The following is a 68,038-nucleotide window of genomic DNA, read 5'->3' on the forward strand; positions in this document are numbered from 1 at the left end:
ACCTGAAAGAAATCTATTCATTAACTAACAGACATTTATTAAGCACCTAATAGGAACTTGGGAGGATATAAAAATGACCAACACAGAATCCTGACATCTTAAACTCTCATGAGGGCGACAGATGACTGCAGAAGTGCTTCTGAGCCTCACCCCTTCCTACTCCCCCACATGCCCCACGTCAGCCATGACAGAGCACACGACAGTCTCCAAATTAGCCACACACTGAACCACCGCGCACCCCTGACACCAGCCATGCTCTTCTTTCTCTCTAGGATTCCCTCCTTCCTCTTCCCTCCCCTTGAAGGACTTCTTTTCTTTCCCAATCCAACCAGGGAATAATTTTTTGAACATTTAAGTTTTTTCAAAATTTACATTATTACAAATAATTCTGTGATCTAGATCTTTGTCCAATCTCAGAATATTTCGTTACAGTAGATTCCTGCATTAGGAATCACAAAAAACAAAGAGGAATGTTTAAGGCTCTGAAGAGATGTTGCCAAATTGCTCTCCACAAAGATTGCACCAATTATACATTCAACATAAGTGTATAAAAGTGTCTGTTTCACTTCACACTCATCAATTATGAATAAGAGCTATATTTTAATCGTTGTTAATTTCATAGGCAAAAAAAAAAATTGAATACTGTCTTAGTTTCTATTTCTTGGATCACCAGTATGGTTGAGCATTTTTTCACATCTATTCACCATTTTCACTTTTTCTACCAATTGCCTGTTTGTGGTATTTTTATTTTCTAAAAGATTTTAGTGGGGTTTTAATAGTTTATATGAGTTTTTTTATGTATTAAGAAAGTTAACACTTAACCTGCCATATTAGTGGTAAATATTTTCATACAATATTTTCCTTTCAATTTTGTTTTTGATTTTTTCTATTTTTGTGTCAGTGCTATTTGTGCAGTGGAATCCTTATGAATAATTAGATTTTTAACATTTATCTCTTTAGTTAATCTAGAACTTATTTAGGCATATAGCCTGAGATAATATAACTTAACTGATTTTTCTGAATACTTAACCATCTGTCCCAGCACCATTTATTTACTAAGCTGTCCTTTCCCCTTGGATTTGAAATGCTGATTTAAATCAAATGCTAGGAATTCCCTGGTGGTCCAGTGGTTAGGAATCCATGCTTCCACCGCAGGGGGCATGGGTTCAATCCCTGGTAGGGGAATTAAGATCCCACGTGCCACAGTGCGGCCAAAAAAGAAAAGAAAAAAGAAATCAAATGTTAAAATATCATATATACTGGGCTTCCCTGGTGGCGCAGTGGTTGAGAGTCCGCCTGCTGATGCAGGGGACACGGGTTCGTGTCCCGGTCCGGGAAGACCCCACATGCCGTGGAGCGGCTGGGCCCGTGAGCCATGGCCGCTGAGCCTGCGCGTCCGGAGCCTGTGCTCCGCAACAGGAGAGGCCACAGCAGTGAGAAGCCCGCGTACCGCAATATATATATATCATATATACTAAGGTTAATTTTAAAGCTATCCATTCCTTTCCACCCATATTTGCCCAGTATCATACTATTTTGACTACTATAACTAGATAGTATGTTGTAATACCTGGTACATCAAATTCTCCTGTTTACGTTTTCAAAATTTTCTTGGCAATTCTCAACTCTTTATTCTTCCAAATGAACATTAGAATCACTCTGTCAGGTTCCAAATGCATCCTGCGGGGCTTTTGATTGGAATTTCATTAAACTAATTTGGGGAGAATTGACAACATCAAAACATTCAATCTTCCTGCCCAGAAGCATGGTAGCTCTTCCTTTATTCAAGTTTCCTGTTATATCCTTCTGAAAAACTTTATGATTCTGTTTATATAGATCCTATACATCTCTTGTTAGGATTTCTTCCTAGGTATGTTGTATTTGGGGTTATTTTGAATGGAAATTTTTCATTATTGCTTATAAGTGATCATTGCTGGTATAAAAAAGAAGCTATTGATTTTTTGTATTTTTAAATTAATTTTAAATTAAATGTAACAATTTTATATTAGCTTTTCAAATAAATCACAATTACCTAAAGTATAATTTTAGGAGATCTACAACCAATTCTATGTGCTGATTGATTCTGTTAAAAATGTAAATATCTGGGGCTTCCCTGGTGGAGCAGTGGTTAAGAATCTGCCTGCCAATGCAGGGGACACGGGTTCAAGCCCTGGTCCGGGAAGATCCCACACGCTGTGGAGCAACTAAGCCCATGCGCCACAACTACTGAACCTGAGCTCTAGGGTCCATGTGCCACAACTACTGAGCCCACGTGCCACCGCTACTGAAGCCCGTGTGCCTAGAGCCCGTGCTCTGCAACAAGAGAAGCCACCGCAATGAGAAGCCTGCGCACTGCAACAAAGAGTAGCCCCCACTCGCCGCAACTAGAGAAAGCCCGCGCGCAGCAACAAAGACCCAACACAGCCAAAATAAATAAATAAAATAAATTTTTTAAAAATGTAAATATCTGAATGTATTTGTGCTAAGCACCAGTTGGCTGATGGAAATAACTAAAGCTATATGAGGATTTTGTCTTATTCAGAGTTATAGTCAATGGCATTTGAAGAAATGAGAAACCACTGAAATTACTTCTTACAGCAGGCTTTTTCTACATTATTATTTAGTGAACAGACAAGTCAGAAAAGGAAAAAGCTTGGACATGCCAATATGCTCTTTCTCCAGTGCATTCCAAAGATTCTCAACACATGGGTTCTGGTGCCTCTGTTTCCCCATCTGCTAGGTTTCTGAAGTGTTTGGAAGGAAGGTCTATGTAAATTTAAGATTCCATCATGATATATCAGCCTGCAAGTACTCATAAACATTTTCATCTTGTTTAATGTAACACACAATCCGTAAAAGGGCATGTTTTCTGTCGGAGCTGAGGCTTCCCTTCTCCATCCGAGCCCTTAGGAAAATTTCTTACTTTCCTCTCTTCCCCGGTGGTGAGAGTACATGCGTTTGTCAAATACTTCTTTGATGAAAAATGGAAGGAGACGGAGCTGGGTAGATTTGGGTACATTTTGACATTTAACTTGCAGCACACAAGTAAAACGACATGCAGGGACTGGCTGATGATTCTCTAATCAATTATTTGGGCATTTCTTCGAATAGAGATGCTCACTGATTTACTAAGGACAGCACTCTTTTTCCCAACCTTAGGCCCAAGCAAACAGCTCTTCTCTTAAATGAAGGCAGTTTGGGTCACAGGCACATCCTTCCCTCCGGGCCTGCTCTGAGCTACCAGCCAGAGTACTGCCCCTGCTTCTCTCCGCTCTGGCCTCCAAGACCAGTCTCCCTAGACTGACCCGTAGAGTGGCTGGGGGCACTGCTCAGACTCAGGCACCTGCTGGGTCTCTCCCAGTTCCCTTGTGTTCTTTCTGGCTTTAGACCATCGTACTGTGCCTTGCAGTTTCCAAATTCTGGTCATTGTCCAGCTTCATAAATCTGTCGTTGACCCGCGTCAGTCCATGAGGTGTAGTGTCACCTCATGCTAGGGCTTGCTTTCCGTTCATTCTTTTATTCATTCAACTGTTGCTTTTTGAACAGCTACTGTGTGCCTGGCACTGTGCTAGGTCACTGGAGACACAGCTGTGAACGAGACAGACCACCTCTCTGGAGTATTCCCTCTGTCTGCATGGGTCCCCCAGAACTAAGAAGATCAAAACCCCGGTTTCCTACAGGCCTCCAAGCCCCTCCGAGCCTAAGCGCTGGGGTCTGGTTTGCCTCATACTCCAGAATGGTACGAGTTTACTTTATCCTTCGTGGAAAAATCTCTTGGCAAATTTCCCACATGGTGTTGGAGCATGCAAATGTGAATAGACCCATCTTCTCAGTGGAGAAGCGCACGTGAAGATACAATGGGTACACTGTTTTGTTTGTTTGGGAGGAGACACAAGGACACATGGTGGGAATGGAAGCTGACATCTCTGTGTTGTCTCTTCCTAAAGGTTTTCCAACCTGACGCCCAGGGTGAGCAAGCCTGAGCCCACGCGTTACCAACGAGGTTGGCCGCCCAATGTTCTGGTTTTCATCTTGGCTGCCAATAACCTAGTTCAGTTTTTCTTTCATGAGCTGACTTAACCACCTAGTTTAGGCATCGTGGTAATATGAAAAGCAACCACCTCCCTGGGAGGAGCTACCTGCGGGCCCACGGGCACCTGTGGTCAGTATTACTGACTCCAGTGCCTTGGAAAAGAACCACTGAATACTCCTCCTGGGTCCATATTCCAGAACCTTCTACCCACATGCTGTGAAGCTACTCAGTGTGGTCCACAGTATCACGCGGTCCTTCTGTGATGGGCGCTGAGTCTCAGTGATGAAATCATGCATTTTTTAAAATGGTCCAGGTCAGTCATTATAAGATGTTTCATGGCAAACCACTGACTTACCTTCCATTTTTCCATTTTCTGTGCTTGTTTTTCATACAATTTCTTGAATGTACATAAAATGTCACCCTTCTGCAGAACGGACCTCTCAGGAAGACCATAAGAAAGCAAAGAGCTGACTCTACCCCAACTTCTGTGAATAGGATCCAGCAAATATTTATTGGACTTCCCCTTATGTTCAGAACAGTTTAACACACCCACCTTCTTACAGAATGAATAGGGGTAACCAGGCGGGTCAGACTGCAATTTCACACATCCCAGCTCTGCTGTGGCTGACCTTGCCACCTCCAGCCTGGGGAACGAGGCAAATACATTACACGAGTTTTGTGTTGCTGTGTCTGTCATTCCTGTCCCCATGCCACAACCTAGTGATGAGAAAACAGTGCTGGCCAGTGGAAGGCACGTGCGACAGAAGAGGCACAGCCATCTCTTTGCCTCCTTTTTCTTGCTGTAAAGCAGGAATAAATTCCCTACTTCCTTTCTTTACAAGATGTCACACTGACCAATGAGGGGATGCATGGGATGGGCCCCGAGCTGCCTTGGAGAAAGACAAGATATTTATTCATCCCAGATTTCTGCCCCGACACTTGCTACTGAACGGGTTGGAACCCCCCGGGGTTGAAAGAGGTGCTGATTCAATCCTTTGAAACTGTAGTCAGCTGGACTGCTTTCAGGAAGTGGATCGTGGCTGTAATTGCTCTCTCCCTCGGTGTTCACGCTGTTGGACACTGAAATGTTAGCTCCGAAAGGTCATCCAGATAGAGTCGAGTAAGAGTAAGCCACACAAAAAGGAACTTGTCTGAATCCGTCCCAGGCCAGTAGGCGGCTGCATTTGTAATTCCCTGTTTCCAAGGTCCCCTGTGGATGAGGGTACTTGGAAGGGGAGCCCCAGACAAAGCCTAGTCTGCTTCTGGCTTGGTCCGTTTGTCTCCAGCAAAATGGAGGAGACTGCCAAGCTCCACAGCCAGCCAGGAACCAGGCTCCAACGGTCCCCGCCCCCAAACCTTTTTTTAAAATTGAACTATAGTTGATTCGTCTTTTGTAAACCTAGAGGGTGGGTCTCAGTGCAGCCTGTCACCCCTCTCTCTCGATGGCACAGAGCTGAGCTATGTTGGCCGTGGTCACCAAACAGCAGGTCACAATCTGGGTGACTTCAAATAAGAAATGTCCTTTATAAGAGAAAAAAAAAAAAACGGGAAACGCGGCTCCCATCTATGTGCAGGTGCTGCTAAGAGCTTTCTCTGGTCTTCAGATGCTTGGTGCTTGGCTAGAGCACCTCCTTCCATCTTTTTGTCTCCTGATGTGGTCAGAGGAACCAAACAAAGTATCTTGCATGACCATGAAAGAAGGACCGCTAGAACTGTTCATCTCAGAGATACATGGGATGATGACATTTTTATTATCCCAGGAAAGGTTTCTGGCCAGGTTTTATACCTCTGTGTGCGAGAGTGTTTGCAAAGCAGTCTTTTCAGGGTGAAAGCTTTCCGCATAGAAAGAGAGTGAAACTAATTTCCACATGGACCGCCTGGTTATGAGAAGATAGCTCATAAGACAAATTGGTTTAGCTCGAAGAAATGATCCTTAATTTCTCAGGATAAGGAATTACTGGAATAGTCAAAGTCCTCCCAGGAGAAGGGATTCATTTCTTATGATAGGAACTTAGGGATAACTTGGTTAGATGCTTAGGTAAACATAGAGGGGGGGTGGCGGGGGCGGGGTGGAAATCATATAGATAGGAAGCTCTGGACAGTTACCCAAAATCTGGGATCACTAATATGGGAACAAAATTGCATTTGCCTCAAGGTACTTGTTGAATTAGAAGTAATGAAAGATTCCTGAGATAAGGAGGTGCCCTTTGTAGAGACGAGTAAGTGGGCTCCAGGGCCTGAGGTCCCTGCAGGCTTCTGAGTCCCTCCTGCTTTCTGGTCTCTTTCCAGGCCAGTGAAATCCCCAGGGAACAGAGGCCATGGGATGTTGAATTCCTGGGCTTGTTGTGTAGGTTTCGTCTTTCCCGCTCATCCCAAAGCCACGCAGATTCTGTCTCTCCATTTGTAAAGTCTGCTTGAGTCAAAGCAGAAAGGTGAGTGTGTGTGCCAGTTCCCTACCAGTAGGACTTCCTAAAAATGCCTCAAACCCCACCTCCCCTCCTTCCACCTCTGCTCTTGTTGTTTCTCACCCTGAGTGCCTGTGCATCTTCCTCCTAAACAATCACCCTGAGTAGTCCCAGCTCTTGAGGTTTAAGAAAGCCCTCATTCTTAGTGCACAGTCGGTGCCCAGTCAACCCACTGAATCCACTTACAACCAACAGCAAAATTTCATAGCAAATAATGAAAAGCAAAAATTGTAACTAGGACTTTACCCTGGAAAATGAAATATCAGATGACACTAGTAAGTTTATAGACACACACAGGCACCTATATACATATGCATAAATGTAGTGATACATATATATTATAACATATATTTATATATGAGACACACACACACAGTTTAGGTGAAAACTGTAACTCCATGCAAATTCTTATACATAGGATGAATCAAGTGCTGGGTTTTGCCATCATTTTCCCCACCAAACTGGAAAGAGCACTGCACAATATGTTTGAATTTCACAGCCCAATCACAGTGATGGAGATCTTTGCAGAAATAGTCAAGGACTTGATTAGTTTTCCCGTGGGTCCCTCCTACTCCTTAGCTATTCAAAGCATTGTCTTATGACAAGCTTTGACTTTGGGAACCATCTCTGTCAACTTTCTCTTCTCAGCTGTTAGCTGCCTTGATTCCACAGGAAGTCATCCACTGGTGGTTTCACATGTGATGTAGGAGGTCTTGGGGGTCACCTGCTCAACCTGATAAAATCCCGCGTCTTTTCCCAGCATTGCCACTTCACTTTCCAACAGTTGGTGGCACATTTTCCCCCATAGACAAGCACTGAGAGACTAACCAGAAGACACTTGGGCTCGACAAGGTCTAGGCTAGTGTTCTCAGGAGGTGCTAAGTTTCCAAGTGTTTGGCTTAGGAATAAATACGTTCATGTTTTGATGATTCTTGCTTCCCAGTATGGCCACAGGCCCTCTCATCCCTCTAACACAGAAGTTGCTATTGTCTGAATGTTTGTGCCTCTCCCCCCCCCCCAAATTCATATTGAAATCCTAACGTCCAACGCAATGACATTAGAAGGTGGGGCCTTGGGACTTCCCTGGTGGCCCAGTGGTTAAGAATCCATCTTGCAGGCTTCCCTGGTGGCGCAGTGGTTGAGAATCTGCCTGCTAATGCAGGGGACACGGGTTCGAGCCCTGGTCTGGGAAGATCCCACATGCCGCGGAGCAACTAGGCCCGTGAGCCACAACTACTGAGCCTGCGCGTCTGGAGCCTGTGCTCCGCGACAAGAGAGGCCGTGATAGTGAGAGATCCGTGCACCGCGATGAAGAGTGGCCCCCGCTCGCCACAACTAGAGAAAGCCCTCCCACAGAAACGAAGACCCAACACAGCAAAAATTAATTAATTAATTAATAAACTCCTACCCCCAACATCTAAAGAAAAAAGAATCCATCTTGCAATGCAGGGGACACAGGTTCGATCCCTGGTTGGGGAACTACGATCCCACATGCCTCCAGGCAACTGAGCCCATGCCACAGCTAGTGAGAAGCCTGCACGCTGCAACAAAGAGCCCACATGCCGCAACTAAGACCCAACGCAGGCAATAAATAAATAAATATTTTAATAAATAAATATTTTTTAAAAAGAGTGTGGGGCCTTTGGGAGGTCCCCAAATGGATGAGATCGATGCTCTCACAAAAGAGGCCCGAGACAGCCCCCTTGCCCCTTCCACCAAGTGAGGCTGCAACGAGAAGTCGGCAACCCGACCCTGCTGGTACCCTGATCTTGGGCTTCCAGCTTCCAGGACTGAAATAAATAAATTTCTGCTGTTTATAAGCCACCCAGCCTGTGGTATTTTGTTACATAAGCCTGAACTGACTAAGACAGGAGTCACAACTTTGTACTTTACATCGTAGCTGTGGACACGCACACACAATACAATCACAAGATCTATACAAAATGCCACCAGCACAGAAGCAGAAACAAGGCGTTGGGCCGAGCTGGGGAGAGGCACACCTGTGAGGTACTCGGGGTCAGGGGAGTATTTGCAGCCTCAAGACATGAGCAAGAATCTTTAGGGCAAATGAGGGGAAAGTGCCTTCTGCGCAGAGAACACCGCGTGCAAAGTTCAAGGGTGTGGAACTTGTGGCCTGTGGAGGGACAGCTAGTAATCGCTGTAGCTGTAAAGGTCAGGTGAGTTGGCGACTGGAAAGACAAAAGATGGAGTCCAGGCAGGTGAACCTGTCTGATCCTAAGTCCAGATTCTAAGAGCCTGTTAGCCTGAGCCCAGCGTTTCTACGACGCTTTTAGAAATGTCAGTAGCGTTTCTACTGACGCTTAGGGCCGGCACTTTTTTGATGTGAGGGACTGTCTCTGTCCTGTGTCCTGAGTACTTAGCAGCATCCCAGCCTCTGCCCACTGGATGCCAGGTGCACCCCCCTCCCCAGCTGTGACAACCGTAAAGGTCTCCAGACATTGTCATGTGTTTCTCGGAGGAAGTCGCCGCTGATTGTGAGTTGCTGGTGTAGTGTCAGCTCCATGATTGTAGCGAGGGCCTAGAATAGGTGATCTGTGGCTATTTGTTGAATAAATAAATGAAGGGAGGAAAGGCAAAAAGGTTGGGAAGAATGTGTTCTCTGAGTGCAGAGAAATATAGAAGAGGATTAACGATGAAGAAGCTCACAGTAAATTCAGAGACAAGGGTCATGGCTGAGAGGTTCAGAGGAAGAGGTGGGTTTGGAGTTTGAAGAGCACAGATGAGGGTTAAAGAGCACTTAAGAAGCTTGGAAACTGACCCCAATATGAGACACACCCACTCCTGGAGTCTATGAAAGATGATGGAGAGGCCACAGGCTTACTGTTTTGCTTTAATAGTTACGTGTTGAGTGAAAATCAGGAGAGAAAAAAAAATTTTTTTCTATTGACGGTAGTTACATAAAGTGTATTTGTTAAAAAGCTGATATAAGAAACTTAGGTAATAATGGAACAGATGGTATGAAGACAGGGCAAATTGTGAAGATGGCATGAGAGTGACTGACTTGGGGAATTAAAGGCGCCGGCGCCCAGCTGAAGTTGAGGCACGTAACTTCATCTGCTTCTCCTGCCAGGCCTGTCTCTGTGCCCCACGAACGTGGCCCTGCTGCCTCTTCACTTCCCAGCCCCTAATGGAGGCCATTCAGCCAAATCCTGCTCTGCAGCCCGGGAAGAGGCTCCACCACCATCTCCTGAGAAGGAGCTGCCTTCACAGCCATGGGCCTCTGCTCTGAACACCTAACCCCATCCCACCCCCGCTTTAAAAATCTTCTAGTTTTTTTAAATTGAAGTATAGTTGATTTACAATGTTGTGTTAGTTTCTGGCATACAGCAGCGATTCAGCTATATATAGATTCTTTTTCAGAGTTTTTTCCATTATAGTTTATTACAAGGTATGGAACATAGTTCCCTGTGCTGCACGGAAGGACCTTGTTGTTCATCTTCTAGTTATTGTTCGCCTTGTGTTTTGGCTCCTCAGCCAGTTTTGAAGTTTCTCGATGGTAGGAATCCCATCTGCATTCTCCCCAACGCGCACCCCAGGCACAGGGAAGGGCGTGAGGCTCTGGGGATTGCGTGTCATCCTGGTAAGTAAGTGTCATAACAGCCAGTCACCGGGGCTTCCTTGATGGCGCAGTGGTTAAGAATCCACCTGCCGATGCAGGGGACACAGGTTCAAGCCCTGGTCCGAGAAGATCCCACGTGCCGCGGAGCAACTAAGCCCATGTGCCCGCGCGCCACAACTACTGAAGCCTGCGTGCCTAGAGTCCGGGCACGGCTCAAGAGAAGTCACAGCAATGAGAAGCCCGTGCACCGCCACGAAGAGTAGCCCCCGCTCTCTGCAAATAGAGAAAGCCCGTGCACAGCACCAAGACCCAACACAGCCAAAATTAAGAACAAATAAATAAATAATTTTTTTAAAAAAAAGAGCCAGTCACCTACTTAATTTCAAGTCAATTTAATGACCTGCTAATGACTTGCCTGTTTCTGTGAGAGGCACAGTCAGTGACACAAGGCTTAGGTATCTAAAAACCATTCATTTGTTTCCTCTGTGTGTTCCTGTGTGAGTCTCCAGGAGAAAATCTATGTAAAGTCCTGCTCTCCAAACCCAAGTACAAGGTCGGTGGTATGACTTCCACACAGAAGAGATAGTTGGGCCTAGATCTCCAGCCTTCCATGCCCCCATCCCCACCACTCAAGCTGTAGTGAGCAAAATCGATAGACTGATATAGGATGGGGGGGGGGTAGCTGTCATTTTCACAACTTTAAAAAAACAGAAATATTGAACTGGGGGGCAGAATAACATTCTCTAAAATAAACAGAATAGGAATCCTGGATGGTGAACAGCTTCACGGAGCTCTGGGAATAGCGGAGACAGGCTATTCTGTGCAGACGGTTCCTGAACCAGTGTTTTTAACACCCAGCGACATTAACTTCTCAATTGAAGCTAATGACATTAACTTCTCAGTAATCGAGGCTGAGGCTCTCTCAGCAGCCCGTAAAGCATTACCTCCCTAAGAATCCCCTCTAAGTACTGTAGGTTTTGTTTTTAAAGTCCTAGGTACCACAAACTGCACTTAGCAACTACCCAAGCATATTATTTCCTTCCTGTCCAATGTAAGTTTTCTCTTTCTTTATATAAAGGACCTGGGCTATTTTAAAAAATTATCCTCCCTCCTAACTTAACCTTTTATTTGTTTTTAACAATCAAATGAGCTAAGAACAAGAATGAGGCAGTGCTTCGAACTAGCTTCTAGGTAACTAGATGTAAAAATTTTCCTCCACAGTCATCATTTAAAACGGCAAATTTTTCTCTTAGGGGGTACAGGTTGTGGAGTGTGGTGGGTGCCAGAGAGAGAGGGCTTGTCCTGAAAGCAAGGCCAGTTTGTCCACTGGACGAGGTTCATCTTGTGATGTGGATGAAACCGCATGCCATGCCATCCTGCCCCCTCACGTCCTTCTCATTCATTCATTTACGCAACAACCAGAGATTATGTAGGTGCAGGGGGATTTTGCTGGACAAGTCTGGCAAGACCCTCCCCGTCAGGCGCTTACAGTCTAGTGGCTGTATGATTCCAGTAATTCATTCATTCCGCGAAGAATTATTATTTCATTTTTCAATAAATAACCATTGAGCCCTTACTGAGAATCATTATTGAGCAAGGCAGGCAAGATCCTTGCCCTCAAGGGCTTACATTTGAGCGGAAGTTAAACAAATGAACAGGATGATCTCGAAGAGTGAGAAGTGCTAAGAAAAATGCAACAGGATGTGTGTCAGAGGAACTAAAGTTTAGAGGAGCTGCTAAGGAAGGGTGATAAAGGAAGGGCGGGGGGCGCTGACAGCTGAGCTGAGAGCCATCCTGTAAACCCCGGGCCAGCTGTCTTTCCACCTGTTCCATTGAGCACTCGTGCTTCCTAACTACACCCTCCACTGGGCACTAAGCGCACTGTCTGATGTTAGCTTCTCCGGTGTACTGTGTGTCTCTTCTCCCCGCCGAGGGGCAAAAACCTCCGGGAGGCCAGGTGGCACGAGCACAGGGCTGACTGCCTGCTTGGCTGGTTGCTTGCTTGGTTGATCGCTTAGCTGGTTGACTATGGACCTTCCACAGCCTGGGTTGAGACAGCAGGCAGGAGGAAGTTTCTAACGTGGCACCATGAACATTTGCTCGAGTGAACCCCGAACACACAGGAGATGTCGGTGTAAGAGGGCCGATTGGATCCGTCAACAGTCCTTGTAACGCCAGGCGAGCTCGGGCCCGGCGGGAGCGAGGAGGCGAGGAGGCAAGGAGGCGAGGCGGGCGGACGGGCGGGCGGGCGGCGCGCACAGGACCCAGCTGGGCCCGGCCCATCTCCGCCCAGAGGTCGGCGTTCCCGCCGACGCCCGCGAGGGGGCGGACCGCAGGTCGCGTGCCGCGCCTGCGCAGCACAGCTCCCGCGCCGGCGGCCTCGAGCGCCGCCCTCGGAACTGCGCCGGCGCGGTGCGCCTGGCGCTAAGGGGCGGGGCTTCGTTGCGCCGCGCGCAAGGCTGGGGCAAAACCCAGACCGGGATAGGGCGTGGGGCAGCGCGTCGGGACGTCCCTCGCGTCGGGCCCGATGGCGCGTGCGCATTGGGCGGCCGCCGGGGAGGCTGAGGGGCGGGGCCGGGGCAAGAGTGGCTTCTCTGCCTCTCTGTGCCCTATCGCCGCCCGGACACCGCGCGGGCCGCCGGCATCATGAAGATCTGGACTTCGGAGCACGTCTTTGAGTACGTTTGGGGCGGGGGCAGGTCGGCGGGGGACACGGGGTAACTGCGGGGTGGGAGGGCAGGCCGGGCCCGGAGTCGCGGCGAGGCCGGGGCGGCCCTCAGGAAGCTTCCAGGCGTCGGGCCTGGTGGGGGGGGAGCTGGGCCCGAGCGCCTCGGAGTCCTGGGGGGCGGGGACGAAGGTCACGACCCTGGGGACGCCCCAGGAATGGGTTCCCAGGAGAGACGACCCGTCCGGGAGGGGGCTGGGGAAGGGGCCCTGGCGGCCTGCCTCCCGTGGACGGCCTCTTGCGGGGCGGGGGCGTCGCCGAGCACGAGGTCCCTGACGGCACTGGGGGTGGGACAGGCGCCCCGTTGTCACATGGGGCCTTGCAGAGACTTGTGAGTCGTGGCCCCGAGGATCGTGGGCTGTTGAGAGGCCGGTCGCTCCAGTATCTTCGGGTGGAGTTCCTTGCTTCGGAATGTGGACTTAGGGCGAGCTCAGGCGACCACGCAGCGGACCTTTTCCGGCAGCCCGTTGACCTGAGGAGTTAGAATTTACGGCCTTGAAATTGGAGTCCAAGGTCCAGCTCTGGCTCCAACAAGCTGTGTGACCTTGGGGTTACGCATTTTCGTCTGAGACATGGAAGACGACGATGGAGGTGTTGTCAGGGCCTGACAGCGCTGAGATGTCTTTGAGGCCACGTTCATTAACATCTGTTCGTTAGGGAGAAATGTTTGGTAAGGAAAATAGGCCTTACACCAGTTGGATGTTGGGAATTAAAATTCCCTTCTGGTTCCATGATTCACTGAACAAAAGAACCATGCATTTATTCGCCTGTATCATTTTTGCCTGAACAAATTGTTGATCATTTGTCTCATCACTCTTTATTGACTAATCTATTTTCCTCTCACCCATTTGAAATGCCACCTTCCTCCTAAGACACTTGATTTATATTTTAATCCATTTCTGAGCTATCTGTTCTATCCCAGTGATCTGGCTGTTGTTGCCACACTGTTTTAATATTTTTAGCTTGGCAGTATGTTTTAGTTTATTTCCAGGGCAATGTTTAAAACAAGTTGTAGGCTTTTCACACACTCAGTGAATCAGACACATGCAAGAGTCCACTGGATCCTGGAAGGTAGAGAATGTTAGAATCAGGGGGCAGATTTCTTTTCTCCCTAATGTTTACAATCTTTCTGGGGGAAAGAGCCTAAGTTTGTAGTCTTTCCAGTGTTCTTTAACCAGGTCACATTCTTCACTACTCTGTTTCAGCCGTTGGGATCATGGATGGTTTCTTCTTTGCAGTTCTCTTCTGGGTTTAAATGCTTGAGAAGTTCTTGGCACTCCTTAGAATTTTCTTCCTTAACACTCTTCTCCCTAGCTTGTTTCCTACCCCTCCTCCCCACTCATTTGGCCCTCTTCTTTAATGTTTTCCTCTCTTCTTACCCTTCAGTGTAAATGTTCAGTGAAATTCTGTTGTTGGCCTTCTTGCATTTCATCAGGGACTATTAGTCTTTCTCTTTTTGTTGCACGTTTCTCTGAAATTTGATGAAAGCTCTGGGACTGTCCTCGCAGAAAATAGACATATTCACACAAATGCTCTGTGTGTCTTGGGAGAAGAAGCCCTGATCCTGATTCTCCCCAGATAATGTGGACTTTTTAATCAAGGTCCCAGCTGATACACACATTTCTGGCACCCAAATCTGTACCTTGGGCTCCTGTCTTTCTTGAACTTAAAATCCTTATTTTCAGGTCTTAGCAGGGTATCTCTACTCACATGTCCTGCAGGCTTTTCAGACTCAGCATCCCCGAAAATGAAGTCATTTATCTCCCCTCTCAAATTTTATGCTTTCCCTGTGTTTTCCATCTTAAGGATGTTACTAACAACATCTAAGTCATCATTCTGAGTCTTTCCCATCTATGATTTTCCAGTGCTTCCTTCTGAGGCCTAGCATGTAGTCGGCATCAGTTGAAGTCATTCATTGATTCCTTCAACAAATACGAAGGCCCACTAAGTGCCAGGCACTGTTCCTTGGATTGGTTCCACTTTGGTAAATAAATCAAGACACTGTTGCTGCCTCGGTGGAGTTAACAGTGTTCCCCACCTCGTTTTATAGGTGAAAAAATTGGACCAGGTTCTACTGACTGACTGTCCTTTGGGGCCATCTTTGAATGTCTTGCAGTGTGAAGTCTTTTCACGTGATTTCATTAATTTAGTTAAAATGAATTACTGGAAGATTGTTAATTGTAATATGCATCCTTTGTGATTTTTGAGCTAGTCGTGTTTTATAAAGCAGTCTTCGTCCAAGCTAAGTCAACGTCAATGTCTTAAAGTTGGCTCAGAGAGGAGAGAATGACTGACTTAGAAATAATGTATAACCACCCCGAAGCCTTGCAATTATTAATTTTTTCAAGGAGGTGGGGGAAGCGATAAGTGCGTGGAAGCCACCTCCCCATGGTATATGACTAGATGGAGATAGGGAAAGGTTCATCCGATTCTCATTTTAGATAGTTTTCTTGGTAGCAATGAGAGTGCTTGGCCCCTATCACTTCTATTTGTGGGGACTGTTTAGCTTTATGAAGTAGCTCCGCTTATATACCTGCACTGTTTGCTGAATAAGGCTTGAGATTAAAAACAGAATGGGGTTCATTTCTGTATAATGTTAGAGCAAAAGTGAAGGTATTACGAGCAGTGTTACTGGTTGTCCAGGATTTTGCAAAATGAGTGAGGCTGAGATTTTCCTTTTGTCCACGAAAAGTTGTCAGGCTTACTTCTCTGAAAAGTTGAAGTAGATTACTGCCTACTTGTTTTGCTTTTATTTTTTTTTTAACATCTTTATTGGAGTATAATTGCTTTACAATGTTGGTGTTTTGCTTTTCGAAAAATAAAAAGTCATGCTGTGTGGTTTATCGGTAAGTGTAGTTTGAAACACCATCTCCAGATCTTGTCTTTTCTCTCAGTGAAGATGTGTAAAATCACACATGTGTAAGGCTCATTGTAGTTAATAAGAAGCTCATTTGAAATGGATATCTTTGGTACACGCATGTTGTTCAGATAAGTTGTGAAGCGATCAAATGTACATCACATTCTGAATCACCCAAGTACATGTGCTTTTTGACAAATATAAAGATGCTGCAAGTTCCATGACATTATTACCGTCTCCATCCTAGATGAGAAGCAAATGCTTATTAAGGGAGAATATTAGAGAGTGGCACATTAGGGGCACCTTAAAAAACATTTTATTGTATTGAGTGACCTTTTCAAAACAGAAATCAGAATCACTCTTGAGGAAAGTAATGGATAAAGATTGACTGGAGGGGCCAGTATTATTTATTACTTTATTAGAGAAGAATACATGTTTAATATTATGATATTTAAATCAGTAATGCTTTGGATCTTTTTGTAATTCCTATGAGAATTTGTAGTGCCTATAAGTTCTTTTGCTCTTGTTACTTCTTTATGGCTTCACAGAAGTGGGGTCAGACAAAAGAATAAATGGTATAATAATATTTTTTGCTGTTTGTTTCTGTAGAACATAATTGTAAAACACATTTTTATGAATCAGTAATTCTTAGAAACAAAACTTACATGTGAGAGTGGACACTGATAAGTGGACAAGGTGACTGAGGAACGGCTCTGTAGTGCCCTGTAGGCTATTTTAACCTTCTGGGCGCCAGCTCTGCCACATCACCTGTGTGCTGAAAACATACTGAAATCTGCACATGTTCAAAATGTAGATTGAGCCTCCCCAGATCATCTTTCAGTCAACGTTTCAGAAAATAATCTTTCCTAGGTAAATTAAGTAAAGTTTAATTGTAAAGACTAATTTGATGGGTTATAAGAATGGTTTGATTTATATGCGTATTTTTTAATGTTTGATTTTTTATTCCTGTCGGCAGCCACCCATGGGAAACTGTTACAACAGCTGCAATGCAGAAATACCCAAACCCTATGAACCCAAGTGTGGTTGGAGTTGATGTATTGGACAGACATGTAGATCTCTCTGGAAAGTTGCACAGCCATAGACTTCTCAGCACAGAGTGGGGACTGCCTTCCATTGTGAAATCTGTGAGTGTGTCTTTATTCCTGAAGCAATGTGACTGCTGTAGAGAAGTTTTCAAAACCACATTATAATTTCAAATAGGTTGTGGGAGCCGATTCTGAATGTCATTTTTGCATCAGTTCAAATTGTATTATAATAAACTTGAGTTATGAGTGTATAATGAATTGGAAATATTATTACAGTCTTCGTGAAGGCACCCGATAAAACCTCCTGAAGGAAGCCAGCTAATGCTCTGTAATCTAAAAGTTTTATTCTGCTCTTCCTACTTTGCCAGCAACTTAAGATGTGGAAGCAGTGGTCTGGTGCTGGTTGTTAGCTGACAGTTGCTGTGGTCAGTGGTGGCCGCGCCTGTTAAGTGAGGAGCATGGTCTCACTTTGCTGCTGCCGTGTTTGTTCCAAGATCTGTTGCTTCTACCTGTACATTTAAAAGCAATTCTATAAAAAAAAAAAAAAAAAAAAAAAAGCAATTCTATGCCCTTTCAAGGGAGCAGGCTTTAGTGAGCCAGTTTAACCAGCAAGAAAGTGGGGTGCCAGTTTATCGTGATGGGAGAGAACCCTGGTATAAGTGGACCCAGTTGTCTGTAGAGATTCTTTTTCTAGAAAGTGGGCCCCTCAGAAAAGTAAAGGACATGTTTTCCAACAATTTGCTTCCATTGCACACATCACTGCACTAGATGGTGCGGACGCAGAAATGAGCACGGCTGGGATTGGCTTGGGGTCGGAGCACAGGGAGTGACCCTGGATGTGCTGTGTTATCTTCGTCGTGAGGTGGCTGGATTTCTGTCTGGGGACCGGAGCCACTGCGTCCTCTCCCTTGGGCCGCGCTAGGAAAACACTGACAGACACTCCAAACCTCTCCTTTCTCTACATGCCCTGTTTCCCGAATATTCAGGCTCACTGTTCCACCCTCAACCTTGGCAGCTGCCGAGTCCCACCTCGTACTCCGTTCACTCTCAGCGGGCTGGTTGCTAATCGCCTCTGCTTGGGTCTTGGGCGTCTCATCTCCTTCGTGGTGTATGAAGTCCTCGTACCCTTAAACGGGCCTCCTTTCTGACCTTTGTTGCTTTCTCATGTTTTTTATGAAAACAGATTTTTGGTTCAAGATAGTAACGCATTTTTACCTTCAAATAAAATATTGATACACTAGTTAAGAAATCCTTCTTCCTCTGATTACTAATTCTGAATGTTTTACTTAGCTTATTGGTGCAGCAAGAACCAAAACATATGTGCAAGAACATTCTGTAGTGGATCCCGTAGAGAAAACAATGGAACTTAAATCTACTAATGTAAGTCTGGACTCCCTTTTGTTTTAAGTTTAAACTATTTGGCTTAGTTTTTTTCTCTCTTTTGTGTAGTTGGTACACAAATGAATGTATGCTCTTCAGCCTGGCTTAGGAAATCAGTACTGAGATGCTGCATTGTCTCTGCCTGTTTGCACTTAGCCTCAGCGCTCTAATGAGCCCGCCTGTTATTTCTAGGAGGCGGCGCTCAGTAAAGTGCATTTGGCATCATGTGCGTGTTATTACTATTATGATGCTTTTGTCCAATTTATCATTTTTTTAATAAAAAGGAAGCAATGAATAGTGAAAACTTCTTTTTACACTAATGTCAAAGTGGCTTACTTGCTGCTGTTTTGTATATTTAGCTAGCAAGGTGTTGGTTTGTGAATTAATTTTGGAAATATTTTTAATCTTGGTTTCCAAGATGATTTGACTTTTTTTTTAATTCTATAGATTTCTTTTACAAATATGGTTTCAGTAGATGAGAGACTTATATACAAACCACATCCTCAAGACCCAGAAAAGTAAGTGAAAAATATTTTAACAAACCTATTTTACAGTGTGTTTTAATTTTCTTAATCAAATATTTCTTTGAAAAATGAAAATTAGGTCATCCTGAAGCTGTGTAAATAAATGTGTTTTGTTCCAGAACTATTTTGACTCAAGAAGCCATAATTACCGTGAAAGGGGTCAGTCTCGGCAGTTACCTCGAAGGACTGATGGCAAGCACGATATCGTCAAATGCCAATAAAGTAAGTAAGGCTGCTCCCCGCTTGCTCTTTGTTTTGTTTTTTGTTTTTTCTTCGGGGGGTGCAGCGCAGGCTTGCAGGATCTTAGTTCCCCACACCCCCTGCGGTGGAAGCGTGGAGTCTTAACCACTGGACCACCAGGGAAGCCCCTCCCTGCTTGCTCTTACTCCTGGGTCTTGTTTCTTGGAAGCGCTGTCCTTGTGAGCTGACTATGAGCCACTGCAGTGCGAGGTGATGTGGGCGGTTGCTGGCACGGGCTCTGGGGTCCAGCCCACCTGCCTTCACGTGCCAGCTGTAACTCTGACCAGCCTTTCACCTTGGGCAATTAATTAAGTGAACCTCTCTCTGCTTCAGTTTCCTGTCTGCGAAGTGGAGATTAATCACCCGCCTTACAGGGTTGGGTGCGAAGAGTGAATGAGATAATATGGGAAGACTGTAGCCCTGGGCCCAGCATGGGGGGAGGGGGGGAGCCGTGTAGCAGTGCGTCACTGTTGAAAGCATAGATTCCCAACCTTTTTTTCATTATCTCCCTTCACACCCAGGTCCACTGTAGATATTTTTCCCCTAATTACCCCCACCCCATGAAATTGTTTAATACTACAGATTATAGATATAGATAAATGGATATATGTCTGTGCTTTATACGTGAAAAAAGTGAGATTTTTCTCCACTGCCCTCCAACTAATTTTTGCCTGACTGAGAATGATTCAAAATAAAGTAAGTTCAGAGAAAGAGATGCCTAATGTACTGTTTTGTAACACATGTTTAATATAATCGTTCAGCAGTCAAAAGATTTTCATAGATGCCTTCTCTGTGTCAGGCAGAGTGCTAGGCTAGACTGGGGATACAGCGGGGAGCAAAACAAACGTGGTCCCTGCCCTCGTGGAACTAAGAGGAAGGCGACATTAATCATACAAAACGTCATTAGGAAAGGAGAAGTACAGAAAGGTATGACAGTGTTTAATGAGTGTTCAGTAAGTGATGTTTCTGCTGAGTTCTGAATGAGGGGTGGGTAGGCCGTGAGGGGCCTGCTAGGAAGCATTCCAGGCAGAGGAGCTGCGTGTGCAAAGGAGGCCCTGAGACCGGAAGCAGGAAATGCTCCTGTTCTGTCCCTCAAGGAACTGCATAGGGTCCAAGAGAGTGGTTGAAGTGGAAGTCAGGGACCAGAGCCTTCAGAGCCTCGTACAGGATTCTGGTTTAAAATATGGACATAAAAAGAAAAAAAAGGAGTTTGACCTCACCCCGAAAGGGGAACCATTCTAATCATAAATAAGTAAAACACCACTGTCGTTTAATTGTAGATTCGAGAACATCTTTTGCAAAAATATAAATTAAAATCAGCATATAGATCAAGCCAGTTTCTCAAGGCATTTGATATTTGGTAAACAAGATTAGAGAAAAAAAAGCAAAGGTAAAAACAACCTGTCTTGGTGAGGTTTAGTTATGCTTGTGCCCCTTCTTGTTACTTCCTGATGTGCCGTTTATTTGCCAGGTGCCTTTGCTCTCACTTGGTTAAGAATAAACATGTTGGATTCTTTTTTAAGGGCCGAGAAGCAATGGAGTGGGTAATACATAAATTAAATGCTGAAATTGAGGAATTGACGGCTTCGGCAAGAGGGAGCATAAGGACACCAATGGCAGCAGCAGCATTTGTGGAGAAATGATAATGAAAGTTGATAACACCCAGTTCCCCAGGTCTCTACAGGCTGGCAGTATATTTATTTGTTATTTAAAAAATACGACTATATTTTCGGTAGAATTGTTTTTTTAATAAGCTGAAGAAGGACTATGTGACTTGATCAAAACAAAGAGGTGCAGGGTTTCTAAATCAAAGGGATTGGCTGAAATTAGTGTTGTCTGAAATGACTGTCTGATTTTGAGGATTCCAGTATTTATGTAAAAATTTAACAATTTTTGAAAAGTACTTGAAAATTGGTATTGGCTGATCAAACCTCCTTAAGGTAGAGTTTTAAAGCTTTTCACGCATTGGAACTCTACCTGTCTTTGGACCAACCCCAGAACCAAGCAGAGCCACCTCTTACATACCCACCACTGCCCTGCAATAAACTTGGAGAACTTGCATGAGGGAACTCACTTTTCAAGGAGAAACTGTATAGTTTTAAAAAGACATTAATTGTATAAAATAACTTGCTCTGCTATAAACCACCATTAAAAATCACAATGTTTTAATTTGGTACTCAACATTTTTGGAGTAAAAATTATCATGAAAGTAATAAATGACTCCAACAAAAATATATTTTATTGTGTTAAAGAGTACTGTATTGATTTGCCAAAGTTTTGTAGCTTAGTAAATGTATTCCTTCCTTGGATCTGTACTTTATGACTTAGTATGCTGTGTTGTGGGCTGGTTATGTTAACTGAAAAAATAAAGTCATTACCAGAATTTTGCACTACTCTAAACTTAAACAGAAGAACAGCTGTTCACATCTTTTAGCATTTCACATTTGCCTAACTTATAAATTGCCATGTGTCAAAATTGTGGTTCTGTAATTGCTAAAGCATGATATGTCAGGTTATTTGAATATAATTCCTTTTTGAAGTAACTGTGACCACAAAACATCTTTTTTACGTGAAGAGCTGTACATCATTTGAAATTACTCGAATGATGTCTTGATCTGAAGCATAAATCCCAGGGACTTAATGTTTTTAAATAATACTGTGTCACTGCAGGGGATGGGGGCGGTGGAGAAGAAAAAGGAATAATAGGGTGAAAAAAAAGCACTGACCTGAACTAACCAGTATGTGAATTGCTTTGCAGCTTTTATTTATGGGAAATCCTTGCTTTGGATGCCAGTGGGCAGCTGCAATCTGAAAAACAATCCAGTAAATGTTGTGTTGTTTTGTATTTTGTAGCAGGCAATTAATTATCAACCGTTAAATAAGAATATCTTTGATACTGGGAATTGTTGCATACAGAATATTTTTAAAAGGTGATGAGCTCTTGCCTTTATTTCACAGTACTTGAAGTGATAAACTTCTAGTCAGGTTTCCTATAAAAGAAACCAATTAATATATGTACCTAAACCACAAAAATAGTATACCAGACTATTTGAAAATTATTGTTTTTCTATTTAAAATATTGTTTTGCTTGCGACTTCTTAGGACATTTGTAAAAGCAAGTTAAAGCCAATAAGGTTTTTGATTATTTTTTGTAACCGGAGATGGTTTTTACAATTAAAATAACATTTCAACTAAACAAACCATTGCTAAATAATGATATTTAATAATAAGTTGCCTTGTATAACTTCTGAAAATTATACTTGTTCTGAAAAGTATAAGAATACCCTAATGTTAAAAAGATTTCTAAACAAAATTTTATCCTGTTTTTTTTTACTCTGCTCTAATGACAAAATTCTATAGATTTTCATCTTCCAGTGTAGTTACTTTTCGTTAGATAGCTCGTAGGTAATGGCTTTTACCTGTTAAAATATAAATAACAGCAGGCATTCGAGAGGACTAAACTGGAGTAGAGTGTTCATGGGTTAGAATTAGACTCTCGGATTATGGAGCATATTATCCTGTTTAATGTTAAACATGGATCTTATATGAATTAAGAAAAATCTTCCTGTTAATAAAAACTTCCTTTTAACTATGATGTTTTTCCTGATTATAATTTCTTTTTAATAACTAAGGAGCAAAAGAAATGTTTTTCCTTGTAAGAATTCACCTAATTGCCGCGCGCTCGAGCCGGCTCTGCGCCGCGAGGTTGAGTCTCTTAAGTTGGACGCGCTGCGCCTCCTCCCCTCCTCCCTCCGATGTCCAGTTCATTCTCCCCGGTCAGGTTCTGGTGCCCCGGGCCGGCCTGAAACCCTAGGGATTGTCGGGGGGCGGCTCGTTTTAACTGTTAACTCGGGGCGGACATGCTTGAGTGTTGTCAACATTAAGGTCTGGACGCGGCCGTCGGGTTCGGGCGGGGGGGGGGGGGTGCGCCCCGACACCGACCTCGACGCGGCCCCGAGTCTCGCGCTCCCAAGGCTACACAGCCGCGCGTTCCCTCCAACACCCCTCTTGCCGCCCCGCCGCCCCGCCGCCCCGCCGCCGCCTGAGCCACTACGCAAGCCCGCGGAGCCAATAGGAACGCGCGGCCGGCCGGCCCGCCCGGGGATTGGCACCCGCGGCTCGGGCCGCGCGCCCCCATTGGCTCGCGGAGCCTGGAGGATTCTGCGGTGAGACGGCAGAGGCCGTTCGGGAAGGCGGGGCGGGGCAAGAGGCGGTGGGATAGGCAGGTCCGGAGCTCCGCCCCTTCCGCTTCTCAGGCCTGACCTTCCGGTAGCCGGCCTGCACGCTGAGCCGACCTTGACGGGTCCTGGCGATTCGGCCCGACGCGCCCCCTCTCGCGACATCATGGTGGCGTACTGGCGACAGGCTGGACTCAGGTAGGGCCGGGCATCGGGAGGGGCGGACAGCTGGGGCGCGGGGAGGTCCGGGGCGAACCGGGGTCGGAGGTCACGCCGGGCGCGGCGGGGGTGGGGGTGGTCCCGGCGAGTGCGGCCCCAAGATGGCGGCCTGCGGGCGGGGAGGCCGGGTTCACGGCCGTGGGATGCGGGCGCGCCGGGGCCGAGCACCTGTCCGCACCTGCCGGGGGCGCCGCCGAGCACCTGTGCGCCGCCTTGAACGCGCTCGACAAGTGCCGTGTCTTCCCGTGGACGGCGCTTCTCACCCGCGGGGCCTTTGTCCTTTAAATTACACTCGGTTGACGTTCTAGAAGTAACAGAGCCACATACAACTTGAGAACTCGGAGGAGCGGGGAGAGGTCTCAGGAGGTAACCACGGTCACCATACCTGGCCGTTCTAGCATTAAGGTGGGGCCTTTTAAAATAGCATATCCATCTTTTATTTAAATTAGCTCCTGTTGCTCTCAGGTTTCCTTATTGGTAAAACGGCTGAGCCCTTGGTAAGGTGTACAAAGCTCTGCCACAAGGCGAGTGGTGGCTCTTGGGAAGCCAAACTATGGAACCCACTGGAGGACATGACTTCTGGTGAAACGGAGACACCATGGATCTAGGTGTCACACCTGGTTTCTTTGCCTGTGCACCCAGTTGAGCCGCTCACCTGGCTCAGGTTAACACACCTTGTTGCTTGACTAGATTAAGTAGCACTTCCTAGTAGTGACCGTCTGTGGGTATGTGACTGTGGGCAACCCAAGTGTGTCCTGACTTTCAAGGTCAAGCAAAGTTCTGTACAGTTGGAAGGATGATGGCCCCAGTCAGAGGGACCGTGTATTAAGCACCTACTACGAGACAGGTGGGGCAATCCTGCTCTCCACACTTTGTCTTTCCTCCTCCCTACCACCAGTGAGGCAAATACTGTTATCCTTCTGCTTTGTTCCATTGTTTTTACAGAATAAATTAGCCCAAAAGATGGAACAACTTAAAATTCACCAATTAGTAGGAGTGGAAGCAAGAATTGGAATTCCTGCCTCTGGCCCAAAAAAAAAAACCTGAAACATGAGAAAATAGTCAGCAGCTCCCTCCCCTCTGTCCTTCCTGTTTTCAAACAGTGTAAAAAGTGAGCTGACATCTTTTGGAAAATAAGATGTTGATGGGAGTCCATCTACCAAACAGGAAGCAGGCTGTTAGATATTTTGCTAGAATTGATGATGTTCTCTAAGGACGTCTCAGTTTAATTTAGAAACCTTGCTTGGGAAGTATTTTCAATGGCAGGCCTGACAAGCAGAATCCAATATTCTCAGGAAAACCTTTAAATAATCAGAAGTAGACCTGTTTTAATTCAAAATAGTTTTTTTCCCTCTTTTAATTATGTATACTTTACCTTGTAAGAATAATAAAAGAAAAAATTTTAAATAGAGAAATGGAAAAAGACCACTCATATCCTCTGTTAACATTTAGGACTGTTTACTGTGCTGTGGGATTTTTTTCTCTAATATATGCATCTTTTATTTCAAATTAATATGTATTAAAGAGAAAACACTGCAAAGAAGAAAAACCAAAAATCACCTAACCCCAATTAAGACTTTGATATATTTCTTTCTGCTCTTCTTTTTCTTTGTATAGGTTCCTTTTGCATTAGTCATTTTTTTAAATTAGTTAATTAACTTTTTTTTTTTTGGCTACGTTGGGTCTTTGTTTCTGCGCACAGGCTTTTCATTGCGGTGGCTTCTCCTGTTGTGGAGCACAGGCTCTAGGGCGCACGGGCCTCAGTAGCTGTGGCTCGCCGGCTCTAGAGCACAGGCTCAGTAGCTGTGGCTCACGGGCTTAATTGCTCCGCGGCATGTGGGATCTTCCCGGACCAGGGCTCGAACCTGTGTCCCCTGCATCGGCAGGCAGATTCTTAACCATTGCACCACCAGGGAAGCCCTGCATTAGTCATTTTTAAGTTTACTTCTACAATGATGTACAATCCAACCAAAATGAAAAGTATAGGAAGAAAAACAAAAGCACAGTCACACAGCAAGTCTGGCTGGATCATTGATAATTAGCTTTATATTGTCTCGTGTTCCTCCAGCTACATCCGATACTCCCAGATCTGTGCAAAAGCAGTGAGGGATGCACTGAAGACGGAATTCAAAGCAAACACCGAGAAGACTTCCGGCAGCAGCATAAAAATTGTGAAAGTGAAAAAGGAATAATCTGTAAGTTGTTGGTGGATTTAGAGAAAGAGCTGCATCTTAAGTATTTAGAGAGCTTTTAAAAATCAAAATAATTTTAGTTCTGCCTTCTGTCCACATTTGGTCCATCAGCACATCTAGAAGTTAGTTAGTGGGATGATAATGTCACGCATACAGGTTGAGGAAGCCCCATGGCATCATCAAAGAATGTCATTTCGAGGCCCTGACAAGCAGAAGTAACCTGCCACGTTGATTTTCAGTTCATTGAGCAATGCTAGGTAGAAAGCCATCTTATTTTAATTAAACCTGTTTCATGTGTCTGCACAAAATCAAATAATTCGGAGGATAAACTCCCCACTTTTATAATTGTTACTGGAGTTATGTAACAGTGCAGGAGCATGAAAAATTACAGTTCTTTGAGTTTTTATTTCCGCCACATCTGCTCATGTTCTCACAAATCACTACTTCCCGAACGTAGGGCTACAAGTACAGGCAAGGCTCCTGCTATTTTATCAAGCAATAAAATCGGCAAGACCCTGCAGTGAATACTGTTTTGCTAAATTTATGTTTTCAGAGTTTGGTTCATTTTATTTCTGATGTTGGCAATGCGAAGTAAGGCAGTTTCGTACAGTTGATAAGTTCAGACTTTCGTGTTCCAAACTATTAAAGTGATTTGATCTCTAAACTGCTTTCTTGACATTATTATTTCGAAGATCAAGCGAGGCAAATTACCAGAAAGCTGTTTTTCAGATTTAATTTTCTTGTTTAGCTTTAAAAAAGCTTCAGACCCGCAGTTGCAGGGAAATGTGATAAATAGTAATCCTTTGGCAGCTTGTGGTTATGAGCGATGTTACTTATTGGAACTGTCTCCCCTAAGCACTTTTCATTTTCATTTTGAATTAGTAAATATTTTATTACAAGTCTGGAGATGTGGTGTTGAGCCCTTTTTCTGGGGCTCTCTGTCTGATCTCATAATTCTGAGGAATGAGACCTGGTTTTAGGTTGGGTTGTTTTGTTTTAACAATGAGCTAACTGAGAAAAATCACCCAGCCTGTGCCTGCAGCATGGCCGAGCCAGACTCCGCATCGAACTCCCTCCACCTTGTAATGTCCTTTGGGCCAGGAAGTAGTAGTGTCCAGCTCCGGTAAGCAGAACAGTGACCATTCTCTATCCATCGTGCTGGGGACGCAGCCCCACCGCCTCAGCACAGGGGATTTAGCGTCTTTTAAAGGCAGAGTGTTTCTTTATTGCGGGGAGAGTGTTTGGTTTTTCTTAGCAGGGAAGTGCCTCTTCGGCTAAGGCAGTGCACGTGAACCTGCACTTTCTACAGCTGAGAGCCAGGGTTTATCACCAACCGAGTGGACTGGGTCTGCAGTCATATTATACTGCTCGTTATAAGGAAGTTACTTTCCCTATTCGTGTTGGATTTTTAAGAAAACGTGAAGGACTGGCAACTTGCTGTTTCTCTTTTCCTCCTAGACCCTGACTACAGCTTTAAATGCTGCGTGCTCACGGTGAAGATGTGTGGGCACGTGTTATGGCAGATTGAAAACGATCCCCCTTCGTGGGGGGGGCGGGGAACCTGTCTTGTTCATAGACTGACAATGCCGATACATTAAAGTACAGTTCACTCTTGCTGTTGGTTTTTGGTTTCTTTCGGACTTTTTCTGTTTGGGAACTACCACACCACTGCAGGATTATGATCATATGAACCAGGGCTTTTTAAAGGAGAACAGTGAATTCCCTGGTGGTCCAGTGGTTAGGACTCCGAGCTTCCACTGCACGGGGCACGGGTTCGATCCCTGGTCGGCGAACTAAGATCCTGTAAGACGCACAGCTTGAAAAAAAGAAAAAAAAAGTTAAAGGGAGAACAGATATCATATCGAGTGACCAGAGGGATCCAGGAGACATTTTGAAAACGTCTCAAAAGAAAAGGTTCTCTTTTTCGTGACGTAATTGACAGAATTGGGCTCCGTCATTGAGGCTGTCTTGCCCCTTGCCTTTGAATTGCAGACGTCATGTCAGAGCAGTGGGTTGGGGTCAGGGGTGGGCCGGGTTGTCTGCTGGCCTCGTCCTTCTGCGCCGGCAGCCGTATCCAGGTGGTGCGACTCAGCAGGCTGAGTGCGAGTAATTATGGAAAGTGGAGATGAGAAGAAATGCTAAATTGTAGTATTCATTTTCTATCGTGCACTTCAAAGCTATCGAGAAGTACTGTTGTCGAAATTCGCTAAGCACAAGATACTTTTCACATTGTCTTATGAGTGAATCTTTATATTCTGGGAGCACTTCTCACAGGAAACGAGGCAAAGCCGCTCAGCAACACGCTTACCGAGCTGACGGCCGAGCTGACGTGAAAATCTAAGCTTCTGGACTGCAGGTCTAGGGCACGATCGTGACAGCAGGTCCATGGTGTTTTCACGGTGATTCATTTACCTATTAAATATTTAGGGTCGAAGAATTGTTGCCAGCAGGGTGTTTTTCACTTTCTTGGAAACTTGAAGGCACTCAGCCAAGTAAAACCCCAAAGTTTACAAAGTTGCAAAGTTAACTGCTTGATTTTTTACCCACTTCTGGAGATGGAGAGAGACACTTGGACAGGAAATGTTGAAACACCGGTTTAGCTTCTGCCCCAGGACAGGTTCTCAGCTTGGTACTTAAGCTAACAATAATTTATCACGGCCACTCCGCCATGCCAAGGATGAGGGCAAGAAAACGCCTTTGTTGTTGGCTTCTGGAGAGGACTTCCTGCCCTGGACACTTGACCTACAGGCTTTATCTCATTCTTGGCATGGGGCACACGAGGAGCTGCAGGGCTGGACAGAAGCAGCCTACGAGCCCCTTGTGCCCTGTGCCTCAGGCTGTTGTCCTGCTCTTTTGAAGTCAAGGCCCCTCAGTTGTCATGCTTCCGGTCCCCACAATTAAGGTACCAGGAGGCATCTTTCATTATAGGGACAGGAATAAATGGATCACAAGGCCGTGGGGCCTTTTTGGTACCAGGCAAATGAAGTAACTGATAGGCAGAGGGCCAGACTCTTTCCAGCCAGTTCAATTAGAGATAAGTCATTCATTCGGGAGGCAAATGGGATCATTAGAAAAGAGACTTGGGGACAGGGCTTGTGGTAGGGAAAGGATTAAAAGTCAACTGAGTAAAGGACAGATTCACTGCTCAGTAAAGATTCCTTGAGGCTCTTTCTCTGTGATTAAAAAATCCTGAACCGATACTGTGAAGCCCTGCTGGGAGCTGGCAGGACCACCGTGTCCAGATTACCAGGGGGCCCTGATCAGATCTTGTTGTGGGTATTTCACTAACCACCTGAGTGATTTGTGAGGGATTCAGTCTCTTCACTCACGCAGTGTTCTCGTGTGTGAAGTGAAGGAATCGGACAAGCTCTAAAATTCTGATTCTACCGTCTTGGTTTCCGAGAGACCAATGTCGCTGTAGCAACCATACAGCTAAAGGAATAGGCTCTTCAAAAATCACAGGGGGGGCTTCCCTGGTGGCGCAGTGGTTGAGAGTCCGCCTGCCGATGCAGGGGACACGGGTTCGTGCCCCGGTCTGGGAAGATCCCACATGCCGCGGAGCGGCTGGGCCCGTGAGCCATGGCCGCTGAGCCTGCGCGTCCGGAGCCTGTGCTCCGCAACGGGAGAGGCCACAACAGTGAGAGGCCCGCGTACCGAAAAAAAAAAAAAAAAAAAAAAAAAAAAAATCACAGGGGACAGATTTCTTTCGGTTTCTAGTGGGGTTTTTGTTTTTTTTTTTTTAATCTATTTCTACCATACGAAAGAGTAGGATGGTGAGATGCATTCTGAAAATATTTTTAACTACTCACATTAATCAGTCTGGACGGTTAGAATTCCAAGAAAAGGAATTAATTTAGTCTGAAATAAAGCAATTTAGCCATTTAAAATTGTATCTCTTTTATTTTAATGATTACTGTTGAGCAAACAATCTTTACAGTAATATAAATCAGGGTTTTTTTTTAATTTAGATCTTTATCCTTGCATCTATTTAATTTTTTAATTTTTCTCATCTTTTCAGGTTTGAGAAAGTGAAAAAAAGTGCTAGAGGAATCGTGTGTAAATTCTTATGTAATCGCAGGTTATAAGTCTTTTTAGCATCTAAGGAAGTTATGAACTTCAAACTAGGAGTCGTTTAGGTGCAGTTCCTTGAATCTACTTTTAAAGCTACTTTTGTTTTTAGTGCTTTTTGAACCACAAGTAGAAAGTATTTTTATTTATTTATTTATTTATTTTTGTAATTCTGGAAATAGAAGACTTGTCATGATACCAACAGCGAGACAGTTTTCTTTTGGTACATGTTTTAGTTATTTCCTCATGAGACTACATGAAAAGAGTGAAGTTTCTCAAAATGAGCTGCTGTCACCCATTCACCGGCTACCTCATTACTGCAGATTACAGAGCAAATCCAGTTGCCTGCAAGTAAATATTTCCTCCTGTCGCCAGCTACCCATGGATCAAATAGGACAGCTCCGTGGTAATTCTAGAAGGCCATTAAAACCCTTGCGGCGCTGGTAAGGGATGGCAGTGCTGTATGTCAGGAATAGGTAAACTGTAATTAAGAAGTTATGGATGATCTGATTACGCTTTTGCGTATCTGGTCCTGTTGTAATGTGAGCAGATTAAAATCATGTAATGGTTAAAGCTGCATGGTAATGTAAACATTTATGGCCACTTCTGCAAATTAATTTGAACTGTAAAAGTTCCCTAACGAGACGATGTCCTCCGTAACTGCGAAGGACACTGCAGCCACCGCTGCTTAATTCCTCCGTTTGAATGGTTGCCGAGCGCGCCTGTGCCCTTTTAAAGGTGATCGCTGCATGAAAGTGAAAAGGGCATTTCGAGATAACCTTTACAAGGAAAACCAAAGATGATTAATGAATTCTCAGAATCAAACATCAATAAGAAACTTAAAAGTATGTAAATACACCTATGTTAAAAGCTGGCTCTTCAGACATAAAGATCAGAGGATTGGAGTTCTCGAGTTTTGCTTGTCGTTTTTTGTTTTTTATTTTTTTTGCCCGGGTATTTGTGGGAAGGAATGCCACTCTCCTTTCCTCCCTTTTGCCCTTTGCAGTTGGTACGTTGAAACGTACACACGGTCTCCACAATTTACTAGTGGACGCTGAAGCCCATTTACCTCTGCGAACCTCCTGCACACCAAGCAGTCACCTGGCTTTTCTGGAGGCCGGCAGGTGTGAACAGGTGGGCTGCGGGCAGCGAGTTAAGAGAGAACCTGCAGGAAGAGCCTTAGCAGCCCGGGATGCCAAGTACAGATTCCGGGACGCTTACCAGCGTAGCTAAAGCATTTACAATTTAACCTCAACTGCAGTGGCTCCCCACGCGTTCACGTGTGGAGCCCTGATGCCTGGCGCGGTGCTAGGCATACAGCAAATAGCCAATCCAGATCTTTAAACAGAGGGAGCGCTTTACCATAAATTCACCTGGCTATTAAAAAGAAGCGACTAGAGTGGGCAGGGGATATGAAGCTCTTCAAGGCTAGTCGGTGCCAGCAGAAGACCCTACTGCCCATCAGTACTTCCCCACCCGCGCAGTCCTGTGTTGAAGCTAATACTGGGTGGCTGCGTGTGGGTCGCGGTGCTACGGTGCAGAACTGGCCGGGGACGGCCGTGGGGACTCACTCATCCTAGGTGAGAACACTGGACGTGACTCCACGCCGCGGCCAGCCTCGCGCAGCGTCTCTCGTGGTTAATGTCCCTTATCTCCTGGTTCCCTTTCTGCCTCGCCCCCGACCTCCTCCTTCTCCTCCGGAACTGCTTCGGCATCTTGAAGCTGTTGGTACTCGGACACCAAATCCTGGATATTACTCTCGGCTTCGGCAAACTCATTGATGTCCATCCCCTCGCCCGTGTACCAGTGCACGAAGGCCTTCCTCTTGAACATGGCCGAGAAGTGCTCAGAAATCCTGCTGAAGAGCTCCTGGATGGCCGTGCTGTTGCCGATGAAGGTGGCCGCCATGCTCAGCCCCCGGGGCGGGATGTCGCACACGGCCACCTTGACGTTGTTGGGTATCCACTCCACGAAGCAGCCACTGCTCCTGGTCTGCACAGCGAGCAGCTGCGCGTCCACCTCCTTGGTGGACATCCTCCCCCGGAAGATGCAGGCCACGGTCAGGTAGCGGCCGCGGCGGGGGTCGCAGGCGGCCATGGTGTTGCGGGCGTCGAACATCTGCTGGGTGAGCTCGGCCACTGAGAGCGCGCGGTACTGCTGGCTGCCCTGGGCCGTGAGCGGCGCGAAGCCGGGCATGAAGAAGTGCAGGCGCGGGAAGGGCACCATGTTCACGGCCAGCTTGCGCAGGTCGGCGTTGAGCTGGCCCGGGAAGCGCAGCGACGTGGTGACGCCGCTCATGGTCAGGGACACCAGGTGGTTGAGGTCGCCGTAGGTGGGCGTGGCCAGCCGGAGGGTGCGGAAGCAGATGTCATAGAGGGCCTCGTTGTCGATGCAGAAGCAGGCGTCCGAGTTCTGCAGGAGCTGGTGCACGGACAGCACGGCGTTGTAGGGCTCCACCACCGTGTCCGACACCTTGGGCGAGGGCATCACGCTGAAGGAGTTGAGGATGCGGTCGGGGTACTCCTCGCGGATCTTGCCCAGGAGCAGCGTGCCCATCCCCGAGCCCGTGCCCCCGCCCAGCGAGTGCACGAGCTGGAAGCCCTGCAGGCAGTCGCAGCCCTCGGCCTCGGCGCGCACCGCGTCCAGCACGCTCTCCACCAGCTCGGCCCCCTCCGTGTAGTGGCCCTTGGCCCAGTTGTTGCCGGCCCCAGAGTTACCTGCGGCACAAGGGACTCGGTTAGCCCGCTGGGGTCGGGGGAAGGGTGTCGGCAGCAACACACCAGGAGGCGCTCCTCTCTTCCCGCTGGAACCTTCCAGGAAAACCTACCGTGGACAAAGCTGTCCGGTTGGAAGAGGGCCCCCAGTCGGCTGGATCGGATGCTGTCCATGGTCCCAGGTTCCAGGTCCACCAGGACTGCTCGGGGCACGTATTTCTTACCTGCGTGGAAAAATAGGAAGAAGTCAGCCAACTGCTGTTTTTCTAAAGGTTAATGTTTCATCAGAGTAGAACCCTGTGACACGGGTCCAGAAGAAAAGAGCCCTCCTAGAAGGTGTCTGTGATAGGAAGACTGGAAATCGTATCTGGGACTGCAGCAGCGATCACACAGATCTGTAGAATGCCGCAGAAAGAACTTTCTCCATCGTTGTCCGTTTTGTTTGTTGTCTTGCCAGCGACAGGGATTTTGTTCCTATTGGAAATGATTCTACTTTTTATTTAAAAACCAGAAAGGGAGAATTCCCCAGTGATCCAGTGGTTAGGACTGCCGCGCTCTCAACTGCCGAGGGCACGCGTTCAGTCCCCGGTCGGGGAACTAAGATCCCACAAGCTGTGCAGCGCAGCTGAAATAAAAGTTTTAAAAAATTAAAAAATAAATTAATTCATTAAATAAAACCCAGAAAGGAAGGTCGGGGCCTAAACTGCTTGTGTTGAGAGTGTGCCCCCCTCCAGTGACCAGAGACCAGTGACCCTCCAGTGGCCAGTCCTGCCCTCGGTCACTCGGGACATCCCCCATCTGGCATTCCGGTCTCGCGGGACCTCCTCTCTCTGCCGCGTCCCTGGGGCTGGTGATGGGGGCCGACAGCGAGGTCCTACCGTGGGCCTCGTTGTAGTACACGCTGACCCTCTCCAGCTGCAGGGCGCTGTCCCCGCGGTAGCTTCCGGCCCAGTCGATCCCATGCTCCTCGCCAATCACCTCCCAGAACTGAAAGCAGAAGGAGGGGAGGTCAGTGCCCAGAGGGACCCCGACAAGCGCCAGGTCGGCGACAACACATTGAGCAAAAAGACAGGAAGTGAGGGCTCCTGGGCCCGCTTCCGTCCCCAACATGGTCTTGGGGGCCCTTTTCCTAACTGCCCACCCCATGGCGTAACGTACTCTTCACCTCTGCTCACCATGAAGTGAAGATTCTTTATGTCAGCCTGAACGGCTTCAATAACATGTCAACACATAGAATATTAAATTGGATTTTGCTCCTATTAAATTCAGGCCCTTGTGTACATTAATGCTGTTCTTTTAGAGTTTCTCACGAGAAGTGCATCTCTAGTTTGGCCTTACAGTGCTTCCAGCTTGTAAAGTATAGATCCCATTACGTGAAAATAAACTGAATTCTTATCCGATTTCACAATAACATCCCCTTTCACTTTGCGGATTTATTTTCATGCAGTTTTCCCAAAAGCCCATCACTAAGACACCTATGCACGCTTTTAAACTGCGTGCATTTGGATGATCAGGTATGCGCTCGATTCAAAATTATGCGTAGCTGTTCTCTTGTAACTATCTGAGACATACTACACTTTCAATCACATTACAGCATTTATGAGTATAGGGAGGTGCCAAGCTCTTTATATGGAATGGAAACAGTTGCTGAGATAACCCCTTTTCGTTACCCTGACGGAGCACATAGTAAAGCGCAATGAAAATACATTCATTTATGTTAAAATCCCCAAGGGTGTTTTCCCAACCACATCTTGTAAATGATGGCTCTGATGTGGCCTCGGTCTTATGAACAAGATTACTTTATAGTAAATTATCAGCACCCTTCAGGGTGTGGGAAAAGAAGGAAATTTAAGTTCTCTCACACCACAAATTAAATGTGTCTTAAAGCTCTTACGGCCCCGAATAATAAGTAGTTGCTGGGCCTCTAACCACTAGACAACACAGTTCTGGATTCAGAGTTGAGACCCTGTCTAGACCCTCTTCTCCCTCCTGGGGTCCTTTCTCCATCCTGTCTTCCAACTTCAGTGCAGTTGGGGCCCACGCCTCCCACTTCTCTGTGTGTTTCAGTTTTGAACGTCTTATCACTCGGCAAGGAAGGATGACGCCTCCTTTGCAAGCGGTCATTTTCTTTGCCTCAGGTTTTAAACACCTGTATTAAAAGACTTTCATTTTTTCATAGCTGCACTAGTTCCAGTAGCCAAAAGTTGGAAACAATCCAAGTGTCCATTGACAGATGACTGGATAAACAGAATGCAGTCTCTCTATAGGATGGACTATTATTCAGCCTTAAAAAGGAAGGAAATTCTGACACAGGCTGCAACAGGGATAGACACTGAGGACACTATGCTGGGTGAAATAAGCCACTCACAAAAGGACGAATACTGTTACATGAGACACCAAGAGCTGTCAAATTCATAGAGACAGAAAGGCGAATAGCGGTTGCCAGGGGCAGGGGGAGGGGAAATGGGGAGTTAGTGTTTCATGGTACCGAGTTTCAGTTTTGCAAGAAGAAAAGCATTTAGGAGATTGGAGGCACGACAGTGTGAATATACTTAACATTACTGAGCTGTACACTTAAACGTGGTTACGATGGTACATTTTATACCATTTTATCACGTTTAAATTTTTTAAAGTTTTAATGCAATTAAATTTTTAATGCAATTCGTACTAGTAAAAGTAATTTCGAAATAGCAAAGAGACAGTCGTTATATAGTAGAACTGATCAGCTTAAAATTAGGGTTGGAGACCTTGGGCTGTGGCATCTGTTTTTTAGCATAGGCCAACAGTACCAGGTATTTTTTAGAAAAATTTAAGGGGGAAGGAGAAAAACTTCTATATTCCAGAGGATATATTTTAATTATTTCTGCTGCTGGACCCAAAAAACTTTTAGGTTTACCTCTTTCATTTTCTGTTGCATTTGAAATAAAATAGTAGTTGATCTTTTTTAACTTTATAACATAAACATGGGAGGGAGGGAAAGATCTCTTAGTAATACGGTGTAAAAATTTTCCCAAGAAACTTTGGAAAAGTGTTTTGAGACAAATTCCTGGTTTTAGATATGAAAAGTTCATTGCTAAAGTGATCAGAGTAAAAATGGTTGACAGGTGTATTATACACATGTAACTGTCGACAGAATTAACATGAATTAAATTAACCCTTTAAGCCTTTACTATTTCCTGGGTCTCTTGAACTACAGGTGTCGTTTAATAAGTCAGATACCCGGCAAGCGCCTCCATCTGCTGGGCTCCCGGTCCGCCCTGCTAACTTAGGGGATTTTCTGAGTTGGCTGCACTGTGGACCATGGAAAGGCCAGCACTAGTCATCGAACTTTCCTTACCTTGGCTCCGATCTGGTTGCCACACTGGCCGATCTGAATGTGTACAATCTCACGCATCCTTGCTTTGTGCCCAAGGGCAAGATCTTCACAGGGTCCCCCGTCTCTGGGAGAGCCGCCCGTCACCGCTGTGAGCCCCACACAGCTCTGGTCATCGCAGCGATGGGACCAGCTGACCAGGCTACCTCCCAGTGTGACCCGAGGGTGTGTCCAGCCCAGAGGCCCAGCCCCAGCCCTCCCCCTATCATCCCTGTGGAGGGGGAGTTTTTTCCTCTCCCAACACGGAATATTGCCTGGTCATTTCCTAGAGTTCAAGACCAAAGGCTGCCATCGTTCAAGGTGCGTGGAAGTCTGGCACCAGGCCTAGGCCTTCCATGGTGGACTCTGGGCACCAGCGCTGGCTCCGGGTCCCAAGTTGGTGAGGCTCCTAGCTCACTGGGGTGACCAGGACCACCGCCAGAGAACTTTCCCATCCAAGCCAGTTGTATTATTAGAAATCCTGTTGTCTAAACACATCGCTTGACAGATGAGGCCACGAATCCCAGAGCATGAAGTGGCTTCACTACAGTCATACATACGACCACTAAGACGTCTCCACACCCTCCCTCAAGAACCTGCCATGGCTCCCTCGCCTGCAGCCGTGCTTCGTCTGAAAGCCACTGGTGGCGCTGAGGTGACCGTCAGGGGAACACGGGTGGACAGTTTTTATGTTGTATACTTGGATGTTAGTAGAAAAAAATAACTAGTATGTGTAGTAGTAAAATGATAATAAGAGAAAGTTTGCTTTTTGAACTTGGCCAAATTTGTCTGGGTGACATGGGATTCTTGGGAGTTTGGGAAACCACAGTCAAGACGTAGAATCTAAACTCTCTGGCTTGGGACATCCCTGGCGGTCCGGTGGTTAAGACTCCACGCTTCCAATGCAGGGGATGTGGGTCTGATCACTGGTGGGGGAACCAAGATCCCACATGCCGCGAGGTGTGGCCAAAAAAGTAAAAAAAAAAAAAATTAAAACTTAAAAAAATACTTCTAAAAAATAAGTAAATAAAATATACTCCCCTGCTTGCCATCAAAGCCTTTGCTAACCTGGCCCCAAGCTTCCTTCCCAGCACCGCCTCCAAACTCTGGTCCTGAGAAAGCCTGTATGGTGAGGGCTCTGGAAGCCACCTCCCTCGCCGCTGGGCCCTCGGGTTCTCAGCCCACGACTGCTCTCGCCCCGCCCAGCGTTCACAGTGGTGTTCACTACCCCCCTCCCTGACATGCCAAGGCCACTCTTCATGCAGAGGCTGCAGCTGCTCTGTCGGGCCTTCTGCCCAGACCAGGGCCTGGCTGCCCCCTCAGCCCCCCAGCTCTGTGCTTTATTGCCCCTTTGCTCTTGTCACGGGGGGCTCACTGTTTGCTGTTGGGTCCTTTACCAGACGATGAAGTCCCGTAGACCCAAACGGACTCCCGGCCACATCTCCCTGATGCCCAGCAAGGGCCAGCCACACAGGAGGTGCTCAGCCCAGCGCTCCCAGCAAACCACACCCACCAGCAGCCCCCGGCCCATCACCTCTCACCCCGCACGCCCCAGCCTGACTGTCAACTCCTAAACCCCCGTGCCTTTCTAGAGGCCTCTGGGGGCCCATGATGTGAGGTCAGTGACATGGGCAGGGAAGTTACTGCCAAAGGACTTTCTGGGGAAGATAGCCTCTAGTACTCCCAGGAGTTCAACCGCAGAGCAAGGACCTGAGCTGAACACTGGGAAGGAAACCCACAGATGGGGAAGAAGGACTTTGTCCCGCGGAGTCAGCAGCAGGACCTCTCCTGTCCGTTGTCTGGTGACCTCACCGGCCACGTGCTGACTAAGAGCCCCGTGTGACTCTGGGTCAGGTCCTGGACCAGAGGAGGAGTTGCTGTAAGGGACACGACTGGGACAATTGTGGACATTTGAATACAGACTGTGTAGATTGGATAATAACAGTGTAGCCATGTTATAATCTCTGAACTCCATCTTAGCCCAGGGGCTATGCAAATGCAAACCCTTGTTTTCAGGAGATATTGCCAGGTATTCAAGGTCACCATGCAACTTTCTCTGAAACAGCTGGGCAACAATAACAACGTGATCCGTGGAGAGAGAGGTTAAGCAAACGTGGGGAGATGTTAACAACGGGTGAATCTTTCCAAACTTAGAACAAGGTGAGGACTCGGGCAACATTTCTTAGTTCGGAAATTTCTTTCTACTCAGAGCTGAATGACCGCATGACCCACACCTGCTTCTGGTCCAAACTTGGCCGCTCCCCAAGGTAAAGAGACGAGGAGACTGTGTAAATCCAAGAGGAAGAAATCTGCCTGTGCTTAGCAGTATTTTTCACAAATTAAAAACTATGCAGAGGGAAGGGATAAATTCGGAGGTTAGGGTTAACAGATATACACTACTGCATATAAAATAGACAACCAACAAGGACCTCCTGTAGAGCACAGGGAACCATACTCAGTATTTCATAATAACCTATGAGGGAAAAGAATCTGAAAAAGAAAAGTATATATATGGTATATAGATCTAGTGCTGTACACCTGAAACTAACACAATATTGTAAATCAACTATACTTTAATTAAAGAAAATACATACATACACAGAATGAACCTTTCGGTTTCCAAGAAAGTCACCCCACTCTCCCTACCCCAGTGCCTTCGCCCCTTCCTCTTCCCTCTGTGTCCCCACCTGCCCAGCCCGCCCTCCCCTGCCCAGCAGACTCCGAGGCTGGAGCACGAGATCAGACCCTGGGGGGTCAGGGACGCCCCCCCCTTTTGGTGGCCCCAGAGCTTTAGTGGCAGTTTCCACATACGGTTGTGTTTGCTCATTACTTCTACTCATGCCTTATCTCCTCACCAGCATGGGAGCTGCTGTGTCGTTTCACCTTTTGAGTCCCCAAAGTGCCTGATACATAACAGGGCCTCAGTCAATGTTTGTTGAGGGCAGACCAACAGCTGGGCGAGTTTGAGCAGCCCTGCTCAGAAGGGCGAGTTTTCTTAGAGCCAAGAACGTATTTATTCTCGAGTGTGCCCTAATGGGTGGGGCTCGGTGCCGAGGGCTCGTTCCTCCGTCCCCTAAGAGGTGGTCCAGGCTGAAAGCGTAAACTGTTCCAAAGAACAAGGATGTCAGGATCGAACATGGAGTCAGCACACGAGCTATTCTGGGACACTGCAGGACACGGTGGGGGGCAGAGCTGCCGGGAGGGCCCAGGGGCTGGCCTGAGGGACACCCTTGATCTCCATGTGTTCACTGCATGCCAGAGGAGCAGGGCGCAGCGGGCTGGGCACGCCAGCCTCCACCCTGGAGCACACCTCTCTTGGTCACCTCAGTTTGCCAGGTTTCCAGATGAGCGCTTAAAAGGTTTTTCTGTTAATGGGGCAGCTGGCAAAAAGGCGGAAGAAGAGGAACCCTGTTTGCTTTGATTCCAGCGCGGCCAGCAGTGTTTACTCAGCCTGGGCGGCATGTGCTGAGCTTGGGACGCTGCCAGGGGCGGGGGTTGGGGGTAGGGGGCGGATGCCAGGCAGAGAGGCTGCGGCTCAGCAGGGCCTACCTCTCCCCAGACCTGAGCCGTCTCAGCTGGAAAGCGGGATGACGATCCCGAGGCCCAGGTCTGCGTTGAGGACCGAGCAGCCCTCAACACCCCTGGGCAGGCAGTGTTTTCCAAGTCAGCTTCACAGGATGGAAGGTGGCGATGCAGCTGACCGCGTAGACGCACCAGCACCCTGGGTCCTGAGCACCTACTATGTATCTGGCCTAAGCTAGCTGTGGCACACAGAGCCCTCCATCTGGATTTAACACGTCCGGGTAGCACAGAGTGGCCGGACTCGCAGCAGGTCTGACGCCAGCCTGTCTCTGCTCCTCTGTCCTTATTCATGAAGGGACCTGCTCCCTGGGGAACGTGCACCCCTCTGGCTGCCAGGTTAGCGAGAGCCAGTGAGGAGCTGAAGACACAGTGCCTTTTTCAGTCCCCGAGAAGTGGCCCCTTCCCGCCACACAGGTGAACGTGTGACAGTTCACACGGGGGGAGACCCAAGGTCTGCTCTCCTGTCAGGCTGAAGGTGACCCCTTGCCCTGAAGCGCAGCAAGTGATTAAAAGTGGCCATCTGTGATGAATGACAAAATCCTCTTCTCCCCTGAGAAGGGCTGTGACAAAGGCAGGTGATGGTGACAGACTCTGAGCGGAGCTTCAGCGGGGCAGAGGGCAGGAGCGAAACTGCCCTGTGCACCGGGGGTGACCCCGCTCGCCCAAGGACACTGAAATCATTAAGTACCGGTGGCCAGCCCTTCGTCGCGAGGAGCAGTCCTCAAGAAGATGGGGTGGCAGCAAGCCCCTTCCTGGATGACACTCGGCTCTATTATGGGAACAGGACCAAGACGATAAGGAAAACCAAGTGTCATCCGGAAACGCCACATCGGCTGCTGCCAGACTTCCCCTGGAGATGACCCCAGTGGTCGGGTGGGGCTCCCCCAGCCCTGCATTCGGCAAATGAATGATTAGGAGAAAAACAAAGTTCTCAGGGAATTCATTGATTTCATCCGCCCCTGATCTTCCACTTCCTAGGGCATCATACTTCCTTGCATAACTTAGAGAAGATTGGTGAATTATAGTGTTTGCTTGTGATTCAGAGGTAGAAATTTTTCCAAATGTCTTAGCAAGAAAATGACATCTGAGGAGCCATTAGGAGTGACTCAGCCGGGTGTGGGCAGATCATCAGATGAACCGAGTTCCACTTGCTTGTACTCTGCTTCGTCGTGCGTTCTCTCACTGTAAAAGAAAGTTTGGGGAGGATGAATAAGTAACTGCAAGAAGAAAGGGACTAACTAAAAAACTAGTCACTGTTTTTCACTAAGCCAGGCTGCCCAGGTCCACGGAGGAGTTTGAGACCTTCTCCCCGTGAGGTGGTCCACTGGACCCGAGATGGTCCAGTGCCGTCTCTCTGGGTCCATTGAGAATCAGCGTCCTGGGCTGTGGCATCTCTGACTTGCAGGAGGAGACACACACACACACACACACACACACACACACACACACACACTTCCCGTGAGTTGACATGATTCTGAGGGTGTATGGAGACGTTAACCTTCTCGGTTGTATCTCTCCCGTCTCCCAAGTTGTGCAGCTCCCGATTCGTAACGTTCAGTGACAGAGAGAGATGAACGTAACACGTGAAATCAAACACAAACACATACTTCTTCCAGCTCCGTGTTTGTCCAAGAAATCTCCATTTTGTCTGTCTCAGAAATCCACTCGTTTATCCAACAAATATTGGCTGAGTACTATTTGGGGGGCTCGAGGGACCTCGGCGAAGTAGGAAATCCCCTCCAGGAATGAGAGACACACCTGCCGAGTTCCCTCCCTCTGGCCGTTACCAAGTTCTCTGCCACCCATCTCTCTTGATACCTCTTTTAGCCCACCCCTGGGCAAGGGGATGGTTCCTCTCCACCTGGTAGAAGAGACTAAGGGCTTGGAGACGGACCCGACAGCTCAAGTCCCAGGATGATGCGGCAGAACCAGAGGTGGGTCGCAGGTCTGTGGACCTCTACGTCTAGGGACGACTCCAGGTGTCAAGAGGCGGACCGGCCAGACAGCCTCCAGCTGGGCCTTTCTCCTCACCTCTGGTCCATAACTGGGTCCTGCCAGCCCTGCCGCCCAGACAGATGTGCCCACGCTCACCATCTCTCAGCAGGATCCCTAACCTATCACCACCAGCTCTCCTGCCCACGACCGCCATGGCCTCTACCTGACCTTCCATCCATCCTCCCAGAGCGAGCTCAGAGAACACAAAAGGTCGCGCCCACTGCTCTCCAGGGAAACTAGCGGCCACCAGGGTAAAACCGCCGCTCTTACCGCAGCTGATATGTTGTTCAGATTGATGGGAAAAGCCCACGGTCGGAAGCAGGGAGGGAGCCAAAGGAGGCCGAGAGGGAGGGAGGGACGGGGAGGGCTGGGTGGGAACCGGTGCATGACGAGGAGCCCTGCACCTCGAGGGCAGCGGCCTTCGGGCAGCGGGCAGCATGGTCTTAGATCCCAGAGCGCGCCGGTAGCTGAGAGGCGCGTTTACAGCCCGGGGACCTCGCCCTGCCGCCCTCTTCTCCAACCACCTCTGCTGCCACTTGGTCGCACCTACCACGGGTGCTGGCCTTCCAAGGCCTTTGCACACACTCTCCCTTCTGCTTGAAAGGTCCAGCACTTTCCATGGCTACGTCCTCATCAGTCAATCCCAGCTCACTGGATGGCTAAGAGAACGTCCCAGAGCAGATTCGCGAGGCCCTGTCTCTACCAGGCCCCATTTGCTCTGTAGCGAGCACGTTCTTCTTCGAGCCTCTGTTTCCACGTGGCCCCTTGTCAGAATACTCGCCCTGGGCAGGCGGGGACTGACACTCCTGTGTCCCCAGGGCTGGGTCGGTGGCGTGGCGCATCCCAGGTGGTCAGCCATGTTTGCCGACTGTCCTTTAGAGCGCCTGCAGACTGGACCGGGTGAAAGGCCCGGGCCGCTCTGCAAGGGCTCCTGGGCCAGCACCTGGGTGGGCTGGATGTGACCTGGCCGGTGGGCGGTGGCCGGCGTGTTCTGAGGTGATACTGACAGGTGTGACATACTCGGGAATGGGACCCCCAGGAGCCGAGCTCCCCCCCAAGTGAGGCTGTGCGGCCAGCCGAGGGTGTGGTGGCGATGGCATTTGGGGACCACGAACTTGACCCACATTCGCTGCAGAGGGTCAGTGTGAGCGTCTGACCCAGTGGCCGCGTGGATGGAGATGAGCCTGCAGCTGGCGAGGGGACCACGGTGCCCCGCGAGCCAGACTCGCCTTCTGTCACCGCCAGCATCTTTAATGACAGATGCGGTATCCAGGATGTGGCTCAACTCAGGAATGCGGAACCGTAGGAAATGTCTGCAGCCTACCGGGTGCGGGCAAGCAACATGGCACGAAGGAAGGAGAAGAGAGGACTTCGAGGCAATTCCACGGTAAACAAAAACTCACCTTTGTTCTTCTGCTGCCCGTCGGGAGACTGGGCCGGCCCTGGCCTACCTGTAAAGTGTGTGATTTCTTTACTGGGACAAGGGGACAAGTCAACCTTATTTTTAGAAGCAAATAGGCTTTTGCGTCGTGGCCTTGGATCACATGTTCGCCAGGAGACTTTACGGGGCGTTAAAAAAGAAAAAAGGGACTAGACTCAAACCCGCCACCCGTGAGCCTTGGGCTGAGTACCGGTCTCTCAACCTCTCTGGAGCCTCAGTCTTCCCACCTATAAAATAGGTGACAGCATCTGATTCCCACCTCACAGGGTTGTGCCGAGGATCAAATGAGAAAAGAGTTTCCTAGACGGGAGAGCCTTCTAGACTCTCATTTGAATCTGCCTGTAGACACAGCCCAGGGGGCGGGAGTGCAGGGGTGCCGCCGGGTTCCCAGGGAGAGGCCTTTGTCCTGGTTTCAGGGAAGGGTCTGAGTCTCAAGTATGCGTTAGATGTGCTCCGCACGGGGACACACAGGTGAGGCTGGCGTGAGGGGAGCCGACCTTGGGGCCCTGCCGAGCCTCCCCTGTTCCAGGCAGATGAGACAGTCATGATCTGCACATTGCCCTCACAGGCATGCAGAGCGGTGCCAGGAAGGGACCCCACAACCTGCCTCTCATGCACCTGCTTCGGGGAGAGCCGGGCGGCCAGTCCAGCAGGTTCTCCTCTCCCTCCGTCCCAGCGGCCTTTGAATTTCACCTGTGCGCCTTCAGAGACCTCCTAGGGCCAAATGCCCTGGGCTAACAGAGGCGGTCAGGGCCGTGGCCCCCTCCCTCAACAGCACACAGCTCTAAGGGACCCAGTGCGGTTTCAGTGAGCCCTAAAGAGACGCGGCTAGCTCACCCCTCAGAGCCGTGGGCCAGGTGGACGTGCATCGGCCGACCCCAGCCAGGTTCAGAGGGGAAGAAAGGGTCCAGGGGCTTGGCTCCGCGTTGGACCTGTCACAGGTTCTGAAGAAGCAGAGTGGGTCACAGGAGAGCTCATTTGCTTCTTCTTGCCTTGGAAGTTATGGTTTCAAACGTCTGGCCTCCCTCCCCCTCCTCCTGCCCAATCTTCCTGTCACTCTCTGAGTTTGAGTTGCTTCTAGGGCAGGAAAACCCTGCTGTATCACCACCTGTCAACGCTGGATGTCCTATTCGTTTCCAGCCTGAAAATGTCACCGTCCCTCCCTTTAACCTGCAGTCTCCAGGGCTGAATGCTCCCTGACCCCCAAGCCCCGCTCTGACCCTTGCTGAAGGCCCTGGCCTACGGAGGCTGAGTCATCTGGCAGGCCCAGCTCTGCGATCTAAGGCTCAAAACGAAAACAGGGCGCCTTGGGCAACCCGGCATCACACCAAGTGCTCCGGGCCCTGTTGACGGCAGGGGTCACAAGCCCACGACACCCGGCCCTGCCTGTCATAACACTGACGCGCGTGGACCTCCTTGGAGAATCCCAGGGCGCCTTCAGAACATCCAGGTCTCCCAACACGGCAGGTACCAAAGAGCTTGTAACCCGGCACATCATTTTCACCCAACATTAGGGATGCGGCCCCAGACCTCACAGCAGTCATCAGAGGCTGGGCCTAGGGACCGTCTGTGTCCCATGTTATAAAACTTGTGGTTGGACTTTGCACCTCTTGGGCCCTGACCGCTTATGGGGACTTGGGGGTCCCCAAGATATTTGTCACCCTGCAATATTGGGACCATTCTGTTCCTTCTTCAGCAACTAGGAGGTTTCAGCTTGTTCTTTGCAGGAGACCAAACACCCACCTCTTAGGAAGACCCCACCTGGATGACAGATGTCACGGGGGTCACGGGGACAACCATGCCGGCTTGTTTCCTCACGTGGATGGAGGACAGATTGGCTGACTCACCTTGGCCGTGAAGGAAAGAGGGGTAGGAAGGGGAAGTCCTGGCTGGCAACTCCCTTCCCACACCTGCTACACCCGAGGGAAGGGAAAGGCTTTGGAGCCAGGGCCAGGACACCTGTTCGGGCAAATCAGCCTCTGCAGATGTGGTTTCTGTGCCCCCATCCCCACTGCTCAAACCTGGACGTTTTCTCACGGGATCGGGGTGGAGGGTGGGCAGCTCCATCCCACCTCCTAACCAGGAACTGACTCACACTAAGGGTTCGAAGGAGCCCACTTTCCAGGAAGATAAAAGACACCTCGGGCTTCCCTGGTGGCACAGTGGTTGGGAGTCCGACTGCCGATGCGGGGGGCGCGGGTTCGTGCCCCGGTCCGGGAGGATCCCACGTGCCGCGGAGCTGCTGGGCCCATGAGCCGTGGCCGCTGGGCCTGCGTGTCCGGAGACTGTGCTCCGCAGCGGGAGGGGCCGCAGCAGTGAGGGGCCCGCGTACCGCAAAAAAAAAAAAAAAGAGAGAGACACCTCAACACATAGACCTCAATAGGTAGAGGCCGTGTCTATACATTGCCTCAGCAATAGCGTGTCAGGAGCAGGAACTAAGCCCTGCTGGGATTCCGTGGGTGCCCCAGGGCTTCCAAGGGTCATCACAGAAATGGCTGGAAGTCCACGGGGCAGCCACCGTGGTTTCTGATTGCAGGTTTGGTGTCGGCAGGGGGAAAGAGGGGGTGGGTGTGCGGTCATGCCCATGTAGTCCAGGGAAGAGCAGGGTCCCCACATCTGAGCACCCTATAGCCAAGGCTGTGGGCCCTAAAGCAAAAAGCCTGGACCCTCTTCTCCCAGGACCAGGGAGGCCATTCTGTGGTCAGCTCAGGTGACCGCCACTCAGGAGGAGCGGGGGAGGGGAAATTCTTGAGTTACGAAACCAAGGCCCCCAAGGTCCCACTTCTGCTTTTGTTTCTCTGTTTGAAGATGAAACGCTTTGTTAGCAGAAACCTCATCCAGCAGCTTTGGAAGTTGGAATGTAGAATTAATGATTCAGGCCCAAGTGAAACTCTCCTCGAGGTGCATTTTCTGGAAGGATCCTGTCTTCCTTCACTATGTAGGGAAAGTGTCTCTCCAGAAAGGGCCTGGGCCTTCGGGAAGTGGCCTTCAGAAAGCTAGACCAGGGCACAGTCCTGCGGGGAGACCCCCTGCCCATCCCCGGAGGCCTGGGCCCACGTGGGATGCGGGGAGAGGGGCACCTCTCCGGGGCCAAGGGTCCCAAGAATCCAAGGCTGGGGATGCCCGAGAGTGAATGAGGTCTGACGGATGGGAGGCTCATGGCTGGTGGCCGGGTCGGGTCTGGGGTCAGCCGAGGCCTGGCGCGTGACCCGAGTCCGGGCGGCGGGCCGTGCGGCCGGGCGGGGCGGGGCCGGGTCACTGGGGGCAGCCGCGCGCCCCGCCCCGGGGGAGTGTCCCGCCCGCGCGCAGCCACCTTAAGGGCCGGGCGGGGCGGCCGGGGCGGAGGCAGGCGGAGGAGCTACCGGCGCGGGATCCGAGTTAGGATCCGAGTTGGGATTCGAGTCGGGGTCAGATCGCACCGGCGAGGGAGCCATGGCGTCGTCCGGGCCGGCGCAGCTGGTGCTACTGCTGCTCGTGCTGCCGGCGGGCGCGGCGCGGGCCGGCCTCCACTTCCGCCCGGGCCGCGGCTGCTACCGGCCCCTGCGGGGGGACCAGCTCACCCAGCTGGGGCGCAGGTCGGGGCGGCTTGGGGGGGGGGGGGGTCAGGGGCTGCCCATCTCCCGGGGCTTCGCGCCCTCTCCCGCCTGGGGGACCCTGCCGCCTCCTTGGGGTGCCCTGAACCAGGACGCCCAGCCTCCCTTGACCTCTGAGGGTCAAGGCCGGCCCCGTTGCTTTGGGGGCGCGCCCTTTCACATTTGTGGGGTTGGACGAGGCGCACCGGTGCAGGAGGCAGGCTAGCCTCGCCGCCCTGGCATTTGGAGCATCGCTGGCGGAGCGGTCTGGTTCCTGCACTGGGCGGGGGGCGGGGGGGGGGGCGCGTGTGTGCCCTGCCCACTTGAGATTCTGAGCAGGCAGGGGCGTCTCCTGGCTGAGATGGCCCTCTCCCGCTGGCTCTCAGTTTGGGGAAGGGAGAGGCCACTGGGGAAGGTGCCTGTGCGCCCGACCCCCAGGGGCCCCAGTGCTGATTCCGGTGGTGGTGGTCTGTTCCCAGGACATATCCCCGGCCTCACGAATACCTGTCCCTATCGGATCTGCCCAAGAGCTGGGACTGGCGCAACGTGAATGGGGTCAACTACGCCAGTGTCACCAGGAACCAGCACATCCCCCAGTACTGTGGCTCCTGCTGGGCCCACGGCAGCACCAGTGCCATGGCGGGTAGGTCGGGGACTTCGGCCCCTCTTGACTGTGGGCCAGGAGGGCTCGTCCAGCTGCCTTCTTTGTCAGTACCTGCAGCTACAGCCCAGGGTCCTGGGGGCCTGCAGTTCTGTGCCAGGACTCAGCCTGGCATGGGGCGGTGTCTGCGTCAGGCCTAAGGGAGTGGATGCCCGGCAGGAAGACCTGTGACAAACGGCTCCCATGAGCCTTATCTGTCCCGAAGCTTGTGACCTGGGCTCTTGGGGATCAAACCACAAACTCACCGAGCACCCTGCTGGTGTTTGGGAATGCGGAAGTGAAGCTGCTTTTCAGCGTAGTTAATATTTGAAATGAATGCCAGCCCTGGGCTTGGAACCTTGAGCAAGGCTGGCTGTCTCCTCATCTGGGCGGGAAACCTCGAGGCCGGGGTTGGGGGGCGGGGAGGGATCCGAAGTCAGCGCCGCTCTAGAAGGCTGCTGGGCCTGCCTTGGTATGGGAGGGAGGGGGACTTCACACCAGCCTGGGCCTTCGTTCAGCTCGGGGTTCCGGGAGCCTGCAGTCACGCCGGAATCTTTCAAACTCCTGCCCCGTGGCATTGTGTTAAGCCAATGTGTGGCTACCGCCCCTGGCCTACGCTGGACGTCTCATCCCATGTAAGCCTCCTGGCTGCCCTGTGATTGCTCCCACTTTGCAGATGAGGAAACTGAGGCTCCGGCAGGGAGGTCAGGAGACTAGGCCTTTGTGGGAGTGACAGCCGGGAGCAGAGGAGCAGAGCGCGGAAGCTGGGCTGTCTGTAGGAGGAGGGGTGGGGCTGGCGTCTGGACCCCAGGGCCAGACAGCTGTACTGGGGGCATCAGGCAGGGCCTCGTGGTGGCCCCGTCCCATCTCTCCTGGGGGCTGGGTTGTACTTCTGACCCTTCAGGGAGGAGGAGGGTGGGGGCAGCTAGGCTGAGCCCCATTTTATTTTGTTTTATTTTATTTAAAAAAATGGGTTTTGGCTGCACCGCGCGGCTTGCAGGATCTTAGTTCCCCAACCAGGGGTTGAACCCTGGCCCACAGCAGTGAACACGCTGAGTCCTAACCACTGGGCCACCAGGGAACTCCCTGTGCCCCATTTTAAGGTGTAGGAGCTCTTCTGAGCAGCTGGGGAGGTCCCTGACCAGGATGGAGATGGACAGGGCCCCTGGAGAATGTGGAGCAGAGGCTTAACCACTGGAGCCGCTGGGAGACTTCAGGGGCCCACAGGCGGGCAGGCAGGCAGGGTGTAGGCAGGCCTCGAGCCAGAGGCTTAGGGCGAAGGCCTGGCAGGAATGGCGCACTCCCTGGCCTGGAGGAACTAAGAGGGCCTTTGTGGCAGGGGCCTAAGGGTGGGTGGGGGAAGCTGAGAAGGTCACCAGGGGCCCTACCCCCAGGGGAGGGGCCCGGCAGAAGCCTGAGGGATCTTAGGGAGGGAGTCACATGCCAAGATTTGCATCTGTAGAGGAGGGCGGGGCCTGGAGGCGATGGCGCGTCCCTGCTCAGAGGTCCGCCCTCCACTTGCTGGAGTGGAGTCTCCTGGGCAGATGACTGCTTCTCCCCTCTTGCTCTCCAACCCCTAACGGCCTCCCTAGCAGCAGGCATCCTCTTCCTCTTTCACTGAGAAAACAGAAGCCCCCAGAAGGGGACTTCCACGGTGCCCGGCCCAGCTGCCGCCTTCCCTCCTGTCCCCGGCCGTCTAGCGTCTGAGCCCCTGGACAAGGCCATCCCTGCCGATGCTCAGACCTGGCCAGCGCTGAACTCCACCCCGTCTCCAGCCGCCACCCCATTCCTGGGCTCCTGGAGGGGCCTGCAGTCCCCACCTTCTCCCTGCTAACCCGACCCCCTCCAGTCGCCTGCCAGCTCCTCGCCAAGGTCACCGGCTAGGCCAGGGGCAGGTCTGGTGGTTGCCCCTGGGCCTCGCCCCGCCCTGTTGTGCTCGATCAGCCCCTCCCCGAAATGCTTTCCTCGCCTTTAGCCGCAGGCCCCCAGTCTCTTTCTCACCAGCCCCTCCTTCATCCCCCCACCACCCCGCTTAACTTCTGGACATTGGGCTCCCCAGAACCCTCCACCTGGACTCGGCCTTCACGCCCCCCCCCGCGGGACACCTCAAACCTCACGTGCTCCTCCTTTCTGCCACCACCCTCACCCCCAAACCGGTTCTTCCCCGGCCTCCCTGATCACTCCAGGAGAATGCCATCCCTCCCTCACTGAGGCCCAGGCCGAGAGGCAGCCGGCCTCCTGCTTTCCACCCTCAGAACATCGGGCCGCAGGGCTGCACTCTACCTTCCAAGCACCGCTGTGGAGCCGCCGCCTGGTCCGCCTGCTCCCCTGGTGGAGCAGCTCAGACCCAGGCCGGGTCCCTTTTCCGTTCCGCTTGAAACCCTCCGAGGTTTTAGGCAGATAGAACAAAACCCTGACCTGCCCGCAGAGCCTGTGTAAGCTGGCTCCCTGTTCCGTGTTGGGACCCAGTTTGGACACCAAGAGCTGAAGAACGGGCCGGTACCCTCAGGCGGGAGGGGTTATTGGGTGAAGCGGGGTCAGCAAGGCCGGGGAGGAGGCTTGAGCGCGCAGGGCGGGCACGGCGGGAGGCTGCTGAGAAGGAGCTTGGGGAGACCTGCGGGGGCTGGAGGGCGGGGCTCACCCGCACAAGGGGGTCCGCAGAGGGCTGTCCGCTGAGGAGCACTGGGCCGTGCGTCCAGGGGCGCTGGGGGAAGGGCTGGGGCACGTGCTGGTGAGCGGCCGTGGGTTCCACAAGCCCTGTGGGGCCGCGTGTAGAGCCCTGTGGGCCCAAGGGCCTAGGAGGTGACCCCAGGGGTGGAGGGGGCCTGGGGCCGCAGGAGGGAAGGAAGGGGGCGCCTGGAGGGGCTGCTGGTGGGTGGAGGGCCTGGTCGCTTGCTCGCCGTCATCAGGGAAGGAACAGGCGCAGCTGTGGTGGGTTCTGACCTGGAGGTGGGAACTCGGGATGCGGCCACGAGGTGGGCGGCTGCGGAATCGTCTCTCCGGGAGGGCGGAAAGCAAGGTGGCGGGCCTGTGGTAAGGTTGGCTGCAGGGCCCCACAGGATGCTGTCTGTACAGGGAAAGGGGGGCAAGGAGCCGGGGGCCGTGGCTGCCCTCAGCCGTCCCCAGCTGCCCCGTGGGGTGTGTGGGCCCAGGCGCGTGGGGAGTGAGAGTGGGGTCACCAAGTGGCCCCTAGTCTGGCTCCCCGGTGCCCTCGGGGATCTACCAGCCTTCAGGCAGGACACGCCCGGCCCTGCCCAGATGACATTCGTAGTGGGGGGAGGGTGGGCATCGGTGCCAGGAAGGGCCCGGGAGGCCTCTCTGGAGAGGCCTCTCCCAGGGACCCCAGGGAGCAGGGGAGGGCCCTCCAGAGAGGGATGCATGGCCCGCGGAGCGGCAGGCAGTGGGGTGGGTGCTGACCAGCATGGGTGCTGCCCCCGCAGACCGGATCAACATCAAGAGGAAGGGAGCGTGGCCCTCCATACTGCTGTCCGTGCAGCACGTGATCGACTGCGGCAACGCCGGCTCGTGCGAGGGGGGCAACGACCTGCCGGTGTGGGAGTACGCCCACCGGCACGGCATCCCCGATGAGACCTGTAACAACTACCAGGCCAAGGACCAAGGTAGGGCCTGCTCATCCCCCAGACGCGCGCACACACACACACCCTCTCTCTCTCTCTCTCTCTCTCTCTCTCTCTCTCTCTCTCTCCCGTCTTCCCAGAGCACGTGTGGCCGGCAAACTTCTCAGGGCCTGTGACCGGGGCCCTGGGGAAGGGCGGGACGGAGCTGGGAGCCCCCTGCCGCTGTGTGTCTCGTGGGACTGGGGTGGGGGGGGGCGGGAAAGGTGGGGCCTGGCATCCTTGGTGGGAAGACCAACAAAAAAAGGACTTGGGATGGGGGTCTCCAGCCTGCGTGCCCGGCGGCCAGGCCGGGCCCTGGTGTTTGGGTTTTGACGTGTTGGCATTTTGGTCGTTTCATGGCCCTTTGTAAGGGGATCGCTCATCAAGGGAAGAGTGTTTTCCAGGAGCCGGGAGCGGCGAGCAGGCAGGAAGCAGGCGGGCCCGGCCTGCTTCGAGACCCTGGTCCCGGCCGCCTGCGTCTGGGTGGATTTGGAGCCGAGGGTGCTGCACGGACCAGCGGATGCAAGCTGGCCTGGGGCCCTGGAGTCGGCACGGTCCTTTCAGGGTGCTTCCCTTGGAAACCCAAGGAAAGAAAAAGTCCAAACCCTAACCCCACAGTGGGTAGTTTTAAGTCACCTGTCTGAGCGCCCTCGTAACCAGAGCAGAGAGCTGAGACCAACTCAAAAGGCCTTTTGAGGGCTTCCCTGGTGGCGCAGTGGTTGGGAGTCCGCCTGCCGACGCAGGGGACGCGGGTTCGTGCCCCGGTCCGGGAGGATCCCACATGCCGCGGAGCGGCTGGGCCCGCGAGCCATGGCCGCTAAGCCTACGCGTCCGGAGCCTGTGCTCCACGGCGGGAGGGGCCACGGCAGTGAGAGGCCCGCGTACCGCAAAAAAAAAAAAAAAAGGCCTTTTGAGACAGGAGTGGGGAGGACGGGGGTGTGTGTGGGGAGACCGGGGGGCTTTTCTGCCCCCCCTTCCATCTGTAAAAGGTGTGCTCAGGCCCCTGTACCTTCTGAAGGCGCCATCCCAGGCCCACAGGCTGCCCCCACCTTGCCTCCCCGGCCGTATTGCCCAGCCAGCAAGCATCTCCCCAAACTGGTCCAGTGAGTTGTGGAAGTGATAGATGCAGCAGGCGTCAGAGAACCAAGGAGAGGTGTCCAGGATGAAGGGGAGCAGGGAGGGCCCCCACGGGCTCAGAATCGGGAACCAGGTGGTCCTCGGAGCCCTGATCCGCCCAGAACTGGTCTTGTCTGTCCTCGGCCAGGCCCCTCCAGCCCACCTGGGACAACAGGGCCAGATGGAACTCATCGGCACCTGATTGTTTGCAATAAGTAGTCCTGTCTTGGTTTTTTTTGTTTTTTTTTTTTTTTGGCTGTGTTGGGTCTTCGTTGCTGCACGCGGGCTTTCTCTAGTTGCAGCGAGCGGGGGCTACTCTTTGTTGCGGTGTGCGGGCTTCTCATCGCAGTGGCTTCTCTTGTTGCAGAGCACAGGCTGCAGGCGCATGGGCTTCAGTAGTTGTGGCTCGTGGGCTCTAGACTGCAGGCTCAGTAGTTGTGGCGCACGGGCTTAGTTGCTCCGTGGCATGCAGGATCTTCCCCGACCAGGGACCGAACCCGTGTCCCCTGCACTGACAGGCGGATTCTTAACCATTGTGCCACCAGGCAAGTTCCAGTAGTCCTGTCTTTGTATTAGCAAATGTGGCCACAGATCCACCTTTTTTCAGGTTGTCCTGGGCATTTGGTGTCCAAGGGACAAACTAAACCAACAGTTTAATCCTCAAGGAGTTTAACTTGGGGAAGGAGTCTGGATAGATACAAAACTATAACAGAAATAGGTAATGTGAAAGCAGCAGAAAGTGGCGCTGTGGGCCAAGGCAGGATGGACAAGGTGAGAAGTAATACTGTCTAGGGCCCAGGAGGGACGCAGGAGACGGTGTGAAGTCTTCCAGACCTAACAGCTGCACTGTTTTTTGAGGCCTAATTATTATACCTTCTCAGACCGAAATAATAAGAAAATGCTTATTTTTTCCCCAAACGTGGGGAAACAATAAAATCTTATTAAAAGTGAATAATAGGGGCTTCCCTGGTGGCGCAGTGGTTGAGGGTCCGCCTGCCGATGCAGGGGACACGGGCTCGTGCCCCGGTCCGGGAAGATCCCACGTGCCGCGGAGCGGCTGGGCCCATGAGCCATGGCCGCTGAGCCTGCGCGTCCGGAGCCTGTGCTCCGCAACGGGAGAGGCCACAACAGTGAGAGGCCCGCGTACCGCAAAAAAAAAAAAAGTGAATAATACATAGCCAACAATACAATCTTATTAAAAGTGAATAATTTAATCACACTATTCTCAGCTGTATTGTGAAAGGCCTTTGTCCCGGCTTTAAAGGAAAAGTGGAGCTTTTGAGCACCTACTGTGTGCTAATTAACGTTTCTTTCCACTGAGGCCTGGGGAAAGGCTTTTTATAACTCCTGCAGCTGAAAGAAGAGGGTAATTAAACACCCGAGGGCAAGAAGATTTCCATTATTAGCTGATGGATGGAGCGTTCAGTTAGAAAAGTGGAGTTTGGGTCTGGGCGTGCTACTTTGTTCAGGGATTAATGAGGAAATGGCCTCACGCTGACTTTCCGTGCTGTCCCCAGAGTGTGACAAGTTTAACCAGTGTGGAACATGTACTGAATTCGGAGAGTGCCACGTCATCAAGAACTACACCCTCTGGAAAGTTGGCGACTACGGCTCCGTCTCCGGGAGGGAAAAGATGATGGCAGAAATCTACGCGAAGGGGCCCATCAGGTGAGGAGCTTTGAGACCCCTGCTTGCGGAGGGTGTGCACGCTTCCAGTAAACGGGACCCAGGTGATTTTCACCCCTTTCCTTCTGGCCAACTTTACCCACAGGGCTGGAGACACAGCTGCCACGTGAGTTTTCTCAAAAGTAAAGCTCGGTAGTCCATGTGCCCCTCGTAGGATTATTGTGAGGGAAGGACACATCCATGGACAGCTCCCAGAGTGTAGCCAGTGCTCTGGGGCGGCTGGTCCAGCTTCGGTAGGGAGGACGCCAGGTGAGTAACTACAGAAGTTTGGGCAGAATCATCAGGTGCGCGTTATTTGAGTTGGATCCACACGGCTCTTCCTAACGATGGTCAACGATGGTCATTGAAAGCGCTCATTCTTTCCCTGCTTGCTCTCAGCTGCGGTATAATGGCAACGGATAAGATGTCTAACTACACCGGCGGCATCTATGCTGAATACCACAACAGGGCCTACGTAAACCACATAGTCTCCGTGGCCGGCTGGGGTGTCAGCCATGGAACGGAGTACTGGATCGTCCGGAATTCGTGGGGCGAACCATGGGTAAGACATTTCCACTGCGACTCCTCTCGGATGGTTCTGGGGGTTTTGTAGCTGAGAACCGCGGCCCTGAGCAGAGGGGCTTCAGGCTCCAGACACGTGGGGTGAGATCCTTCTGCGCTGCACGGGGGCTGTCGCCGTCCTGTGCCTCGCAGCGCGTTTAGCAGCGTCCCCGGCCCCTACCCGGTAGACGCCAGATGCTCCTCCCCGCTCCCCAGCTGGGACAACCAGAAAACGTCTGCAGACATTGACAAATGTCTCCCGAGGGGGATGGGGACTGAGAAGTGCTGCTTTAGTTTCCGTTTAGCTAGCTTTTATTCCTTTACAACCATCTCATTCTTTTTCTTGCCATACTTTCGGCTCTCCTAAGTAATACTGTGGAGTTGCTTCAAAAATACTTTTTTGAGTTGAGTCAAAAACCCAGGGGAATTAAATTAACTGGCAGAATTTTCGTTTCTAAGACCGAGTATTAACCATTAACAGCTGAAGACACAAATTCATTGTTATGAAATCAGGGACGGTGTTTTTTTTTTTTGGCGGTACGCGGGCCTCTCAGTCGTGGCCTCTCCCGTTGCGGAGCACAGGCTCCGGACGCGCAGGCTCAGCGGCCATGGCTCACGGGCCCAGCCGTTCCGCAGAATGGGGGATCTTCCCGGACCGGGGCACGAACCCACGTCCCCTGCATCGGCAGGCGGACTCTCAACCAGTGCGCCACCAGGGAAGCCCAGGGATGGTGATTTATGTCAAAGTGATGAAATGTCAATATTTTTTATTAAACGACTGTAAATGGGGATATTAATAGGTAGTCGAGTCATCTGGTCTAAAGAGTCGATCAGCATTTTAGTTAATTAGCTCTCGGCATAACAGGGCCACGCACCCCTCGTGTTGAATATTAACCAAGTTGAATATTTCACAAAAGCTATTTCCGAACAGGGGTCCTAGGAAAGGGAAGGGTGAGCCGAGCGGGTGGCTGGGATGCTGCAGACCCCCTGAGCCTGAGGCTGAGTGAGGAGGGGAGGGGGTCAGTCTACTCAGAGCGCAGACAGGATCTGAGCTGACGCATGGTCCCACTCCTCACAGGGTGAGCGGGGCTGGATGCGCATAGTGACCAGCGCCTACAGAGGTGGCAAGGGTGCCGACTACAACCTTGCCATCGAGGAGAACTGCACATTTGGGGACCCCATCGTTTAAGGCAGACGTCTCCAGAGGAGCGGCTCTTAAAGAAATCATCGCATGAGCCGTAACCAGAGGGGATCCCACCTTCACGGGCACTGGGGTGGTACTGCCGTGGTTTGAAGGAACTGGGGGTTGGCGGTCACATACGTGATGGCCGGTGACGGCCCTGGGCGCCCAGGAGGGACGGCCGCCGCGATGCCGCACGGGCTGAACGTGTTCCCGGCGGGGGGGAGTCGCGGCGGGGGACGACCCAGCACCCGCACAGGACGGCTTCCCGCCGGGAGGACGGCAGCGCACCATCTACCTGGAGAAGCGTGAGCCACCAGGCGGTGAATGATGTGACCTGTTTTCTTCAATAAATCATTTGGCGACTGTGGTCTGTGATGTATTTAAGAGGTGGAACATTTCAGACTTGTCTTCACCAGTTCCTCTGTCACCCTGAAGTCAGTGGTAGGGCCGAGGGGGGATGGCGAGCTCACGCTGCCCAAGGGATGAATAAAATGCACACTTCACACCAGAACTGAATCTGAGTGCTTTATTCACACGCGAAAACATTAACACCGGGACCTACACCTTCCAGCCGCAGAAGGGCTTTTTATTTGTTCTCGGAAAATGAAAGCAACTGCAATAATACGAACTAACCAATGGAGCCTTGTGAGGAAACGTAAATCAACTCTGAACAGTTCATCTAAGTGTCTCAGTTTCTGACTTTCCACCGCCCCCCACCCCCCCACCCCCCGCCGGGGCTGACAGCTGGCTACATCCCAAGAGGTGACGGGAACCTAGTTCCGCTACTGGGGGAAATGAGTACTATAAACAGGACTTGGGGGCAGCCCTGGACTCACGAGGAGAGGGGACTGTTCCTAATAGCCGTTACACTGCTAACACCTTCCTTTTTAAAAAAGTTACCCACCTCCTCCCACCACAGCCCATTTCCAAGACGCTGACTGGGCCTCTTCAACAATGGCTTCTGGAAAGGGTTTTTCCACAGCGGGTCTCCTGGAATGGTCTGCTCCAGCTCTGGAGGATGCTCTGAATCAGTTCACCAAGATGAAGTTAGACTTGCAGTGAGCTTTAACGAACGGAAGGAAAACAGGCACTGCGTTAGAAACAGGAGGGAAACAAGGACCTTGAAAACTGCAGCCAAGAGACGCTCACGCCAACCCTACCTATAAACTCTGTCACAGGGTCGTGTTCACCTTCTGTTTTAATGGTGCCGGCGATGCTGTCGTTCTCCAGGATAGGAAGGAAAAGCTGCACGAAGTCAGAGGTGTAGGGGGGCGCGATGACGTCGAGCACCTACGGGGAGCACAGCCTGTGAGCGGCTCCGACTACCAGTCAGACGGCACTACCAGTCAGACGGCAACAGTGCGGCGAGACCCCTCCCCCAACCCCCGCCATTCTGCTTCCTGCCGACAATCTCCGACACTAAGACGCCCAGGGGCCAGGCAGGTAAAACACTGTTCCTGCAGGTAGGAGGTGCCTGGTAGACTGGCATCCGTGTCACTGTCATCACCGTGACTCTCCGACGGCACGGCTCCGGAGTGCGGTACCAGATGACTACATCAAGCCAAGAAGGGCGCTGCCGGGGGAAGCGGTAACCGGCGCGCGCTGACCTCAGTCACAAAGTGGCGAATGAGGGAGATGTCGGTGTCCAGCTTCTCCAGACACTTGCGGATGTAACTGACCACGGGGAGCACGTAGCCCCGGCTCAGCAGGTGCACCATCCTGTCCAGGAGGGTCTTCTTCAACTCGAGCTGCACGGGTGGGACGACAAGGCTGAGAAAGGGGCCGCCTTCCCGCTGTGCAGCCCAGCCCTCGGGCTGCCCGCTCACCTGCTCCATCACGTCCAGCTGGGAGTGCTCTGTCTCGAAGAGTTTCACCAGCAGCTGCAGGACCTGCGGGTGGAGGAGCTGGTGGCAGGTGCTGATCTACAAAGAGGCCAAAGGGAGCCACCCTGAGCGCTATGGCTGGGCCTCGGCTCCCCGCCGGCCCCAGAGAACCGTCACCAAAGACAGCTCGTGGCTGAGGACGGCGGGCCCAGCACTCGGCCCAGGGCCGGCCAGCCTCTGACCCATTCCTCATCCTTTCAGGGACACTTGATAAAAACGGAGAGACCTGTGGAGTCAACGAAACTAGCTCCTTAAAAGGAAGCTCCTCATTTTGAACAGAAATAACCAGCTCCGGAAGGACTGCCTTCTGAAGGCGGGGAACAGACGTGCGAGAGCCTCGGACCCGGAGCTGGGGGGTCCGCAGCCCCTACCTCGTCCAGCAGTGCCAGGTGCACCGGGGTGTGGTCCGTCTGCAGCTGGAAGTACCTCGGCTCTGACACAGTCCAGTCCACCCATTTCAGCACACCCATGGCCACCACTGGAAACCTACAGGTACACAAGGCAGAACGCTTCCTTTAAACAAAGTTCTCTAAAGGGCAAACACCAAAACAACCACCACCAACTCAAGCCAGCCCATCAAGTCACTCTACAACGTGCTCTGCCAGGGAGACACGATGAGCTGAGAACAGGCTGACGAGACCAGCATCCTCTCAAAGGTGCAGCTCGAGAACCCGAATCCCACGCTCAGCTGACTTTGGACCAACTTTGCTGGTTTGAAAGGAAAAGACCATTCATGCAACACTCCATGAGCTTGGTGGACTGGGCTGAAGCTTACTTTTATTTAGCAAACCCTCTCTTTGTCACTAGCACAAATTAACGGAGGAAGGTTCAAATGCCTAAGAGGACACCCTGTGTGTCAGCTTTTCTAGTGAATGCTTATTTAAATAATTGGCATGACACCCACCATTTCTAGCTAGGTGATATTTTGTTGGTCTAACTTTTACTGTAAATAGAGCCTCTTCTTCAAGTCAAGTTTTGTAGTTCTGGTTGGTCTTCCTTTTTCTTAGTCTAATTTGCAAATGGACTTCTGGCAAGTAAACACCTGAAAATTACTCATGCCGCTAGAACAGTTTAAAGTGCTCTCTCTCTCTTTACGAAAGAGAAAATAAATACGATGAATAAGTATCTCTGAATCTGTTTTATTTTTTGAGCTTTTAATACGAAAGCTCAAACCCCTCCTCCCCAGAGAATCAGGGTTAGAACCTCCACGTGCTCACCTGATACACTGGTAGAGGGTGCTCAGCTCGGCCACAAGCTCAGACGCCCCTTTGTTCTCATTGCAGCACAAGTTGTGAACAGTCTCAACAGCTTTCGATGTTGACTTCAGCTCGTCTTTATTGATGCTGACTCGCTTGTTCTGAAAACACATGAAGTCGGTGAATCCCGACGGTGCCCGCGACCTTGCAGTCGGGGTAACCTGGCCTCGGCCCTTCTCTCTGCAAACCCCCGTCCCTGTCTCTGAAGCGTCCCCATCACACAGCGAGACCGTCCTCCAGGGAGACCGGCGTCCGTCGGTGGCTTAGGGAATTGGTTTCGTATCTTTTTTTTTTTTTTTTTTTTGCGGTACGCGAGCCTCTCACTGCTGTGGCCTCACCCCTTGCAGAGCACAGGCTCCGTACGCTCAGGCTCAGCGGCCATGGCTCACGGGCCCAGCCGCTCCGCAGCATGTGGGATCCTCCCGGGCCGGGGCACGAACCCGAGTCCTCCGCATTGGCAGGCGGACTCCCAACCACTGCGCCACCAGGGAAGCCCTGGTTTCGTATCTTTAGCCACACTTCAAATTACAGTTTAAATTAGTATCGTAGATGCTGTGCACCTTTCCTTGAGACATTTAGCACTTTGACTTATTTTATGCAGGAACACTAGAAAAGACATTTCTGACACTAGCTGGGCCCGTGATTCCCTGCAGCCAAAATTCCCAAATAACACCACAGAGAGGAGGTTTCTGGCTCCGTAAAAAAGTCCCTGAGTTCTTAGAACTGACAGTACCTTCTTCCAGGTCTCCACCACGCTCGCTGCGTATGCTAAGATGTGGATGTACTTGTGCTTGTGGTCCTGGTTGATCCTGGCCCCTGGTTTAAAGAGTGACTGCATGAACAGGTCCAGGAAGGCCGGCACCCGGATCTGAAGAGAAACACACAAACACACTGAAAAGGAACACAGGAGCGAGATGGCAGGTAAGTCCACACGCACCCATGGCAGGAGGGCCCACTCACACCCACCGCTGCATGTGCTTCAGGGTTGTGAGGGCCGAGGGTGTGATGAGGAAGGACCAGGGAGAGGACAGAAACATTTCAACAGGAATGTGCACTCGCTGACTTCAGAGAATTAAAAGGAACAACCTTCCAAAAGAATATGCTTCCGGCAGGCGCTGAGGGTGTCCCGTCTTAAGGTTAAAATGCAGAGCAACTCACGAGTTCAACAGGAGGCGGGTCCATGCTTGTAAACATCTTGAACAGGACTGTGATGTCGGCCGGATTCAGGGCTCCCTTGGACAACATAGCCCCAAGGGCCTGACACGCCCGGGGGTAGGAGGCAGCTGTGCCCAGTGCGAGCGTGATCTGACTGGCGTCATGGCCTCTTGATGAAAAAAAATCGTACGTCCCATCACTGATGAGGTGGTGCCCTGTCCTGCCCTCTCCTTCCTTCTCCTTTTCCTTCCTTCCTTCTTTCAGATTTATGCTTTGAACTGTTGAGGTCCCTTTGTTTTTTCATATTTCTCTCATCCACTGGTACGTTTACTAACTGACCCATGAAAGCAACATTTAGAGCCAACTGGGAAAGAACGGTTCAGTACAGCTCAGAGGCTTCCTAAAAGGAACCACACACTTTTGAAGTACCTTAAGACTCCATTAGTAGACAATAAAGCTAATAGGGGCTAGTTCTGTTCTGTAAGATATGGACCACGACCCAACCATCAGACTACTAGAGAGCTACTTCAGGACTGCTGCCATGTGCCGTTGATGAATCCCAATATATTGGGAGTTTAGGTTCATAAATACAGTTAGGTTCATAAGTGCGGTGAACTCAGCGATAAGCAAACCGTTTACCAAGTATTCATCGAAGCAAAACTTTACGACGCAAGCCCTCTCCACGTATTTAAAATTAGCCCGACTTTTTCAGCTCTACTGGATAAAAGCAAGTTTACCTATCTGTCAAAAACAGGAGGACCTAGAGTCTTCGGTTGTGGACACAGGGCAATGTGGTAGGGGCGAGAGCGAGCTGACAGGCAGCCTCTCACCTCTCCTGGGCAAAGCGCTGGACCTCCTGTGCGGCCCTGCGCACGGCCGAGCCCCCCTGCTCCTCCTGGGCCAGCACGGACATCAGGGCCTGGGCGAACAGATACGTGTGCTCCCCGTGACACACCATCTTCTGGAAGACGGCAGGGAGACAGCGTGTGGGGTTTCAGGACCACAGCAATGACAAAGGCAGACAGAAGAGTCGGACTCCGACAGTTCTGCACCCAAGTCCCCACCTGGGAAGGTGCCCTGCGACCCACACACTCTCCACAGTAAAGAGCACTTCCCGTCAGAAGATGCATGGCCCCATGCGAACGGCCTCCTGATCTGAGCCACGTCAAGTAAAGCGCTTACAGCAAACTCAGGGAGATTTTTTTCGAGGTTTTCTTCGCCTCCGTCCAAAATCGTAGCTAGAGAGGTACGAAGCACTCTAGAAAACACCTCCAGCTGCTGGCAGGCCGTGGACACGCTGGTGATCTCCCCTTGGTACCCCGCGTCGGAAATAAGCTGCAACACGGAAGTAAGCCACACACAGAGCTGACGAGCCGTGGCCCCGCGCCCACAGGAAGGCGGCCTCTGGCCGAGCCTGGGGTGAGGAGGGACGGGCACTGGGCGCGGGTCTCAAACTTCTGCTCGGGTCCCCGCTTCACCACTAACTAGGGTGGTGGTCCCAGTCAAGCCCCCCACCCTTGAGTCTTCGTGTGTGAGACGGAGGAGATGGACCAGGCGCTCTTAGAGGCTCCTCTCCGAACACAAGGCTCTGTCCCCTGTTCCTGCCCAATCCTAAAACACAGGCCACTGGATCCCAAAACAAACAAAGTCTACGCTTTTCCCTCTGGATGTTTACGACCTACTAAAGTGAAACGACGAAAACCTTTACAAATAAAGCACGCAGGATCTTTTCAAAGGACACAGACCAGCAACCGACCAAGTCAAAATCACCCTCATTCATAAATACTTTCATCTTTTCTCGGACTCTAGGACTCTTCCTACCTTAACAGTGAAGTTGAGCATCAAACAGTCTGGGTGGGCTTCAGCCAGTTTGTAGAAAAGGTCTCTCCACGTGGTATGTGCAATCATTTGTTCAAGCCAAGCGGGGGTCTGACGACAAGCAAACAAACAAAAAGCAAGGTAAGAGGCCTAGCTTTCGCCTAAGTGAAGGTGACGTCGTGGCAGCAGACACAGCAAGAGCCCCTGGGCTCCTGGCTCTGCCGCGGTCCCCCACACAGGAAGAAGCAGGCCGCGGGCTGCTGAGGGTGCCTGGTGGCCGGGCGGCCGAGCCCGAGCCCCGAACGCCCCCGCAGCGTGTGGAAGCTCCAGCCCTGACTGACACAACGCGCCACACTCCACCGTGAGGTGGAATCAGCAGAGGACTCTAGGAGCTGGAATTAAAAAAGGGAAAAAGGTTCCTCACCTCTCCTTCTTCAGTAAAGATAGAATCTGCTTTGCGGGGGTCGAAATGTTTGATCAGTAAACTCTTCAGATGATTTTCCACAGTTTCCTGAACCTGCACTGGTTCAACACCTGAAAGAAAATGCAAAGCCACGAGATGGAGAACGGCAACCTCTCAACGCACTGTGTTATTTTCGAAAAAATCGACAGATCAAAAGTTTATATGCAAATCAAGTATCACAGAACTGCTTCTGCCCACTTAGGATCTGGGGCCTCTTATAAAAATTAATATTACTCATATTCGATGGTAAGACCCAAAAAAGAGTCCAGGGCAAAACACACAAGGATGCTTGTTGACGTGGAAAGGACAGTGACATCTTCGAAGCCTCGCTAGGAACAAGGACAAATTGCCAAAATGGGAAAACACCCCCCTTCCCCCATGGCAGAACAGAGCAGATGCCAGCCAGGGGGCACACTCATGTGTGATGACCGTGACGGCAGGGAGTCAACTCGTTTACGGGCAGCACCCACTCCACGATGTCATCTGTACTCAGCACAGAGGATTTACAGTAAGGCTCTACTTGGATCATAGTAGCTAAAAGCCATAATCATGCCCAGCCCTAAATTAGCCATGATTTCTGCTTGCTATAATAGACCTCTTAAAGATGGCACACTGAACATACACCGCATAGTTCTCTACTTCTGCAACACGGTAGGGAAAACAGCTCAATGAGAATCACATTTGCGGGTTATCTGTGAACCTCAATTATTGAATCAAAGATAAAAATCAAGCCGATGAAAATGGGTAAGAAGTTCAGTTCTTACTGACAGAGGTGTTAAAAACCAGGAAAACAAACAAACAAACAGACAGAAAGAACCAGGACAACAAAGAAGGCCTTTCCAGCTTATCGGCGTGGTGATGACCAGCGGCTCTGTACCGCGCTCGGTAAGGTCCCGCGGGAAGGGCCAGGACCCCGCCCCCACACGGCACCTGTCTGAATGAGCCACTCGGCCAGCAGGTTGACGGTCTGGGCCACAGCGGTGTAGTTCTCTGACAAGAGCTGGATAACGTTCTCTGGAGACCCTCCCGCCTGAAAATACCTAGAAAAGAGGAACAAGCAAGCTGTGACACTCAAATGGACGCAGATGGGCATGGGGACGGACAGCCGTGGCAGGGTGAGGAGGAAGACAGGTTATTCAGGCTTCTAAAGTGGGGGGACCCCCAGAGGCCTTCCATTCCCGTACCGCATTCTTCTGAATTTCACGTATCATCTTTTGGGTCTATTACACAACTTTCTCCTCCCAGTGCAACCTTTCTCACATACCTCTTTAGAGTGTTAAAGATGGAGGGTTCCATTATATAATCCCGGGTAGAAAATTTATGTAGGCATTCTTGCTGGACCTCGGCATCATCTTCTCCCTCTCCATAATCGTCCTCCTGCTGTTGGCAGAAAGAGCCCGGCTATTCTTCGTTACTACAAACATCCTGCAACCTCACCGTAAACCCTATAACGCTGTCCATGTCCAAAGTGTTCCGTGGACTTCCCTGGTGGCGCAGTGGTTAAGAATCCGCCTGCCAACGCAGGCGACACGGGTTCGAGCCCTGGTCTGGGAGGATCCCACATGCCGCGGAGCAACTGAGCCCGTGCGCCACAACCACTGAGCCTGCGCTCTAGAGCCCTCGGGCCACAACTACTGAAGCCCATGCTCCACAACAAGAGAAGCCACCGCAACGAGAAACCCGCGCACCGCAATGAAGAGTAGCCCCCACTCACCGCAACTAGAGAAAGCCCACGCACAGCAACAAAGACCCAATGCAGCCAAAAACTAATTAATTTTTTTAAAAAGTTCAACGTATGTCATTTCATTTGACTTTCACAACAATCTCATGAAGTACGCTGGACGAGTAATGTGAGTGGCTAAGAAAACGGAATCCAGAATCATACCAAGTGAGATTGTGTGGCGACTCCACGCTGGCGGTCATACAAGTTACCGCATCTCATGCAAGACACCTCGCCTGGGCATCCATTTCTCTTCTACTGAACAAGGACAACAATGGGACCTACTCCCGCTTGGCTGCTGTGAGGATTCCAGGAGCCAATTTTTGGAAGAGCCAAGCACAGCCCGACACTTGCTATGAGTTCAGTAGGTGTTAGCTGCTATTACTGTCGTCACTATTACTATTTCGTATGTACCACGCGTGGAAGGCTTTCCAACAGAGACTGAGGAAGCGATTCTCGAAGGCCATTTGCTGTCCGTCAGAAGGTGCAGCTCGCTGGCTTGCCTCACATCAGCGGGCCTGCCTGGATGCTAGCCCCTGTCCTACACGGCGGCGACCTTGGGCAAGTCGCTGAATCTAAGGGTACCACAGGATGACGATGTGATGACAGAGGACCGAACGACCCCAAGGTCTGTCCAGCTTTAACGCTGTTACCAACAAGCAGATGCTTTTTGGACACTCACCATACTGAGCACTATACAGGAAACCTAAGAAACTGTAAGACAAGAGATGGCTTTTTCTGCTGAGGGAGTTTACAAACCAGTAACTGCCCCTAACATAATGGGGTAAGAGCTAGGCCAGAGATCAGCAAACTATGGCCCAGGGCCAAATCCATCCTCCTTCTGTCTTTGTAAGTAAAGCTTTATTGGAACACAGCTACACAGCCCCCTTTTTAAAAACATATTGTCTATGCCTGCTTCCCCCCTATAAAATGGGCAGAGTGGAGCTGTGACAGAGACCTGCAGAGCCAACAATATTTACTGTCTGGCCCTTTCCAGAAAAGCTTGCCCACCCCTGACGCGGACTTACATCCTGAAAGCAGTGCTCTGGGAGAAGGAACCTGATTCCTTCACTATGGAGACCGGGGAGTCTTCTCTTGGACCTTATTTGAGTGGGAGTCTCGAGCAAGGCTTCTGAAGGAAGGCCGGCCTTTGCCCCAAGAGGCATCCTTGGGTGTCTGGATTCTCGGGCTTCTACCCTGGGCACTCATCTTTTCCACTACATCTTCTCCTGGGTCATGCCACTTCCCTGCTCATAAATCTAGAATTTAGCCTAGATCTCTCTCTCAAGCTCTAGACTCAAGCATTCAACTGTCTATTCTCACTTCCATTCACATGTCCCACGAGTACGGCAAACTCATTAGATTCCAAACTGACCTCCTCTTTTCCCTCTAAACAGATCTGCTTCCTACAACCCATGTTTTTGTAAAGGACTCCATCACCTCTACCTGTTACCTTAAACTCACAAACCTAGAAGAGGTCTTCAATTTCTGTTCCCACACCCTGTCCAAAGACCCATCAGTTCTCTCTCCCACGTCTAACCAACTTGGCCCTTACTTCCCTCTTTCCCTCTGCCCTTCCTTATTTTGGGCACGCTCGCAGCTGCAATGGTCCCCCAGTGGCATGGTCTCATTCCTTCCTTTCAGTCATCTTTCACACTGATGCCACCATGACCTTAATAAGCCACAAATCTGATGTCTCTTTCTTGCTTAAAGTTTCCTATCTCCCTCAGAAAAGACATCCAGGCTCCATCCAGCAGGACTTCAACCTCCCGCTCGCTTGCCTCCGCAGTGTCGTCCCTCGGCACTCCCCACTGGCAAGCCACAGCCGGACTAAGCTATCTGCACTTCAGTACCCCTTAGCTTCTGTCGCCTGGACTGAATGTCACAGCGGCCTCCTGACACATCTTCCTGCCTCCCCCAAATCCACCCACCATGCGTGAACAGAATTGGGGTCACAGAAATTGATCTTCCACTGTCTCAAAATCCAGCTCGTGCCACCCTTCCTGTCACCTTTCTTGACTTTCTATCCTCCATGAAGTCAGAGTTAGAATGAACGTGAAATGAACATCTAGTCCAGCCCTCTCATCAGGGAGAGCCTATCAGAGTCAGTGGGCCAAATCGGGATCATGCTTAAAGTTCCGCAGACGTGAGACTCCCCGGCCTCCTGTCTGTGGGCGTCTACGCCTGGCTCTGCCATCCCCACCTGCTTAAGCAAAGGCCAACAACTGGAGTGCTCAGTTTATGCAATGAGAATGTAGCCTAGATCTCTCTGCATTTCAGTACCCCTTAGCTTCTGTCGTCTGGACTGAACGTCACCGCGGCCTCCTCACACATCTTCCTGCCTCCCCCAAATCCACCCACCATGGGGTTAAGTGACTAGATGGCCCTTAGATATGCCCTAGTTGTAGCACGCCGTGACCGGAAGGCTTCGGTGGTCCGGCGGTTTGCTGGAGTGGAGATGGAGACAAAGGACCTAAGTGGGATCCCCATTCCTTCATGTATGAGTTTCACGCCCTTGGGCAGGGCACTCGGTCCTCCCGTCTCACTTTCTTCATTTTCGACATGAGCAGAGTTGACACCCAACTCAGCATCTTGAGTGTGGAATGAGCTGATGCACGAAAGCCCCTAGCCGGCACAGATTTTCAATTAGCTAAATCTGACTCTCTCTCTCCACGCCAAGCCTCCAACACCCTGGAATGATCCAACACGTGAAAGCTTAGAGTGTCACTCCCTGCCCCCAACTCTTGAACAAGTCATGCTTTTCAGCAGCTCTCAAGGGCCCTTCAGAACGCACTGCTTCCACCAGGCAACTAACCACACAGGCCTCCTTTCAGCTCCCGGAACACAGCGCCCACCTTTGCATCCCTGTACCCCGGCTTCAATGCCCTCGGTGCCCCGCCAGCCCCTTTCAACGGGGCACGCCCCACTCCAGGCTTTCTTCCTTCAAAATATCACTTCAGTATGTTCCCAAAACACCTAACCTCGACTCTTGTTAAAAGGCAGGTTCCTGGGCTCCCCTCCAGACCAACTCCTCCCAGGCCCCAGGGGAGGGGCCTGGGAAGCTGGGTTTCAAACATCACTGCGGGTGGGTCTTCATTTGAGAATCAGGTTGGGGTCCCCTGGCCGAGCGACTGCGCCCAGTTCCTGCTGTGCAACCCCTGGCTTCTGGGGAGAAGGTTCTGAGCCTCCCTCAGCTTCCACAGCAAACCCCTGAAGGTCAAGGATGGACGATCCTTTCCTCCTCACTCAGGCCAAGGGCTGATTACATCAGCCAGAGCGCCCAAGAGTATGGTTTACAAACAGTAAAGCACGTGTGCGAAAGTCCAAGTTCCACTTTTCCCCCTCATGGTGCTGAGTTGGATTGTTGTAAAGATTATGGCTACTTTTCACAGTGTGTGTCTGGGCCCAATCCTCCACCTTCGAGGTGCTGTCTGACCCTCCCGGCGGGGCTAGGAAGTCCCAGGACCCGGCCCCGAGGCCGCCCCAGGGTGGTCGGAAGGTCAGCTCGGGTCACGACTGGGGGGCGGTGCCCCTGCGGCCGGAGCCCGTCACTGGGGGGGACCGGGTCCTCGCCACGCATCACCGTCCAGTGCCCCCCGAGAGGCCGCGCGCCCGGGGGGGTGGTCGAGCGGCGGGAGGGGGCGGGGCGAGCTGTGCTTGGACCACGCGGCGGGGGCGGGGCCGGCCCGCCGGCGACGGAGACCAACAGTCCTCGTCGGGGGCGCCCGGTGCCCCCCTCACCTGGCCGCCGTCCGCCTCGTCGCCCCACTCGGCCGCGCTCCCGAAGTAGTCCTCGTCCATGATGGCGCCCGGCGCGGCCCCCGCCATCCTCTCCCGCGAGCGCGCGCGCGAGCACGGCGCATGCGCACGGCGGACGGGCGAGCGCGCGCGCGGCCCCGCGGCCCCGCCCCCTGCGGACGCGCGCCTCATCCCAGGCGGGAAGAGCAGGGCCGGGGCGGAGGGGCGGGGCCGGCGCGGAGGGGTGGGGCGCAGAGGGCAGCCTGCACGCGGCAGAGGGAAGCACCCGTACCGATCCAGAAGCGCAACCTGTTTGGGCCCCAGGGATATTGGATCGGGATAGAAGTTTGGAACTAGACTCACACGTGGCCTGGTTTCCGGTGCCAGCTCTGGGTCTTTTTCACTGGGAATTTTGGTCCTCTGGGCATCAGTTTCCTCATCTGACACCGGGGCACAAGGGCAGGGCCAACTTATTGGGCACGGGGTTTATGATATCACTTATACGTGGAATCTAAAATAATTATACAAATGAACTTATTTACAAAAAAAAAATAGACTCACAGACATGGAAAACAAACTTATGGTTACCAAAAGGGAAGGGGGAGGAATAAATTAGGAGTTGGGATTAACAGATACACACCACTGTATATAAAATAGATAACCAACAAGGACCTACTACTGTACAGCACAGGGAACTATATTCAATATCTTGTAATAACCTATAATGGAAAAGAATCTGAAAAAGTGTATATATATTCTGGATCTGAAAAAGAATATATATGTATATACAGGTATAGATATATAGATCACAGCCACCACTTACAGGGGGCTCATCCTCACCGTGCTTTCATGCATCCCTTCTTTCCTCATCTGACTACTGCTTATTGTGTGTCCCTAAGTGCCTGGCACTATGCTACTCCTGGAGCTCACTGGTGAACAAATCGGACATCACCCTCGCCCTGGGGGGTGGGGGGGAATCTGTATTCACCTGAGGGAACAAACAAATGAGACAATAACAGAGCGTGACAAGCGCTGGTTGGTATTCTGTGATAATAGGAGA

General features: G+C 50.9%; 5 protein-coding genes across 14 annotated transcripts; 3 read left to right on the top strand and 2 right to left on the bottom strand.

Moving 5' to 3' along the window:
• Window positions 1-12,526: 12,526 nt before the first annotated feature.
• PRELID3B (PRELI domain containing 3B) lies at window positions 12,527-22,445 on the top strand. Of its 2 annotated transcripts, none has more exons than XM_032605377.1 (6): window positions 12,527-12,756; window positions 16,637-16,805; window positions 17,997-18,086; window positions 18,534-18,604; window positions 18,730-18,832; window positions 20,374-22,445. In XM_032605377.1, exons 1-6 carry the CDS (start codon window positions 12,725-12,727, stop codon window positions 20,491-20,493), a joined length of 585 nt encoding a protein of 194 aa, XP_032461268.1. In that variant the 5' UTR covers window positions 12,527-12,724; the 3' UTR covers window positions 20,494-22,445. The 2 variants fall into 2 exon arrangements, with proteins under 2 accessions (XP_032461268.1, XP_032461269.1); XM_032605378.1 differs by lacking the exon at window positions 12,527-12,756 and adding an exon at window positions 13,156-13,473.
• A 511-nt stretch (window positions 22,446-22,956) lies between these two features.
• On the top strand, window positions 22,957-27,053 carry ATP5F1E (ATP synthase F1 subunit epsilon). The gene is made up of 3 exons (XM_032605379.1): window positions 22,957-23,226; window positions 25,316-25,442; window positions 26,898-27,053. Exons 1-2 carry the CDS (start codon window positions 23,195-23,197, stop codon window positions 25,437-25,439), a joined length of 156 nt encoding a protein of 51 aa, XP_032461270.1. The 5' UTR covers window positions 22,957-23,194; the 3' UTR covers window positions 25,440-25,442; window positions 26,898-27,053.
• Window positions 27,054-29,319: 2,266 nt separating this feature from the next.
• On the bottom strand, window positions 29,320-35,744 carry TUBB1 (tubulin beta 1 class VI). 2 transcript variants are annotated; one of them, XM_032605374.1, is made up of 4 exons: window positions 35,559-35,744; window positions 33,100-33,208; window positions 32,335-32,445; window positions 29,320-32,224 (listed from the first exon to the last, which is right to left on the bottom strand). In XM_032605374.1, the coding sequence occupies exons 1-4, from the start codon at window positions 35,613-35,615 to the stop codon at window positions 31,146-31,148; spliced, it is 1,356 nt and encodes a 451-aa protein (XP_032461265.1). In that variant the 5' UTR covers window positions 35,616-35,744; the 3' UTR covers window positions 29,320-31,145. The 2 variants fall into 2 exon arrangements, with proteins under 2 accessions (XP_032461265.1, XP_032461267.1); XM_032605376.1 differs by lacking the exon at window positions 33,100-33,208 and having other exon boundaries at window positions 35,559-35,688.
• Window positions 35,745-45,895: 10,151 nt separating this feature from the next.
• Window positions 45,896-56,005, top strand: CTSZ (cathepsin Z). Its single transcript, XM_032605176.1, has 6 exons — window positions 45,896-46,166; window positions 46,643-46,806; window positions 50,244-50,423; window positions 53,054-53,204; window positions 53,601-53,763; window positions 54,841-56,005. The coding sequence occupies exons 1-6, from the start codon at window positions 46,024-46,026 to the stop codon at window positions 54,949-54,951; spliced, it is 912 nt and encodes a 303-aa protein (XP_032461067.1). The 5' UTR covers window positions 45,896-46,023; the 3' UTR covers window positions 54,952-56,005.
• Window positions 55,458-67,090, bottom strand: NELFCD (negative elongation factor complex member C/D). 8 transcript variants are annotated; one of them, XM_032605173.1, is made up of 15 exons: window positions 66,982-67,090; window positions 62,785-62,900; window positions 62,451-62,560; window positions 61,482-61,591; window positions 61,061-61,168; window positions 60,422-60,574; window positions 60,070-60,200; window positions 59,243-59,408; window positions 58,818-58,952; window positions 58,046-58,185; window positions 57,200-57,314; window positions 56,772-56,834; window positions 56,553-56,693; window positions 56,106-56,235; window positions 55,458-56,008 (listed from the first exon to the last, which is right to left on the bottom strand). In XM_032605173.1, the coding sequence occupies exons 1-15, from the start codon at window positions 67,066-67,068 to the stop codon at window positions 55,974-55,976; spliced, it is 1,740 nt and encodes a 579-aa protein (XP_032461064.1). In that variant the 5' UTR covers window positions 67,069-67,090; the 3' UTR covers window positions 55,458-55,973. The 8 variants fall into 8 exon arrangements, 7 of the variants coding, with proteins under 7 accessions (XP_032461064.1, XP_032461063.1, XP_032461065.1 ...); XM_032605172.1 differs by having other exon boundaries at window positions 56,772-56,867; window positions 66,982-67,088; XM_032605174.1 differs by having other exon boundaries at window positions 56,772-56,867; window positions 60,070-60,158; window positions 66,982-67,081.
• Between the last annotated feature and the right edge of the window lie 948 nt (window positions 67,091-68,038).

This window comes from Phocoena sinus, chromosome 15, assembly GCF_008692025.1.
Source record: "Phocoena sinus isolate mPhoSin1 chromosome 15, mPhoSin1.pri, whole genome shotgun sequence".
In the NCBI taxonomy this organism is placed as follows: domain Eukaryota; kingdom Metazoa; phylum Chordata; class Mammalia; order Artiodactyla; family Phocoenidae; genus Phocoena; species Phocoena sinus.

What these genes read in the sequence shown, in the direction of transcription:
- ATP5F1E (XM_032605379.1), top strand. Translation starts at nt 23,195, where the DNA reads ATGGTGGCGTACTGGCGACAGGCTGGACTCAG. An exon ending in TGGCGACAGGCTGGACTCAG is followed by an intron (nt 23,227 to 25,315) that starts GTAGGGCCGGGC and finishes GTGTTCCTCCAG; the next exon opens with CTACATCCGATACTCCCAGA.
- TUBB1 (XM_032605374.1), bottom strand. Translation starts at nt 35,615, where the DNA reads ATGCGTGAGATTGTACACATTCAGATCGGCCAGTGTGGCAACCAGATC. An exon ending in GTACTACAACGAGGCCCACG is followed by an intron (nt 32,446 to 33,099) that starts GTAGGACCTCGC and finishes TTTTCCACGCAG; the next exon opens with GTAAGAAATACGTGCCCCGA. An exon ending in ACCGGACAGCTTTGTCCACG is followed by an intron (nt 32,225 to 32,334) that starts GTAGGTTTTCCT and finishes CTTGTGCCGCAG; the next exon opens with GTAACTCTGGGGCCGGCAAC.
- PRELID3B (XM_032605377.1), top strand. Translation starts at nt 12,725, where the DNA reads ATGAAGATCTGGACTTCGGAGCACGTCTTTGA. An exon ending in TGCCTTCCATTGTGAAATCT is followed by an intron (nt 16,806 to 17,996) that starts GTGAGTGTGTCT and finishes TGTTTTACTTAG; the next exon opens with CTTATTGGTGCAGCAAGAAC. An exon ending in TATCGTCAAATGCCAATAAA is followed by an intron (nt 18,833 to 20,373) that starts GTAAGTAAGGCT and finishes TTCTTTTTTAAG; the next exon opens with GGCCGAGAAGCAATGGAGTG.
- CTSZ (XM_032605176.1), top strand. Translation starts at nt 46,024, where the DNA reads ATGGCGTCGTCCGGGCCGGCGCAGCTGGTGCTACTGCTGCTCGTGCTG. An exon ending in TACGCGAAGGGGCCCATCAG is followed by an intron (nt 53,205 to 53,600) that starts GTGAGGAGCTTT and finishes GCTTGCTCTCAG; the next exon opens with CTGCGGTATAATGGCAACGG. An exon ending in ATTCGTGGGGCGAACCATGG is followed by an intron (nt 53,764 to 54,840) that starts GTAAGACATTTC and finishes CACTCCTCACAG; the next exon opens with GGTGAGCGGGGCTGGATGCG.
- NELFCD (XM_032605168.1), bottom strand. Translation starts at nt 67,068, where the DNA reads ATGGCGGGGGCCGCGCCGGGCGCCATCATGGACGAGGACTACTTCGGG. An exon ending in ACGAGGCGGACGGCGGCCAG is followed by an intron (nt 62,901 to 66,981) that starts GTGAGGGGGGCA and finishes TTCTGCCAACAG; the next exon opens with CAGGAGGACGATTATGGAGA. An exon ending in ACCCGCCTCCTGTTGAACTC is followed by an intron (nt 58,953 to 59,242) that starts GTGAGTTGCTCT and finishes GTTTCTCTTCAG; the next exon opens with ATCCGGGTGCCGGCCTTCCT.